Source organism: Carassius gibelio, chromosome A11 (genome assembly GCF_023724105.1).
Source record: "Carassius gibelio isolate Cgi1373 ecotype wild population from Czech Republic chromosome A11, carGib1.2-hapl.c, whole genome shotgun sequence".
Lineage (NCBI taxonomy): Eukaryota > Metazoa > Chordata > Actinopteri > Cypriniformes > Cyprinidae > Carassius > Carassius gibelio.
The window spans coordinates 15792728-15864816 of record NC_068381.1 but is presented as its reverse complement, the minus strand read 5'-3'; the positions used below and the strand labels follow the sequence as shown (position 1 = coordinate 15864816).

The window sequence follows — 72089 nt, the reverse complement described above, 5'->3', positions numbered from 1 at the left end:
TGCGTTCACGTCCTTTTCCATAAATTTGCAGGGCTGCACAACAAGCACGCTATGATAACAGAGTTCACTCACAGGTAAACTCACACACCAACATATTCATATATACAGTACATATGGACTCACATACATTGGAGACACTTGACAATGGTGTATTTTAAAGGGCTGGTGGCCCCTCTCAAGGCCGTGGTTTAGAGAGTCAGAAACTTGGCGTATTGCCCAGACACAAATAGAGCAGTTCAGTGAGCACATGTTTTCTTTCTCTCTCTCTTTCTACAACACTCTAATCTCCCATGACACACTCATGAATGGCAGCAGGGGAAAGGTCAAGCGCACAGTAAAGATACACAACTTTACCTGACACTTAAAACTATTTAGATTTTAATTTGCTGCTTGTTGTTTCCATTAAACAGCCAATGGGAAAATGTGAGCATGCTTAAGCCCAAAGAAATAATCTTGTTCCATATGATTAAGTTTAGAAAAGAGTCAAACTCGTCATATTTTACATCTCTGGGAGGCAGATCACTTTATTAAGTGAGAAAGCAAGGTTGAGATTGAAAGTGAACAGCTGTGAAATGTGAAATTTTGTCCAACCAAAAGCAAGTGAGAAACCTATTTAAAACAGTCCTTATTATTGCACTATATAAAGTCCAACAGTCAGGTTCCGGAAGTAAAAATCCATTTCATTTTCTTCACAGTTTTGAACAATAATTTTGAATGATAAACCAAGAAGAATGAGCTATGAGTGTGTTAATCGATGGCATATGCTATTGTTGGTACTGGTATGTTTTTATTTATTTATTTATTTTATTTTTTATAATCATGTTCAACAACTGAATGTCTGGTTGAAAACTACATTACCCATGATTCTGCAGTGAAAGCTCTACTGATCAGAGAATTGAAACAAGATAACTGCACTAAAAGAACACTTCAGCACCCACCCACTACTACCATAAAGTACAGCGAATGAAATATTAAAGTAAGTTTCCTTGCACTCTTTAATTACATATTTCTATATGTCACGATCATCAGCTAGAGTGCCCATGAACTCTTATAGAGGGCCCTGCACTCAGGACTCTAGCATTTTGTATTTCCATTTCCAACGCCATTCCCCAGAATCCCATGCTTAGGACTAACCACCACCAGGTGTTCCCCATTACCACTCCCCTATTACCACTCCCCTATATAAAGTGTTGTTGGAATTCTGTTGTTGGAGTTCTGCATTTCCGAGCATTTTCCTAGTGTTTGTTCCTTCCGTGTTTGACTTTGGATTGTTTATACCGACTGTGATTCTCTGCTGCCTGCCCCGACCTCTGCTTGTTATTGTTATTGATTCTGGATATCCCTTGACACACCTGACACTGTTACCTGAATTCTGCCTGTCTGACCATTCTCTTTAATAAACTACTGCATATGGATCCGAACGGCTCTGACTCCATGCTACACTATATGACCTATATGCATATTTTGCAATAAACATAAATCAAGTTGGGTTTTAAATATCTGTCTTTTTTATTTTGATTATGTCATTCAGAGTGCTTCATTCTTCCCTTCATTAAAGAGATAGTTCATAAAAAAAAAAAAAATTACCCCATGATTTACTCACCCTTACACATGAGGTGAAGTAACTGTGCATATTTCATATAATCTGTTTCATAAATCATAAAATAGCCTTTCACAGTAAATTCTGGTCCTTAGAGAGCAGAGAAAAGCTTTCTGTCAAGAGCCAAAATAACAAACACTCTGGTTGACACACCCAACCACCATCAAAGGTCACAGAACAGAACATTTCCTACAGTACATCATGTGCATCAGTTAAATCTACAGATACGTGTTTCAGGAATGAAGTCCCAAGAATGTCGATCTAGAGATTTAACTAATGCACTGCCTGATATACTGCCTATTTTGTAGACAGATTTATTTTAGCATTTCAAAGGCAAACTAGCTGGATTTAGCTTGTTCTCAGATCTAGTTAACAGCTAGAGGTGCTTTATCTCTGATGGGCTGATCATTTTTCATGATGGGGGGTAAATAGCTTATATCCGACCGTGGGGATATTCTTGCATTGCCTCTTTAATTATTCAGTCTTAGAAAACGATCCATTTCCCCAGTCAAATCCTGATATGGAGAGCTGTGCGACCACACGTTGTACATTTATGGCACATCTTTGTTGGCTCGTGTTCAGAGGCTTTGCCTGGAAATGCTGCATCTACTTTTCTCTCTCTTTTTTTGATTTCAAGCAATGTGGTTTGGATTTTCCCCCGAAAGCGACTGATCTAAAGCAATTCTGCTGCATTAAACATGCATGAATTTAATGACTGATCCGAGCCTGGCGAGTATGTAACAGTAAAGCCTGTGTAGGCATATTGAGCCAAGAGAACTGGATGCTTTTACAACCACCATGTTAAAGTCCTAAAGGAAATGATTGTACTCAGCTGAAAGCAATTTTACGTACATCACAGGCCTGACTCATTCGCTTCTCATAAAGGGGAATGGGAACTTGAAATATGTCTTGAAAATAAAGTCTGGATTGTTAAAGACACCAATCATAACAGAAATACTTTGTAGGCATTGCGCCATCAACATACGTTTTTGCTCAGCACGGTATGAAGAATGTGAATCATGCGAAGAGCAGCACAAGTTGTCCCTGGAAAAGGTATTTGTTTTATTTTTATTCAGTTCCACATTATTTTTGTTCAATTGTAGAGGTCAGCAAAACGTGAACTGCATCTATTTTAGGAGCAGAAGAACAGGGTATACTTCACAGTAAGCTCTGTGCCCCGTCATCTCAAACCCGTTGCTGAATAATAGATGGGATTTGCTGTTCTCTTGTTCCCGGAGGAGCTTCCTCTTCCCTCAGGCCCACAGCGATCACCTACTGGGAGGTTCCTGAGCACGGTTCACTTACTGGCCAAACAGATCCCAGTCACTGCTGATGTCTCTTTTTACTGCTTCAAAGACCCGGTCAAACCACACAATGTGCTGCGTTGGAAGAAAATGAGCAATCCGGGGTTGTTTGCAGCTTGGGAAAGAGCATAATTAGTTAAAGAAAAAGGAAAAAGACATTCTGCAATGTGCCGTTTTTTCAACTAGGGGCACTTTTTACCTTGTGAAAAAACAGACGCTACTTTTATCTCTATAGTCACACTCTAGTGTATTTAGATTGTCCATATTAAAAATGCATTGCATGTAATGATGTATTGTGTTTAAAGAAAATCCTGTGATGGATATGACAGTGATGGAAATTGGACTAAAATTCTTTTTAACTTCTTTGTCTTGTCAAATTTCATAGCTAGCATTTTAAATATACTAAATACACAGTTAATAAAATACTTTGTTCACAAGTTATATAGATCTCATAGTTCATCTCAAGTTCTTTAATGACATACATTTGTTTGGTATTGATGGATATTGGTGCAACAACAGTCATAATTTGTTTTTAAAAATGAATATAAATCCTTTAGACACAATACATTTTAAAATTGTTCATGGAATTGTGTTATCATGCATTTTAAAGTGTGCTAAATATCGTACAACTTTTTATATATATTTTTAAAAACTTTACAGTCTGTGTAAGTAATAGATTAAATTAATAAAATAATAATGTAATATAATTAATATTAACAAATAATAGCACTTACTAAAATAAAAGTAATTTATAAAGTAGCAAAAATAAGAACAACAATAATACAACCTTGATATAACAAATATGAAATGAAATTGAACTAAAGCATCTTAGTGAATTACCACGGGCTAAAACCAGACAGCAGTTTGATGCCTGTTTCCTCTCAATGTTTTTTTCCCCCTGTGGTTTCCTTCCTGTAATCTGATCTATGAACTTTTACTCTTAGCATTCCAGGAATACCCACCCCCCCCCCCCCCCCCCAACCACCACCACCAAAACACACATCCTCCACCGCGCGGTCGAGACGAGATTCTCCACATATTGGCCAAATGACTCACATTCCAATCACTTCCACATTTGTGAACTATATGCTGTTCGGATTCCAAGCAGCTCCATTAGCAAGTGCATGCTGAATACGTCACTGCGTTTCATCCGCCCGAGAGGCCCAGACTCTAATGCAGCAGTAACATGATCGCAGAACGCAAGCTTGCTCGCATATTGAGCCATTTTAGTGTTGATATGCAATCTTTAGTTGTAGTCTTAAGTCTTATCTCCAGCTGGCCAGAGGGAAAGGCTGTAACGGGATCCTGTCCTGCAGGAGAAGGGTGGGTAGGTGGGTGGTCAAAGAAGCTAGAGGCATTAATGGCAGAGGTGGCTGAGGGGTCTGATATTCCACCGAATAAACCCCCTTTGCTGGATTGGGAATGGGAGTATGTGTTTGGGAAGGGGGTGGGGGGTCATAGCGCATTACTGACATACCAGTGAAGAGGTCTGGTTTTCACAACCATTTCCCACCTTCACTCGTTCACCCTCCCCCCTTTTTCTCATGTTGAATGATATCTACTCTACTCTCCCCCCACCAATGGTTTATGATTGCTTTTAACACATTCCTTGCGTGTGCTAATGTAAGATCACTTTCACATGCTTAAACTCGTAATCTCCAATGGTAACAGAGATGAACCCGTTGGGCGAATGACTAACGCCCGTGATGGAGTCTGTGGTTATGAAAGCGCCGTGGTTCTCACGTTTAATGATACGGATGGTCTCACAGCTGTATCGTATCACTTCTTGAGTGCCTAGAGACATGGAGAGAGAAGAAGTTGGAAGAGGAAGTGCTGTTCTAGCCGAAGGCTCCGCTTTGGTGTTTTCACATGCTGTGTATCCCATGTTTCTCTCTGTTCCCTCTCCCTGTTGTGCTGTTTGAGTATCATGAGACAGATTTCCTCATTTTCCATGTATGTTCGATAACATTTGTGAGCAGTCGTGACTCGTGAGCACAAAATGAGTAGCAGGACAGTTCTGATCATGGATAAAACAAATTAGCTCAATGCTAACTGAACAATTAATTATGCATGCTTCAACTTCAAAAGAAGGAGGAAATGCTTTGCATATTATTATTATACGTTCATGTCAAAGGTTGTGTGTACATTCAACCACTTCTGTATTTTGACACTTCTGTATTGATTTGCTGCTTGATCCTTCATTAGCATAACAGAACTCATGGGTTTGCATGAACATACTGTAATTTGCACTAAAACTGTAAAATACAACAAAGACTACATTAAATGCAGTATGAAATGCATTGATTCAGCAGTAAAAAATTTGGTTGTATTCAGTAAATTGTTTTTATTGCATTTAATGTAGTAAATTGTATTATTTTATTTAATAATAATACAAAATATTTGTAAAATAACAGTTTATTTACTACATAAAATACAGTGAGGAAAATCAAGAATGCACAGAAATTTGCATTAGATATAGATAAAAGCATAATAAATTAATATATGTATGAAGAAAACAAAAAGGCTAAATACAACACAGACTAAACTGAAAACAACAAGAAAAAGCATGGTTTAATGCAGTGAAATAACAACAATAAGATCTATGTATTATTATTATTATTATATATGAATAAAAAAAGCATTTTAATACCATGTTGATTTGTCACAGTTCCCAGCAGAACTTAATCTCGGTCCTGAAGCAAAAGCGGTTGAGAACCACTGCATACTTTCTCTGACTCTGAATGATAAAGAGAGGCTGCCTAGCTTTATTGATAGGTGCTTGTGATAGAGGCCAAGGCTCAGCATATCTGATTCGATTAGCAGAGAAAGATCCTTTTCCACAGGAACTCATCCTACACCTCTCACTGTACCATTTCCTGTTGGGGGCTGCAGCAGAGGAAGCTGCTCAAGTTTCACATCAGAAAGAGTTTCACACAGTAAACTGATATTAATCTAATCTAAAGAAGATTTAAAGGCTGCAAGGCTTTAGGTTGTTACATGTCGTGACTAACAGCAACCAAAACAGCATACTCTGCTCTGAATTGGGTGTTGTATCTGTGTCGCGCCCCATATATCTCCACAGGAGGTTTCAGCGGGTGCTGCCACCCTCTGGAGCACATTTAATTTTTGCCGGGACAAGAGGGCTCCTTTGAACTTTGCCCTGGGGTCATGCCTGACTCTCATGAGCGCTTAAGTCCTGTGGGGATAATTACTAAAACAGATGCCTCAGCAGCCGTGGAAACAGTCAGGAGCTCCGCCATGATTGGTAGACAGGCTTGAGTATATCGCTCATACTCTGAACTCTGACCTGAGGAGAATTGTTTTGTGGAGCAATTAGTGATGTACTTCTAAAGATGTTGTAAATGGTATTTTCAATTAATTTTTAACTGTCTGAAGAATTGTTATTGTAATGCACCAAATAATACACTCATACATAATTATTGTAGGGTTTTATTTGAAAGTGGAAATATGTTTAATTACATTTACAAACTGAGAATTATTTTGATGCACTTCATGAATATTAAAATAATACACTTTTATAATAACAACAGGGTCGTAACAGCGTTGAAGAAATGTCCCGATCTAGAAGTGCTCTTCGTCAACTGTAAGTGCTCGTGATACCAAGTTTTAGGCATTGTTCAAATAAGAGCAAGCTAGAAAGAGAAGGAATAAATAAAGAGAAAGACAAATGTTTTTTATATATATAATTAAGGATGAAGTCAAGTAGCATCGAAAGAGATGAGTTTTCAGCTATCACTTGAAAACTGTCAGAGATTCAGCATTCCGGATAGGGGTGGGAAGATCATTCCAACAGCCAGGAATGGTGAACGTGAATGTTCTGGAAAGTGATTTTGAGCCTCCCTGTGAAGGTACCACGAGGCGTCGCTCTCTAGTGGATCTCAGATTTATGGAGGGGATGTAGACTTGCAGTAGTGAGTGGAAGTAAGCAGGTGCTGAGTCTGTGGCTGTTCTATAGGCAAGCATCAATGTCTTGAACTTGATGTGAGCCGCAACTGGTAACCAATGCAAGGAGATAAGGAAGGTGTAATGGGCCCTTCTGGGTTCGTTGAAGACCAGTCGTGCAGCTGCATTCTGAATCATTTGCAGAGGTTTGATGGTGCTTGATGGAAGTCGAGCCAGAAGAGCATTGCAGTAGTCCAGCCTAGAAAAGAAACCTTAGTGACTAGTTGATGTACTTTGGACACCTCCCCTCCCCAGGCTACCATGAAAGACATACCGGTGAGATACGATTGAAACCAGCGAAGTGGAATCCCTGTGATGCCCAGCGATGAGAGGGCAGACAGGAGGATCTGATGATTGACAGTAGATCCAGCAGAATAAGAACTGATGATTTAGAATCAGCTTTTGCAACCCGCAGGGCTTTCGTGAGTGACTGTGGCTCAGTTGAATGGCCACTCCTGAAACCTGACTGCTTAGCGTCCAGTTTGTTGTTCTTTGAAAGTAACAATGCTACCTGGTTGATAACAACTCGTTCGAGGGTTTTCGTTAATGAAGGGAAGGAGAGAGACAGGTCTGTAGCCGTCTATAAGAGAATTGTTTAATGTAGGGCTTTTGAGTAGTGGGGTTACCCGAGCCTGCTTGAATGAGGTGGGGAAGGTGCCTGAGAGGAGAGATGTATTGATGATGTGTGTGAATTCTGCTAAAAGTGTAGGACAGATTGCTTGGAAAAGGTGTGAGGGGATTGGGTCTAGAGGGCATGTCGTAGGATGGCTGGAGAGAAGAAGTTTTGATACTTCTGCCTCAGTGAGGGGACAGAAGGAGTAGATGGGATACTTAGCAGTGGGTGTGGTTGGTTTGAGGTCCTGTGTGTGGCTGAGAATTGACTACTGATTGTTCTCATTTTGTCTGTGAAGAATAGGTCGCTGTGATTTTGCCAAGTAGGACATATTCCTGGATCAACATTATTACCCAAAAATATAGACTTAACCTAATCTCTACCCCTAAACCTAACCTTTGCAATGTTGTAAAATGCTTTTAGAACATTGCGATCAACCAGAATGTTGATACAGGAACGTGTTGTGCTTGGTTGAATAACACTCGCCGTCAAGAATTTGGTGAAACCATCAGCGAGTAATAACCATCAGAGGAAATAATTTAATGTTTTGAGGAGATTTTGTTGCTCAGTTTAGCAGCGCAGGTAAAGTTGCAGGTCTTTACACACATCGGCCTTCACACGAGGAGGCTGAATGCGTCCGCTGATGTGGAGAGATCAAATAAATACACAGTCTAAGACACTAAAGTGAAAACAGCTGTGACCACCCTTTAATTAGCACAGCCTTTTGATAGTTTTCATGTGATGTCACACACTCATAGGAACGCCCACCTGGGGTCAAAATGACCTCTTCTCCACCGACCGCCAGTTATTTTTACGCAGTAAAATATTGAAAGGTGAAATTCAGTAAACACTTTATTGATGATGTATATTTTGGACAGGCAAGGATATGAACCTAGAATATAAACACAATGTGCAAAAAACCATTGTAAGTAAAACACTGAACCATTAAGTGGATTGCGTTCATATTCTGACCTCATCTGCGTGCCAAAACTTTGCATCATTAATATAGTGATTACTGAATTTTTACTGTTGTAAATATATTAATGCACTTAAAGCGCTTTTACAACATTTGTCACACTGTTTAATGACTGAAATATTCCCGCCGGTTGCTTAATATGGATTGCATATGGACAAAACTTGCACTTTGTTCAGATGCCTTTGTTTTATTCTTTTGATAGGCGATCTAAATATTTGTGGCTGAGAAACCGATGGAAAACTGAACATTTTGTGCTGCAGTTCTATGGATGTTTTGCCCTCCAGGTCTTCGAGCCGGTCACGTGACTGAAAGCTATCAATAGCAGGGCGATTGCTCAAATCGAAACTACAGTTTGCACTTAAGTGCAGGAAGGGAGCAATGCAAAACATGCACCTTCTTAGCCCACTTACCAGTAATTACAATCAAAAATTCAAACTACAGCGAAAATTCAAAGTAGAAATAGGCAGAAACTAAATATTCCTTCCTAGCAGCAAGTAATAATTTAAACAACAGATCTACAAACAAGTATTATGCAAGACACTCACACACAACCATCAGTCTCTTCTGTTTACTAATGCATATGTGCATTAGTAAACAGGATATGTGCAGGATATGTACTTATTTAACTTTCAACAATGACAAACCATGGTTCACAGCAAAGCTCAGAAGGCTCTGTTAGGCTAAAGAAGATGCTTACTGAATGGGGTAACAAGCCAAAAAACACACTGGCAAAGGAGATCACAGTAGCTAAAGTGAGGTACTCCAAAAAGCTGAGAAACAAATTTTTGCCAAAGACTGTGCAAAAGTATGGAAACGACTGTAAGACATCACAAACTACAACATACACAAACTTCAGTGTGTTGAATCAACTACTAGCCAACAATTTGAATGAGTTATATTGCATGTTTGAAAAACCTGGTCTCTCTCCATGGATCCATCAAAACCTCCAGCAACCCCCACTTTCCCCACTCCTGTACTTCTGATCAGTGAAGATGGTGTGTCAGGTCTACTGGAAACAGAAGGCAAGAAAAGCAGCAGGCCTAGACGGTGTTAAACAAGCCTGTCTAAAAGCCTTTTCTGACCAGCTAGCCCACATCTTATCACAAATCTTCAACAGATCATTGGAGCTGTGCAATAACCCTTCCTGCTTCAAACGCTCCACCATCATTCCCACAACAACAACAACACAGGACTAAATGACTACAGACCTGATGTTTTAACATCTGTGATCTTGAAATCATTTGAAAATCTGGTACTGGCCCACCTAAAGACATCATGGGAAATTGGTTGGACACCCTGCAGAGTGCTTACAGGTTTGTGTATGATGCAGTCAACATGAGACGGCATTATATCATACAACATCTGGACAAACCAGGGACTTCTGTGAGAATCTTGTATTTGGACTTCAGCATAACATCCCAGCACTCCTCCTGTCCAAACTAACCCAGCTTGCTGTGCCCACCTCCATCTGTTAGTAGATCACCAGCTTCCTGACAGATAAGTAGCAGCTAGTGAGGCTCGAAAAATTCTCATCACCCGTATAATCAGCACTGGCACCCCTCAGGGATGTGTGCTCTCCCCACTGCTCTTCTCCCTGTACACCAATGACTGCACCTCTACTGACTCCTCTGTCAAGCTCCTGAAGCAAATGCACACTACAGTCATCAGCCTCATCCAGGACAGTGATGAGTCTGCATGAAGAAGTGAGGTTGAGCACCTGGCTGTCTAGTGCAGTCTAAACCTGAAACTGAACACTCAAAATAGTGGAGATGATAGTGGATTTCAGGAGAAACCCTCCTGCACTTCCCTCACTCACTATCATGGACAGCACTGTAACAACAGTAGTGCACCACCATCAACACCAACAGTTCCTGGGCACAACAATCTGTCAAGCCCTGAATTGGATTTTGACATAGACTCCATTGTCAAGAAACAGAGATTGGCCTTCCTTTGCCTGCTGAGGAAGTTCAACCTGATACACTATTCTCCAGTCACTGAATCTGTCCTCTGCACCTCTGTAACTGTCTGGGTAAACTCAGTTACTAATACCGACCTCAGAAGACTACAGTGGATAGTCTGGACAGCTGTGCGAACCACTGGTACAACCCTCCCCACTCTCCTTGAACTGTAGTATACAGAGTGGGAAAAGGGCTGGCAAAACCATTCTGGACTCCTCACATCCAGGCCACTTCCTCTTTGAACTGTTGCCATCAGGCATTAGAACGGTTTCTTCACTCAGGCAGTCCTCTCATGAACAGGTAACTTGGCAATAAACTATTTATACATGCATTTATTTTAAACACCATACTTCTTATACATATTTCCTTGCATTTATACATAACACACCTGTACACACAAATACTATCTATTCTCTGTTTTGTATATTGTGTTTTTCTTCAGATATTTGATGTATTTTGCTATTTGCTATTACTTATTCTATTTGTATTATCTGTAACTATTTGTGCTGTGGAAGCTTCCGTCACCAAATTCCTTGTATCTGTGAACATACCTGGTAATAAAGCTCTTTCTGATTCTGACACTTAAACATTTACATTTTTTAAATGTGTGTGATTTACAGAAGTGTTACAGAGAAATACTAGCTTTTATGTGGACTCCGAGTCTGTAAATAGAGCAATAATTGAGCAAATGGAAACAAATGCACTTAATTACAGCTCAAGTCTTCCATCTAGTGGTTATTAGTTCTCATGACATCACAGGAGAGAGCCCTGTCTGTCCGGAGAGAGCTGTAAGATGATGATAATACATCATATATATATATATATATATATATATATATATATATATATATATATATATATATATATATATATATATATATATATATATATATATATATATATATATATATATATATATATAGTCATATTTTAATTTGTATTATTAAATATACTGAAATACAGACCATCTAGCTCAAAATTCTCATTATGTTGCATGGACTTTTATTTTGAAAACAAAGTCTCAGTCCTGTATATAAATTAACATATGAGGAATTCATATAACATAAAATAATATACGTCATATTTTAATTTGTATACTGAAATACAGACCATCTAGCTCTAAATTCTCATTATAATTTTTTAAGCGTTGCATGGACTTTTATTCTGAAAACCTAATCGCTGTCCTGTATAACGCTGTAGTGGTGCGCTTCACGGTGGAAATTCTGGCTGATTCATTGTAGTCGGGCTGAAACTGATCAGGCACTCCGACATTATATCTCTCTCATCACACAGGTAAAGAAATAATACAGGTTTACGTTCATTAAAGAGTTGTTTACGGGGTATTGTTCACTGCGAGAGTATGTTTCTGTGATTAAACATGCTTAGCTGTTGTTGAGTGATGTATTTAACCTCTGTAGCATTGTTAGCCTCTCTTAACAGTTGTTAAGAGATAACTGAAGTTATGAATGAGTAACATCAATTAATGTTATAGTTATAGTAATGTTTATAGTCTGTTTTGAGTAAAAAAACGTTGTTTATGTGCTCACAAGCTACATAGGAGTTTGTGTAAATATCACTATGCTAAATAGCTTAGCATGTTAGCATTCTGATCTTTGACAGCGAATTAAAATTTGAAGCGTCTGATTTTTGTATTTCACAAAAAAAGCTCTTATTATGTTAATTTTGGGGTGGACAGCGTGGAATATTTTTATTAGTTACAGTTTGAAAATAGTTCATGAGGAAATGTAGGTGTTTTTGAATACATACACACAATATTCATGAATCAGAAACGTCCCCAGGTCTTTTAATATAAAAGAACTGACAGGTTTGTACACTAAAGATCACTGCTTGTTTATATGTGTCCAGATCTTAGGAATGGACCGGCTTTTGAGGCTTGGAGGGGGAATGCCCGGACTCAGCCAGGTAAAGTATATTGAGTTTGTTTAAACATTTAATAAACCTAATGCTTTGTATAGCATCTACTGTGAGAGACAGCAGCCTGCAGTTTAAACAGCTGAAGATTGCATCACACAGCATATCTACACTGATGTTTACTACATCTGCCATCACACACAGTGAGATATATCCATAGATGATCTCCATAATGCAGTTTCTCTGACTGTCATGTTATTGGTGTGTGTGTGTGTGTGTGTGTGTGTGTGTGTGTGTATATATATATATATATATATATATATATATATATATATATATATATATATATATATATATATATATATATATATATATAAATAATTAGTAATATAAAAAAATATAAATTCCAATTAAAAGGTGATTGGTTTTACATAAAGATATATTTTATGTTTTATATTTTATATATTAAAGATATAATATTTAATTCCAAATGTAAGAATAAATCTGGTTAAATTTCATTAAAAAGGCCCTTCAATATGTCCTGCCCAACTTGCTATCAATAGAAAATACTCCGCTTTACTAATGTTCAAATATGTAGTTGACAGTAATTTTTACTTTAAATTGTTATTATTTTTAAATGTAATACTTATATTCCATAATAATGCAGTAATTTGATAGCAAAGACATTTATGATGTTAAAAATATTTTTATTTAAAATAAATGCTGTTCTTCTGAGCTTTAAATGGATCAAACTATCCTGAAAAAAAGGTCACAGTTTACACAAACATATTAAGTAGCATAAGTATTTTAGGGATTGTCTAAAACCTAAAACCTGGCCAGCCAATAAGACTGCAAACACTTCTGTTAGTAAAACCATTATGCTGAAGAATTTCTATTAACTTTATGTGAGCATAAATGTGTCAGATGTTCAGCAGGCACATAAATAGGGTGCTTTTTTGGGTGGAGGGGGGATGGAGGTATTATGAGAACATCCTCGTGTGGTTTTTCTCAAGGCCTGTGCACATGATGGGTAGAGAGATGTCTCTCAGTTCTCTCTGCCAATTAACACTTCCAGTGACAGGCTGCCACCTGCTGATTCACACCCCACTCCAGCAGTCAGCACAGAAGTGAGCGAGAGGAAAACACACCTTACATTCCTTTGTTTTTCAGTCGTGCGCCTTTCATATTCTCTCATTTCCGTCTACAGCTGCACATGCTTCATGTTTAAAACAAAATAATTCATACAGTATTGACTGACATGAACAGATCTCCAGCCACTTTAAACTTTGATTTGATTCATTAATTTTTTCCCCCCAACAATAATTTATTCATTCTTCCACATGATAACTAAAAGTATTTAAGTACTTAAATTATTAGCAGTATATTAAAATGATCAAAGTCATCAAACTGAAAATATGAGTGAAAGAATCCAGATCCTGTGAATAATTAGTTTGGTTTAATTGGTCAAATCAGCTTGCAACGAATGTAAGTATTAAACAGATTTGACTGATCTGGACTGTGTGTTTTCTGCAGGGTCCTCCCACAGATGCCCCCGCTGTGGACACAGCTGAACAGGTGTACATCTCCTCACTCGCCCTGCTGAAGGTCAGGACATACATAATTCTGCTCTCTCACATCTTGCCCTTCACACCTGTTCATGCACCGTGCAAAATATAGTGTAACAGTAATGGTTCATTTCTCCTGGTTTGGTTTGTATCATGGTGTTGTTGTCACTGTTTCAGATTGATTCTGTTAATACATGTTCCATTGCTATTATGGGAGTATGATTAGACTAATTTGAGGCCAAACATGTGATTGGTCAGTACCAGTCTGAAGTCAGTATTTGAGAGCGTAAGCTTTAAGTTAAATGCCTTCATTGTTTAAGTCATTTTTCATCTCTTTGTCTGTGTGTGCAGATGCTGAAACATGGCCGTGCTGGTGTGCCCATGGAAGTCATGGGTCTGATGCTGGGGGAGTTTGTAGACGATTACACTGTACGCGTGATTGATGTGTTTGCCATGCCACAGTCAGGAACGGTGAGTGAAAATATCCCCATTGACTAAGGGTGTGAGATATTGAAAAAAAGATCTTAGTTTAGTTTGGAGCTCTCTTTGTTGGCAAAACAGAAAAAAAGTCTATTGTTTAGGGCTGTGTGATGAATCAAAATTGTCATAAAATCACGATTTGAGCATGCGTGATTTCTAAATGGCTTTATGGCATGATTTTCCATGGCCCACGGATAGCATTCCGACCTCCCACAGTATGCTATCCGAACCAATCAGAATGCAGCTCGCCTAAATGGAGCGCGAGAACAGGACAGACTGTGCATATGCCTACGTTACTCCAGGCTCACACACTGTCTGTGATGCGTATTTTTTCCGAGCCCGTGTTAACGGATCAGAGCATTAACACTGCACACGATAAGAGATGCGAAAGATGTGAACAGAAAAGGTTAGAAATAGGAAGGAGCGAAAATAATTTATATCAAGCACGTGAGCATAGAGAGAGTTGTGAGTGCACACAACGCAGTTTGAGCGAGAGGAGACATGTTTTAAGAGCGCGCACTCTCTCCGGGGCTCTCTCTCTCTCTTCTGCGTGCTTTCGTGTTACAATAATGCTCTCGCTGCTGATTCTGCACTGCATACACATAACGTTACTGTATACGCACTTGCAGGCGGAGTACGTGTGAACCTGTATATTGTATAACAAATATATTTCAACACCTGAGGTACCGCTACAATGAGCTCTATGACCAATTCATCGCAGAAAAGGGGATTTTTATTTATTTTTTGCCATATGTATAAACATTTTATCCCCCCTTTACTTAGTGATTATTTTGAGTAGTCTGTTCTAGAGACATATTACAACATTTTAATAAAGCTTTATTTTGTTTTCTTTTGAAAGTTACATTACAAGAGCATTCTACAACTTGCACTTTAAAAGCACTATGTGATCAGCGTTTTATGTTGTCACAGATCCATAAATACAACAATAAATTGCCTGTTGACTGGCAAAAGCAGAATAAATGTCGGTATTTCTTTTCGCTATTATCATCACAAACACTAGCGTGAGTTATTTAACAATACCGTGAGCTTTTCCACAATATCACAATAAATATCGTACCGTGAGGTCAATATCGAAATTGTATCGTACCGTGAGATTTTGATATCGTTACATCCCTAATTCTAATGGGCTTCATCGTGCAGTGAATGCTTTTGTACTCTACAAGGTTGTGTGTGATTGTTTGCCATTTGAATTCATAATATCAGTTTGCACATCATTAAAACAGCAAGTATGATATTATCAAAGATGATAAATATCTCACTACCCTATCAACGACTTGATTTGATAACTAAAGTGTTTTTTTTTTCCTCACTCAATTATTATTGTATTTCAAAAGATGTCCCGTCAAATTTGAATAACTGTATTTAACAGCAAGCTCCAGTGTGTTTTATACTCTACACTGTGTTCACCTGTGCTCCTGTAGTGATTCTGGGTGTTTGTTCTGTTGACAGGGTGTGAGCGTTGAGGCCGTGGACCCTGTTTTTCAAGCCAAGATGTTGGACATGTTAAAACAGACAGGAAGGTGAGAGAATGGGGAAAACCTAACTACTGTTCTGTGATGAAATTGTATGTTGGATTATGAAGGTTTGTGATCTCTGTGTTGCAGGCCTGAGATGGTGGTGGGCTGGTACCACAGTCACCCCGGTTTCGGCTGCTGGTTGTCAGGTGTGGACATTAACACACAGCAGAGTTTTGAGGCGCTGTCAGAACGCGCCGTTGCTGTGGTGGTCGATCCCATACAAAGTGTCAAGGGAAAGGTAAAAGTCCATAAACATAAGCAACAATTTAAAGCAGTAGGTCATCATTTAGAAGTATTTTCGTTTTATAGATGGTAGAAATTCTCACACACACACACACTATTTAAAAATTCAGAGATCTTTCTTCTGGATATGTGAATGTGTCAGTGTGAGAGTCATGGATGTCTGATTTTTTTTGTTTCTTGTCTGTCTGCCGCTGTGAGCTCTATTAGCACCCTCTGAACCACGTGAGAGAGTGTGAGGACTCCATCTCTCCCATCAGCCCCGGGGAGGGGGATGGAGACAGGAAGAGAGATTATTATAGGAAGAGGATAGGGGTATTTAAAATAAAATAAAAAAAGGAAAGAAAAGAGAGAACGCAAATAACATATTGTACAGTATACTCAGTATTTATTAAATGTCTTAACCATTATGATATTATTTTGATGGTTATGTAAATAATGTTGGAGCCAAAGTATTTACTATTCAAACTTGGGGCTGAATAAGATTTTTTTTAAATAAAGGGAAAAAAAAAATCACGCTTTTATTCAGCATGGATGCATTAAATTAATCTAAAGTGACATTGCAGACATTTATAATTATAGAATCACCATCTTTAAAATAATCACATTTTGTTAATTTTCAACCTTAAAATGAAGGCGGACATAGTTTTTGTTTTATCCAGCTATATTTACTCAGTCACATCCAAGTGAAAGATAAAACTCCAACATGTCAGAAATAAATGAGAAAACAGAATCAGGAAAAATGGTCACCCTCTTCTTTCAGTATTTTGTTGAACCATCTTTTGTGTTAATTACAGCCTTCAGTCTGTTGGGATTTGTCTCTGTCTCTACTAACTTTGCACATCTAGACTTTGCATTATTTGCCCACTCTTCTTTGCAGAACTGCTCAAGTTCAGTTCGGTTTGATAATGAAAGTTTGTGGACTGCAGTCTTCAAGTCATCGCACAGATTTTCAGTGAGGTTTAAGTCTGGGCTCTGACGAGCTCATGCAAGGACATTCACCTTTTTCTCCTTCAACCACTGTGTGGTCAGTTTTGCTGTGTGCTTCGGGTCATTGGAAGAATCCCATTGAAAACTTTCTGATAGAGAGAACAAATGCTCCAGTCCCTGCTGCTGATAAACACTCCCATAACAGGATATTACCACCTCCATTCTTTACTGGAGTAATCTGTTATGTGGATGGTTAGCTGTATTGGTTTTCCATCAGACATTGTTTGGTGTTTAGGCCTTAAAATTTATATTAATAATTATTTCATAATAATTTTAATCTCATCTGCCTCAGAATCTTCAAGGTGAGCTTTGGCAAAGCTCAGTCTGACTGCATGTGGCCTTTCTTGAGGGGTGGCTTTTTTCTTACAACCCTCCCATACAAGGCACATTTGTGGAGAATTTGTGATGTTGTTGTCGCATGCACACAATGACCACTCTTTGTCATAAATTCCTGCAGCTGCTTCAGAGTCGCTGTAGGTCTCTTGGTCGCCTCTCTGACTCTTTCATCCAGTTTGGAGCGATGTCCTGATCCAGGGTCTGTGCTGTACCAAATTCCTTCTACTTCTTAAAAATAGACTTCACTGAGATTCTAGACATTAATAAAGCCTTTGAAGATTTTTGAATCCATTGTTCCTGTCCACAACTTTATCCTGGAGATCTTTTGACAGAACATTGCCACCCATAGTGGATTGCTTGCTTAACAGGAATAAACTGCATTCTAAAGTATATTAAGATAGTAAACAGATGTTTTAAATTGTAATATTTAAAAACGAATCCTATATTTTCTCTGCCAATGAATCTTTTAGCTGAACTTTTACTTTAGTTGAAGCATTTGACCTGGAAGGTATCATTGCATTGCCTTGCACTTGTTTGTTTTCCATTTTAAAATATTCATATCCCACATCTCCAGAATATCATCGCGTCTCTGTGAACATGGTGCGAGTTTTCATGGTTTAAAGAGTGTTGCGAGTTCTTCATGGTGTCAGCACTACACAGTCTCTGTCTTTCTCTTGTGCCTGATGATAATACACAATGTGAGGATCACACACTCACACCGCACTTTCAGACAGCGGGAACGTCCCTCAGCACAGATGCGGGACGCTGCAGGATTTTACACCATTTGGTTCAGTCAGGATCTAACGAGTCCCCAGGGTTCAGGAGGCGTTACTTTGTGTATGCGTGTGTGATCAATTCTTTCTACACAATCCCTCCCCTACTTAACACTCCTTTGTCCAAGGCAAGAACTCCATCAAAAATCTCATCACTGTGATTTGCTCCAAGCCTTTTTATTTTTATACTGCCTTTTGTGTTCCTACATATTATTAAAACTTAATATTTAAAATCAGTAGATGTCTGGTGAAAATAGTCTAATTAAAAATGGTCTCTAAACCGATTACGCTTCATGTGATAAAAGGTATGATGTAATGAATCCGTTTTTGAAGTTATAAATGTGAACCGAGCATAGCGGGGAGCAGATCAGTGAACGAGAGGGTCATGATTTTATCATTGATGCCATATTAGAGCACACAAGACAGGAACAACTATAGGCCTGCTACATAGAAATGTCCCGTTGGTGCATTATTTGAGCGTACTTTGCTTTTCATATTAGCTATTTTTGGCCAAAAACTGAAAATGCCTTTTTCAGCCAATAATTTTGGTGCATTCCTACTTAACCAAATGTTTTTTTTTTTTTTTTTTTTTTAATGGTGTAAGACTTTGCACAGTAGTGTATATGAGATGATTGTCATATACACTTTGTAGCTCACATAATGCATTAAAACAATAAAAACATTTATTAAATTAAATATTTTAAAAAATAAAAATTGAATTTATGCATTTAGCAGATGCTTTTATCCAAAAGGACTTACAGTACATTCAGGCTATAAATTTTTACCTATCATATGTTCCCGGGGAATCGAACCCCCAACCTTGCGCTTGATAGCCAATGCTCTACCAATTGAGCCACAGGAACTTATTTATAAGCCATTAATAAGATGCAGTGATGTGAACAGCACTTTTTTTTTTCTTTTCTCTCCAGGTTGTGATTGATGCTTTCAGGCTAATAAATGCCAATATGATGGTCCTGGGTCACGAGCCACGTCAAACCACTTCTAATCTGGGACACCTCAACAAGCCCTCTATTCAGGTTCATTTTATATATGTGTCCCTACCATAAATATATATATTTTAATTAAGTTAAATATTTATTATATATTCCTATTATTTATCAAGGGTTGTTTCTTTTTTCCAGGCTTTGATTCATGGGCTTAACAGACATTATTACTCCATTACCATTAACTACAGGAAGAATGAGTTGGAACAGAAGGTTTGAACTTGTAGATAATGTTTAAACATGCTTTCTGTTGTTGTAACTAGACAGTCATAGTGTTGGTTTGTGTTCAGATGTTGCTGAACCTCCACAAGAAAAGCTGGATGGAGGGTCTGACTCTGCAGGATTACAGTGAACACTGCAAACTGAACGAGAACATCGTCAAGGAGATGCTCGAACTGGCTAAAAACTACAATAAGGTAAGCAAAAACACAGTGACAAGGGATTCTTGCTCTCAAGTCACAACATTTAATGGTAGAGCTGAAGTGCAGCTTTTCTGTTTGAAAGAGTTTTTTTTTTTTACCCGATGACATGTTTTGGTGAAATTGTTCTTGTTTCTCAGGCTGTAGAAGAAGAGGACAAGATGACTCCTGAGCAACTTGCCATTAAGAATGTCGGAAAACAGGTCACTAGTTTCTTCTTGTTCAATATTTATATTGTTGGTGGTTTGGTACTTTATTTACTGAAAAAAAAAAAAAAAACTACAGGTGATGACCTTTTGCAGTCTCAAAAAGTTTACAGGACTTCATGAACCTGCTATTCTCTTTCTCTTTGTAGGATCCTAAAAGGCATTTGGAAGAGCATGTGGATGTTCTCATGACATCCAATATTGTGCAGTGCCTCGCAGCGATGTTGGACACCGTTGTGTTCCAGTGATTTCCCTCTGTCTGTGCATAAATGTTCATATTCTACAACTGTTTTGTCTTTTTAAGAAATAAACACAAAATTCCAGTAATCCCATTTTCTTTCCATCATGGACATCAAGGGCAGGTTCACGTGTAAAGACAAGCGACTTTTCAACTGTATCAATGTTCCAAAATATATAAAAAGTATGCACTGTAGTTTGTGTAAATCAGTTGTCCTTGCAATTCCCCTTGAAGCTCCGGACTCTGAGAGATTTTCACAGAACAACACTGAAACACCTTATTTAAGATGACAGCACAGGACCACGCTGAAGTGAGCATCAGTGTGAAATATTTATTTGCATGCTCTGTACACAGGGTTGTTCCCACCTAAAAGGTTTCACTTGAATTGAAGAATATTTTCACCTCTTTTCAAAATCTCGGAATCTGAGTTTTCAAATCTGTTCCTATCAAAAATTGCATTTTCTAAGAAAATAAGCAAATATACAAAATATTGCACACTGATTTTTTAATTGTTTTTATTTGAAGATTATTTTATCACTTCCGCAATGCACTAATTAGATTTGGATATGGATTAATTACATTTAAATAAGAACACATTATGTATTTTATTCTGTCATATGGCATTTTGTACCTCTTACCAGCTCATACATTTTATGAACGTTTTATTCTCACCTAATATGATTAAAATCAGTATTAAACAATCTCAATGTAAACCCCAGCCCACTCCGGTGTTATCAAAAGCGGGGTCACGTCATTTTCCTAAATTAAGCTCTGTGTGAACGCGCTTTTGCACAAGCAGCAGTAAGCGTGAACAACCAGCCAAAGCAGCAGCATGTCTGAGGTCTGAACGCAGGTTGAATCCCAGAACTTTCTCGGTGAGTTATGCACCTGCAGCAGCTCCCCTCACCTCCCGCGCTGGCCAACGAACCGGTGAGTGTGGACGATGATTTGACACCCATCACCGCCGCAGGGGACGACCGCGTCTCCTCCTCCCGTGACACCCTGAAGAACGAGTCACCGTTAAAGAAACTCTCCACAGGGATGAGAAACCCCTCAAACACTCGGGATTACGTCTCCGCTGCAGGAGATGAGCCCGAATCAAGTCAAGCGCGGACCGGTTTCGCCTCGTCTTCTGCCATGTTCTCGTACTCGGGGCAGCCGGTAGTGCCCGCGCTCCCGCCACTCTCCAGTCATTACTTGACACCTCATCCGTTCATCAGCAACGGGCCGTGTGAACTGAGCTACGCGTACTCACAGCCGTACGGACAAACTTACCCGAACACCACCGTCTATCCTTTCGCCTCGGTGCCCGGGAAAGCCCAGGTTTACCTCTGTAACCGGGCGCTCTGGTTCAAATTCCACAGACACCAAACAGAAATGATCATTACTAAACAGGGGCGGTAAGTCTACTTTATTTTAATTGGTTATTTAAACAAATGGATAAAAGAGAGAATGAATGCCTAAAATTATAATTTAAACACTGAGATTTAAATTTTATTAGTTAAATATTTTATTAATGTCAGTATAATAATTGTGTAATTAAATTGCCAATTAGGCTATTATAAATTAATTATTTTTGAAAAGTAGGCTACTTTTTCCAGTTTAGATTATTGCAGGCAGTTTTTACAAAATTGCAGTTTTATTTATTTATTTTTACTGATATTTTACTTTTGGAAAAGTAATTTGTTGTCTCGGTTCGTTTTCCTGCAGCCGGATGTTTCCGTTTCTGAGTGTTAGTGTTGCTGGTCTTGACCCGACGTGTCATTATAATATTGTTGTGGATGTGATTCTGGCGGATCCGAACCACTGGAGGTTCCAGGGCGGGAAATGGATTCCCTGCAGCAAAGCGGACACTAATGTCACGGGTAAAATAATAATCAATCGACTCGAGAGGAATTTATCATAAAGCTTTGCTACGTTTTGCAAAGCGCAAATAACCTCATGAACCGACAATACACCTAGAAAAAATAAATAAATTAAATATTACTAATAACTACACAGTTATAATCATGTTAGTCACTTCCGTTTTAATAGTAACACCCATTCATATACATATATAATTTATTTATTATTATTATTATTATTATTATTATTATTATTATTATTATTATTATTATTTTAAGGAAGCAGAGTATACGTGCACCCGGACTCTCCAAACACCGGCGCGCACTGGATGCGTCAGGAGATCTCTTTTGGAAAACTGAAGCTGACGAACAACAAGGGAGCTTACAGCAACTCTACTCAAGTGAATGTCGTTTTCTCTTTATGATAAGTATCAGTAGAAGTATTCTTAATGTATTTTCATTTGCCAGCAATCACCATAAGCAGCATTTGATGCACGTTTTGCATGATTTCAGCTTGCACATGAAAAATGACCTTTTTCAAATTACCTTGGGGTACAATCACCAATCACTTTTATGTACTTTTATGGCATTTTTTAAAATTATTCTTATGATTTATAATTAATGTAATGTGTATATATAATATACTCACATATGTATAGAAATTCCTTATACAGTTATGTCTCTTATGGGAATGGGGAAAATAGCATGTTTCTTTTTTTTATGTTGATTCTTTTTCTTTGTCTTTGAAGATGATCGTCCTACAGTCTCTCCAGAAGTATCAGCCAAGGGTGCATGTGATTGAAATAAGCAAGGATGGAGATGAAGATACAAGTGATCCTGATCGAGTACAGACATTTACCTTTCCTGAAACACAATTTATAGCCGTCACAGCTTACCAGAACACAGCTGTAAGAACTAGTCTATCGCTGCATTCATTTACATTACAAAAAAATGCAATATGTAATAACTTATTTAATGAACATGTTTCTTTATCTCCTCAGATAACGCAGCTAAAAATCGATCACAATCCATTTGCTAAAGGATTTCGGGATAATTATGATAAGTAAGTGCATTTCCATGCAAATTAATGCATTGATAATTATTTCACTTACAGGATTTCAGATCTGAATTTTAATTTCGACTTGACTGCAGAAATTAACATGATGTATTTTAAATGTAATTTAAACAAAATTAACTTAATAATAATAATAATAATAATAATAACAATAATTAGATTTTTTTTTCTAACAAAATCTTAAAGCATTTATTTTTGGTAGCACTTTGTGTTACAATATCCATGTTGCACATATTGCATATTGAAAATGAATAAAATTGCAATGCAGTGGATTTCTTTCACTAATAAATGCATGCATTATTTTATATTTTCATTTTATATTTCATGTGTACACAAATTAATTTGTTCTTAACCTTGTTAGAATGTTTAAACGAGTGACCGCTTGCTTAAGGTTAGTCATTTGCATAAAACATGCCCAAGCCATCTCCATATAAGGGCTTTCCGCACAAACTTTCCTTACAGCCTTTCGTCACTCTCAGCAAACATACAGCGCTCTTTAAAAACATTTACAGCAAGATCCTCGAGTAACGAAGTGTGCCATTCTCAAAACCAGTTCAATCACAAATGAAACATTTTTAAAACAAACCCAAATTTCTGGCAGTTCATATGCTGGGTATATCTCTCAGATCAGACCAAAACACAGCTTTTCTTTCACTGTACAGTATGTATTGAAATATTTTAAAGATGAAATCTAGTCTTCATCTTAACAAGATTATAAGGCCACCCAGAATATGTGGTTTTGTTGTTCCTACATTTTTTTCAAGTTTATAAAACGTTTTGTATGAAAGTTTTTGGTGAAGCCATGATTTGTTCGTGAAAATGTTCATAAGCAGATTTTTCCTATGTCTCCAGAAGTTACAGTGGCTCTGACGCCGACCGACTGACCCCTACACCCAGTGACTCTCCACACTCTCAGCTGCTGCCCGGCTCACAGTACGCAATGACAAGCGCTTTATTTCAGGACCAGTTTGTCAACGGTTACACAAAGCCCTGTTTTCCAACTCTTCCCCCTGACCCTGGCACTACTGACCAAACACTAAAGTTTACTAACAGCCTTGTGACCTCAAACCAAACCCAAGAGAGCAGCACAGTGTCCGAGCAGAGCTGGTTTGTGTCATCTGCTGCTGCTCCATCATACAAAACTGATATTAACAGAGCGGCTGTGGTCTCTTACGCCACAGCGGGGGTCAAAGGACTGCCTTTCACTGGTGACACTAGTCACAGTTTGGATTACTACACCAGTGCCGCTGGATGGGATTCACAGGGATCGCAAGAGAACGGCAGTAAAACCATCTTAAATCTGCCTGGTTGGTTTCTAGATGTGGATCTTGAAAGATCAGCACAATCGAATTACATGCCTGAGGATGGAGATATGTTGGAAATGGACCCATCAGCTCTTGGAGTTTCTGAGGAGCTGGAAGGGAAAGATGCCTCGGATTTGACTTGGACCAGCCAAAACCGATCTTCCATTAAATCTGTCAATTCCAGTGATTTAAGGATTTCGGAAGAGGCTCGACTGAAAAATCATTCCATCGATCCAGTTTCAGATGTTCAGACTGCAAGAGACATGCAGGTCTCACAAAACGGCCAAAAATGAGATTAAAGAATCTGCCTTTTTTCATTTCAATGCTCAGTTCGATGTTATTAATATAGAAAGAGCAGTATTATGATGATTTATGTATACAGCATTTATTTATTTTCATGTTACACTGCACCATCGAAGATGGATGAGAACATCTCCAACTGTCTAAACTTGATGTATTTGATGGCTTAGGTGGCTATATTCTTTTTTTTTTTATTATATTATTATTATTATTTGTGGTGGAAAAACAAATTAAGACCAACATCGGTAATAATATAATCAATGTAAATACATAATCATTATAATCAGTCTAATTATTATTAGCCCGAAATCACGTTTAATTTGAAAATGTATTGATTGTGACCTATTAAAACAGTATCTTAATTAAAAAGAATACGTTTTCTTTTTTTTTCTTTTTTTATTAGATGCTTATTGTGAAATATAAAATGTTAATTTGAATATGACATCATGCTAGTGTCAGAATGTTTGAATGCCCAAATAAAACTGTCAGATGTTGCGTATAGATAAATGCCAACACAAGGTGGCGCCAGAGGAACTTATTTTTGTCTACTTAGTCTACTGATGATTCACTTTAGAAGGATTACTTCCCTAAACGTTTGATTGTCCCCTGCTGCAAAATTAAAATCAAGCGAAAAGTAATTAAGAAAATGCGGATCCCAGACTAAAGTTGAGCACAGTGAACTTTATTTTTTCTTGTCTACTCAGTCCTTGAAGTCCAGCAGTAAAGCACTGTATGCCTCATGGGAGGTGGGCTTATGTAAAAGTGGGTTTGTAGATAAAGCATTTTATTTCTCTTACATGTGAGAGGATGAACATTCCTCCAGTTTAGATCAGGAAGAAATATCACTGAAAGCTGTGCATGTTCACTTTTTTTTCTCTATTTAATACCATGCTGTTATTTATTTACTTTTTCTCCTAAATAGCGTTGTTTGAACTGTTTGTGCTGTAAACGTAATTCCACTGCTGGATATTCTGGTATATAGACATATTTCCACGCTGGATGGATTAATATTGGAAGTCATTTTATAGACACACACAGTGCTATTGGACATTTCAATTGTTACTGGCCAGGAATAATATATGCATTTGTTTGACAACATGCTCAATAGAATTCGTGACTATTCTGATATCGAAATCTTAGTTTAGGGCACTTATAACTAGTGGTTTAAAAAGCAACATAGCCTAGATTGCAATAGAAAACACATACGTTTTACTTCAAACTGTGAAATATAGCCCAGCTAGCCTATTATTTACAAATATAATTATAATATAATTTTTACTAAATTAAATCCACTTTATGTAAGCTAGGCGCAAACCTAAAGAAGTAAATGCTTTTTTTTTCTTCTTTTTTTTTAATAATACTTAATTAATAATCGCTCTATAGCCTACACAATATTCTCACATTTCGTAAACCGTTTGTCCCGGGAGCGTTTCATCGCGTCCCGGTGGTTTCTGTTAACTCGCGTGCTGCCGGTTGCATTTGCGTCACGCGAGCGCAAATGACGCGCTGAAGGAGCGCAAGCGAGGAAAGAGCGAAAAAACCCGACGGTTAATACATCTCTACCGAAACCGCATCAACATACATGCCATTTTCTCTACGTTCCTGACAGTATCTTAGAGAAAATCCTCCAGAGACGCACAAGACAGTAAAAGCCAGAATATCAGGAATGGATGTGAAAGATCAAGGAGCGCAGATGGAGCCGCTGCTTCCTGCGGTAAGAACCAGTTTCCTCTTTCATGTGGGATCCGTCGGTGGAGGGGCAATGACATGATGCTGGTGTGCGTCGCGGAAAAGGGCTTTCGGTGGTTCGAGCCGCATTGGGTTGGACCCCTTTATGGCCATCATTCACCCACCGCCACTGGAAGACTGGAAGTGTGTTTTAAATATTAATTGCAGACTGTAATACAGACTCATTTACTGCCAAAATGGCTTCATGTTACATGGACACGGCGTTTGTAGTGTGACACGATTCACACCTGCTTGCGTGGCTTTTAATTACACACGCATATGTCGTACAGTAGCCTACTATATATGGGGTTTAGATGCATGCATGTGCGCTCAGCATTCTCATGAGTTGCATGTCTCATGTCAAATGTACCCAGCATCGCTGTTGAATTTAATGAGGCCTTCACGTGTGATGATTTCACCTGTTCATCTAATTTACATTTATTCTATTGTTGGGGTGGCCATATATAAAAATGGCTCAGTAGCTCACCTGGTGCAGTATTGCATTTACAATGTGCGATGTGAAGTGCTTGCAAGTCCCGTGAAACACAAATCATTATTTAGCTTAAAGAAGCAACCTTTAAGGTATGGTTACTTCAACAGGTGATTTTTCCACATTTGCATTGGTTTAGGTTTACTGTATATGTTGTATAATTTCAAATGCAGTAGAGCTTTAAACTTTTAGTGCCACTCACCATACATTTTTAATTTGTGGGCCACAACAGCACGTCCTGATTTTGCCAAGTCCGATGTGTTCCTATAGGTCAACATATTTTGTTGACCCTGGAACAACATTTTACTCCAAAAATATATTCTTAACCATATCCCTACACCTAAACCTAACCTTAACCATGAGTAATCCCTAAAATCAGAGGAAATGATAGATGAATGACACTGATGTACAAGCACCAAACACTGATTTTAAGCATAAACTTCACAAAATCTATAAACTGGTTCTTCAAATCTGATTGGTTAATCACAATGTTGTTCCAGGGTCAACAACGATGTTGTCCCAGGAACATGTCTCACTTGGTAAAATCAGGTTAGGCGCCACAACAACCATTGTAATAACATTCCCAGATTTACATCTGTTTCAGTTAAAACTAAACATAGTTTAGCACTATTCACTGGACATTACATTTTGAAATTGTAGTTCAATGTTATGCAAAAAGTGTCACTTTGAGAAGTGTTCACTCAAAAATAAAATGCTGTCATCATCATTTACTGATATTATTCTAAACTTGTATGGCTTTCTTTTTTCTAAAGAATATGAAAAAAATAAGATATCTTTAAAAATGTTTTTATGTACAGTATTTTTGTGCATACAGTGAAAGTCAGTGTATAGTTGTTTTTACCTCATTGTCTTTTGATGAACGGACAAAACATGCTAAAACTGTTTTTCAAAATAGCTTCTTTTGTGCACAGAAGAAGAAAGAATGTCATACGCTTGAGATCGATTCAGGCTCCAGAATTGGTTGACCACCTATTTGCCCAAATACCTGCATTAATCAAAGCATATTTCATGGCTTTCCCAGCCCGTATTTCATTATCTCTTGATTAAGTGACACCAAAACAACCAGCACTCTCTAGCCTCTTACTGTAATTGCTCTTCATCAAGGAAAAAAAATAAAAATGTAATAATTGATTGAATTAACCTAAAAAAGCAGCTGCAATCTTAAAATGGTCTTAAGAGCCAGGGTCTCTGCTCCTTCTGACAGTTTGGTGCTGAAGTTGAGAAGAATCCGCCCACATCCTATTGATTCTGCCATCCATTCATTCCTGAGCAAAGGCACACAAAGTCACTCGGTTCCTAAGAAGATATTCACACACACTGTGTTTGTGGTTACATTCCTGTCTAATCATTGCATACATGGTTCAGAGGTTTCCAGACATTGCTAAGAGGAGTGTGCACTTACAAAATCCTTAAGTACAGTTTGTGCATGCAGCAGCAAGGCTTTATTAGCCACATCCACCATTTGAACGCCCATATGAACTTTATCCATGTACTAAATACATCAGAAACCCAGACTTTCAGTACAGCGTAGACAAAAAGCAGACACTGAATTACACCAAGAGAGTATATATATATATATATATATATATATATATATATATATATATATATATATATTTTTTTTTTTTTTTTTTTCTTCTTTCTTCTTTCTACCCCCCAAGATTATATATGGCATGAAAGTTGAAAACCTACCAAGAAGTTTTAATAATAAAAGAAATATAAAAAATATGTTGCTCAAATATAACATTTAAAGATGTTTGTTATAAGAATATGTTTGTTTTTTTGTGATCATTTGGGTGAGCTGAGAGACAGATTGAACCTATCGTCACTGGCAGAGATCCAGCGGTCGGTTGAATCCACTGGGCTGGTACGTTTCACTGTAACTCTCAATGTGAGCTGAAGCGATGCCAGCGATCTGAGTCCCAGAGGGCCTTTTCTGACTATCATAAGTCACTGCCTACTTTGCTGCAGCTGGTGCCCTGAATGCTGATGTGTGTGTGTGGTAAAACATGTCAAAGAAGAGTGAATAATATTTGTCTATTAGCCTTATTTTTTTTATTCTTCATGTTAGTAAATTTGTTCCTTTGTCTGATCTTCTGAATCATGTGTTCACTTTGTGGTTAATCTAGACCATATAAAATCAAAATGAGAGTTTTGTGGCTTTTAGTGCATGTCTGTTTATGTTGAGACCATTTATATTTTAGTAAAAGATAAAAATGATCCTTCTGCAAATATACATGTGCAGTTATTCTCTTTCCTAAAATATGGATGTGGTGTGAAAAAACAAACAAACAAAAAAACAGGATATGATATCATAGAGTGGACCGTGTTAACTATGTGTCAAGATTAATAAGTCTCCTAAAAGTAATTTGACATCTGACATCAAGGCGATTGATAGTTTAGATTGTAAAATGTTATATGGTGCAGCTAACAAAAAACTTGGTATTTAAATGGTATTTCTGAATTAGTAAATTATGATATTTATTAAAAGTGTATTTTATTTTGGAATTATATTCAAATGCATAAACACATATATTGCATATAAAAATTTTTTTTTAAATGATGGTTACACCACATGACATTTAAATGTCAACATTTCATGACAATGGTACAAAAGGAATCAACATAAATACAAAGGTTACATTTCTAAGAACCTGACACATGTTTTATACTACCTTATTAAAAATGTACCTTTACACAATTTGGATTTCCCGGTCCGAAATTAACAGCCTACAAAAAATTGCTCATATATTTACATGCTATATTATTATCAAATATTGAATTCAATCTTTTTGTCAACTTATTTTTGTTTAATTGACATAGGTTTTGTATTTCTTTTTTAAACTGATTGGTTGTCCAATGCAATAATTCAGAATGGCTGGAACACAATATTAAGGTTCAAAATTTTATTTTTTTAATGTTTCATATGCATATGCTTTAAAAAAAAACATTGCATGTAGGTTATAAAAGTCCAAGCTCTTTCTCACTGTAATTATGTGTGTCGTGTAAATACTGATGGTGCAAGTGATTTTATTGCCTTTCTTCTCCTCTGCAGGTTCAGAGTCCTGCTAGTGATAACGGGGTGAGTCCTAGTTCTTAATTTCCTGTTATGCTTTTCAAAGCATGATCACAATGCTGTGGATTTAATTACTGTTTTGTTTGCAAGAGTAAGAGAGTGTCTGGTTTTCATGCATCCAAATGATGTGATTCATTGTGACTGATTGGCAGTCAATTTTTTATGTCTCCATGTGAGACTGATGGCGCTTGACTGGACATTTGTAGGCATTCAGTGGAGCCTGTCACTAACCGTTAATTCAAATCTTCATCCACAAGCTTTTGGTTACCAGGAGAGTTTAAGAGATACTGAGACATTTTAAGCATCAATATTTGTTTAGTCTAGAGTAGCCATGAGTCTAAAGAGAGAGGGAGATGGGACAGCTTTTAGTATTTGTCATATAGTGAGCTGGAGAGGAGCCATTGTGAATGGCAGACGGCGTGTCCAAGGGAAGCATGCTGCTCTGGAGGACATAGAGCTCTCAGACCTGTGGGGAACCTCAGTCTGCTACATGTCTCCATAAGCAGAGATTTATACTAGGACTGCATGCTCTATTCATCACTTTAATAACCAAACACACCCTGCTTAAAAGCCCACAGTGCTTGTTGGAATGTCATCATCCAAGTGATCAAATGATGCACCTGAGAGGTTTTGGTGAACTTGTAAGCAGAAATGGCATGAATGGGCAAATGTGACGAGTACATATGTTCTGATCATGAATATTATAGTGAACTAAAATGTTAAAAAGCATTGAAATAAACTTGAAATAAAATAAAAGTTAAAAATGAGATTAAATATACAAAAATGTAAATATTTTTTTTCTAAATAAAAAAACCTAATGAAAATTATAAAACTAAATTACTAAAACCTTAACAAAAATTACTGTGAAAAATAAATAAATTGACAATATTAATAAAAGCAATAATGGTATCTCAGTGAAGCATAAATAGTTCAATAGTAAATTTGTCTCCCAGACAGTGAGCAGTCTTTCTGGGGACTGTGATAGACTCTGTCCCTGGCTATTCAGCAACTGGCGGCATCTTTCAAGCCAAGGACATCAAACTTTACGTCCCTTTAGGATTTTCCATAGGATGCTTGGCCCAATGGCAGCCTTCTCCTCTGTGATTCCTCTAGGCCTGCTTCATATGTGGCCTTTTCAATTTTGCCTGGCACCTGGGATGGTTTTACGCCAGGGTGACCCATCGCTGTGTTAAATCTGTGGCCCCTTGGACAACTTTTCACCTGTTCCAACCTGGTGTGCAGTTGAGACTGACCTCCAGGAGGAAGGTAGTTGTAGTGATGACAAATGCCTTCAACACTGGTTGGAGCACTCTGTTAGAGGGCTATCCAGTGTTCAGCTCCTGGTCGATCCACGAGCAGTGCCTCCATATCAAATGCCTCAAGATGATGGTGGTTTTTCTGGCCCTGAAAACCTTCAGCCTTAAGGGGGCGCCATCTGAACTCTTTGTCAGATTGGATAACATGACTGTTGTAGCCTATATCAACCACCAAGGTGGTCTTGGGTCAGGTTCCCTTTACAGGATAGCTCAACACCTCCTTCTTTGGGCACAGAGCAAACTCATATCAATCAGAGTGGTTCATGTGCTGGGCAGTCTGAACCTTGACGAATATATGCTGTATAGAGTCAGTGTATCTCCAGGAGAATGGACAGTGCATCCTCATATTGTTCAGGAAATCTGGTCTGTCTTCGGGAGGGCAGAGGTTGACCTTTTTGATCAGAAGATTACTCTTACTGCACAACATATTTCTCCATGCAGCAAGATGCGCTGGCCTATGATTGGCTAAGGTCTTGCCTGTACACCTTCCCCCCGATTGCCCTGCTCCCTCAGGTCATCAGACAGGTCATGGAAGTCACTTGCTCAGTCCTCAGAGTGGCCCCACTTTGGAAGAACCAAACTTGGTTTCCCTGAGTCAGTGCAGCTGTCAGTAGCTGCCCTGTGGCTGATACTATTATGGAGGGACCTTCTCTCACAGGTGAAGGGCATGATTCGGCACCCCTGGCCAGAGCTGTGGAGCCTTCATGTCTGGACCCTTGACAGGAGTGTATACAATGCCCAGCAAGAGTAAGCAAATCCATTTTAGAGTCTAAAGAACCATCTACGATGATGGCCAGTCAATTTGCCAGAAACGACTTGGTTGTTTAGTTCTTGAAGGGCACACAGAGATTGAATCCTCCTTATCCTCAGACTTTGCCGACCAGGGACTTGTCCATAATCCTGAGGTCCCTACAGGGCCATTCCCTTTGAACCATGTGGATTTGGTCTATTTAATCGACCTATTTCTCCCCAAGGGTGGAAATGGTTATATCTGCAGTCCTCAGTTGTACTTGGGACTCAGTTTGGTTCATGTTCTTTAGGGGTCCTTAACCTAGTCCTTAACCTAAGCCAAGACAAGGTTATGTACCTAAAGTGCTCTCAACTCCATTTAGAGCCCAGGTTATTACCCTTGTAGTACTCCCCGCTGTAGACGATGAGCAGGGTCCCAATCCACTCTGCCTGGTTAGGTCTCTTAGAGTGTACGTTGAGTGCTCTGGTCTTTTCAGTCAAACAACGCAGCTATTTGTCTGCTTCGGAGGCTGTAGTAAAGGGATGCCAGTTATGAAGCAGAGACATTCCCACTGGATGTAAGATGTTATAGTTTGGCTTATGCCTCAGAATGCTTGGAATGCTCTATGGGGGTGAGGGCCCACTCCACCAGAGGAATGGCCTTCTCCTGGGTGTGGTCCAGTGGAATTTCTATAAGTGCCTCTCGCCATCCACATTTGCTAGGTTCTATAATATAGACATCCCTGCCATGCAGACACAGATTTGTCTAGTTAATCTGCCCATTTCTCCCCAAAGGTGTAAATGGTTATATCTGCAGTCCTAAGCTGGGCTTGGGAGTCAGTTTGACTCATGACTCAGGTTGTTGGCATCGTCTTTGATAGATTTTATATTAAGACATCCCTGTCCTGCCAGCATGGCTTTGTCTGTTTTATCTACCTATTTCTCCCTTAGGGTGGCAATAGCTATATCTGCAGTTGTTAGCGGTGCTTGTGAATCAGTTTGGCTCATGTTCTTTTGGAGTCCTCAACTTTAGTGCTTCGAGACTTTAAGGGCTTGCAGAGCAGGTCATTCTGTATCTGCTCATAGAACAGTGTGATTGGATGCATTCCCCATACACAGAGTGACAGAACATTCAAAAGTGAATACTCTGGTTACTGACATTACCTTGGTTCCCTGAGATAAGAGAACAAGCATTGTGTCACTTTCCATGCTATAAGCGACACGCTAAATGATTACTGTTGCTTCAGTCTAATAATTCTGAAGAAATGGCACTCAAAGCCCACTTATATAGAGGTCAGCTCCGCTCATTTAGGTGAGCTAAAGCACCATTGGTTTGTGCAGCTACACAAATGTGAACAAATCAGACTTCAGTACCAGTGTAAACATGAGTTTCCCCATACAAAATACTCGTACCCTTATCTCATCTCCTTTAGCCTTCTCAGTTCATGAACCCTTCACATTTTTTGTCAATATTGCAGTATAGAAAGCATGGATTCAATTATTCTTAACTTGACATGGCATCGTAAAACATCCTGTGCTCATGGTGCAACACACAAAAGAAATGTATGGTATGTTGCAATAGCCAAATATATTTGTCTGACGCATGAGTATATAGACCAGATGGATTGTAAGAATGCTTCTTATAGGAATGGCCCACCAAGTCATATAGTGGAATAATATCATGCATAATATATCTATAGTTGTCATAGACTGTCAAGCATTTTTTCTACAGATTTCTTTTAGATTTTTTTGTAAATTTGCCATGAATTGTGCAGGTGAATCTTGACTTTCACTTATGAAAATAATGTAGATCAGCTAATGATAAACCAGTTCTCTGAAATAGCTCAAAGGTGCATCTCATGAGCCTTCAATTAGGAGTGCTACCTGTGTTTGCCTTTCTAATTTTGTATTTTTGCCTTTGTGCCCATATTTCTTTTCTATATCACAATAATGTTGTAAGTTTTTTTTTGTCAGACCACTAGTAAAATGTAACTGTGAATCCTATCCAGTCTATTTCAGTCATCATCCCACGAACATTAATGTGTACATTTGTACTTTTGAAATGTATATATGGCATAAGAAGTGCAGCCTGTTGCCATAATTTACATTAGGTAATACTAACAGAGTGCACTGTTATATTGACAACTTGACTAAACATTTTGATCTTGTTCGTGAATAATGACACAAGAAACTTTTCATTCTGATGGCACTGATATGTTCATTGACATAATTACTTTTGAAAGATGAACTAAATATTTTGAAGTTACAGGCTTTTGCAGGGAACACATTGTGTGGTGCTGTTTGTATGAATTGGTTTGATAAATGCACATACTAATTGCAAATATTAAGGATGATTCCAGAAATGCATCAAAGCTACTGAGAAAAAAACTGTTAAGTAAAGATCCTCTAATTTTATAAATATCCAGTTTTAATTGGCTCCTAAAAATGAAGCAGCAGTCTGTGTGTCCTAAAACAGCTAACGGTTGAAACTGCATTTCCCATCATGCATGAGATGCATTAGGATGTTGATGTTTTAGTTGAAATACTGAGAAGGAGGGAGCTCAGAGCTGCACACATTATCCAAAACGCTCACACACAGAGCGTGAATCACTGAGCACACGCGCTCATACAGCTCAGATACCAGTCCACGCAGTCAGTGATGTCGGCACTCTAATCTCCAGTCCGATTGGTGGATGGACGCCTGTCAAACACAGCCTGCACGTCTTGTTCTCAACAGTTGGACAACACAGCCCCGGCGATCAGGGCCACAGCTGTGTCAGAAAGAATAGCGCGGCAAGAGGTGCGCAGAGGAAACTTAGCTGCTCTTTAGTGTGTCCTCACCACACATTTCCTCTCCTTGGGATAAGGAACAGTCGTCTGGACTCGCTGCAGACAGCATGCAGCACAGATCCTCGATGAATACGGGCTTTAACTGTCAGGTAGGAGGATGGAGCGTCCCGAGAGCCGGAGTGTCTCTGGCGTGTCCTTGAGGTTGTTTGCATGCCTCTGTAGAGATGTGGTTGTTTCAGCGTTGAGTTCTGGTTATATAACGCTCAAAAATGTCTTTATCTTCTCCTACAGTCTTTCTATCAGCATTTCCTGTTTCTGTGTTGTTGGAGCTATTTTGGTACCTCCTTCCCACGGTTTCTCCGTTTCTCGTCTTTTCCTCTCTCTCCTCATGTCCTTTTCATCTTTCGTCTCTGAGGGTCAGAAGGGATGAATCTGGTTCAAACGGAAGGGAACAGCTTTAGAAGGAATAAAGGAGCAGATGTGTACACAAATGTGTGTCAGTATTTATTCTGGGGACGTAAACAGCATATACTGAGAGGAAAGATAAAGACAGCAAGATCAGAGGAAGAAAATATTGTATCCAAGAGCAGAAAATATTTAGGCTGATGACGAACTAAGCTGTAAATATGCATTTTAATTATGTTAATGAGGCATGGGCTGTTTGTGTGAGCGTCATGCTAGTGTGCGCCGCTTTCAGCTCTGTGGAAGGATGCTGATGCTGATCCTTCCATTGCCATGGATACCACAGCCGTCTGTCGGGATCACTCCCGCCACTCTCAGCCAATCGAACGGCTCAGATCCCATTCATCCCCCTTCAGCCTCTTCATCCACCCCAAATAATCCTGTCTCTCACCGCTACAGTTGTTACTGCACAATCATGCAGTTTTAAAGACTTACGTGCAGGGAGATCTCTTGGACAGACGAACAGTGAGTGAATAATGTGACTGATAGCTGGTGACACACTGTTTTGTTTCGGCTGTTTAAAGGGTATGGCGTCGTGACCTGGCGCTGTGCTGAAGAGTGATCTTCAGTGGAGAAGACTGCATGCAACAAATGCATGCCATCATTTAATAAGGTTTCATAGGCAGAACTGGGTCACAAGGTACCGTGACCCAGAAAACGAGCTTTGTATGCTGAAGAAGATTAACAGGAAGTGATAGCATTTCAGTGTACAAAGTCCTGTTTACTGCAAATCCAGTATGACTAGGAAACACAAAATTATAAAATGACTGATATTTTTCACCAATGCGAAAAAAAAAAAAAAATATATATATATATATATATATATTAAAAAAAAATAATAATAATAATTTGATTTCAGTTGGTAATTGTAGTACTTAAATGTATCAGTAATTGTAAAATAAACCTAAAATTTTATAACACTGTATCTTTAAACGTAATCTTAAAGCAAACCTCAACATGAATAGATTTTTATACTGTATATTATAATGCTACGATGTCTAAATTAATTTGTAGCATTGTAAACTATTAACAATTCTAGTTTTTATAGTGTTTTATATTTAATTTAGACAAAATATTATGGCATTCAAATTGTTATCTGCTATGAATATAACTATGGGAAAGAATTTTTATATCTGTGGCTTCCATAATAAATCAGGTTGATCCCAAGTGAACCAATAATGGATCAGTTCAGTATGATGTTAAATAAATAGTCTAGAGATGCATTGTTTTGTTTTAAAATCATGTATTGTTTGCCATAGATTCAGATTTGTAGAGAATATGACTTAAAAGCCCCTTGAAATTCGAAACTATACGCCCTCAACTTCCGGTTTCAAAAGAAAATACGTCAACAGAACACAGAAAACTGCACTCATCAAGCCATTTCATGGGGTCTTCAGCGAAACATTTGTGTATGTGTCAATGTTAAACTTCCTCTGAATATAATTGCTCTGTTCTTTCAAAAGAAAATTGCCAGGCCCTCAGCTACAGCTGACCGGACGTCCCTCCTCAGATAGTGATTTTAGGAGTGGGAATGATTATTCTAGGAGTATCTGATCTTCTTTCATCTCCTGCAGACCCTTCTAGAGTTGTGTTGTGATGAATCTATGGTGTTATACAAGTTCCAGCAAAATTCTCAGCTTGTTCGGTAGTTTGGTGATTACTCTTCACATTATAAGCTTCCTTGATAACCTTGAGTGTAAAGCAATCCAGATTCAATCTCCTAACGTCTTAAAGTCAATCATTACAGGTCACTCATTACAGCAGAAAAGCAACATCTGTCGCACACTATATATATACATGTGACCCTTTTATCCGCTATAAATCATTTACATAAGTCTGTTATGATCTATTGGATCTGCTGTTGACAAAAACAACATCCTTGTGTCCTCATAATGTCTCATTGCATCAATGCAAAAGTTTTGTGTTATTAGCAAAAAATATCTGACTGAGGTCTCCTTAGATGCAGACAGAAGGCTTTGAGAATGCTATCAGGGCTGAAGAATTAAGATGTTAGTGTAAAAACAGACTATAATTCTAATCGAAAGGCTAAGAAGATCCCTTCAGAGTAGGAACTCTTACTATTCAGTCTACTGTCTGATGAGATCCATTGCTCTTCAGGAATGTAAGTGTGAATATACAGGTGCATGCACTTCTGCAGAGTTAATGGATGCTGTTTAGGGAACACAAACAGTTATGGCTCTGGAATTTCCTGTAAGATGTTCAAACTGCCAGGAGGAAACGACTCTACAAACCACAGGAGTAACATGTATGGAAGCATAATGCATTCACAACAACATTTGTATTTTATTTAGGTTGACTTGTTTGGTTCACTGTTGTTTGAACACAGAGGCGATGAAACATGTGGGTAGTATATATCACGGCACCCACATTCAAAATGTCCTGTCTCCAAAAGTGTCGTCTTCCGTCGTTCTTCTTCGGCTTTTAACAGCAGCCATCTTTGTCATCGTTAAATGGGGCATGAGATGACAGCAAGAGGGTGACACTGGAAAGGATGAAGAGCTGGAGACATTCTCCGGCTGCTGGAGTAAGATAGGCAGCTGTTATCTGCAGGTTCTGGGAAATGTTGGACGGCTAGGTTTTGGACTTGCAATATTTTATTTTATTTTATTTTAGTTAATATAAACATTTCAGGCACAACAACTCAAATATAACATTTCCTCAATATAATTTTATTCCACCAGACTCCAGATTTTGAGTCTTTCTCTGATAATTCACGTCTTTATGTCTTTAGATTTATATAGTCGAAAAAAAAAAACAGTGATGAACAACAGAAAATGTAATTAAGCTTAGAGCTAATTTTATTTCCCTGACCTAACATGGGACTCTGGAAAGAGGGCATTGCATACTGTACAATAATAGAGTCAGGTGGAGAGGGGTTGGAAAGTAATGGAATGTGTATCCTCTTAAATATTTAGATTTTTATATTATTTTATTCAGAATAACATGTAATGATAATTCACAAACAGATTGAATTATATTAAAATGTATTAAAATATGGTAAATCTTGATGCCATTCTGATTTCATGTTGGCTTAAGCAAGATTCATGTCTTTAAGCCTGTGTTTGTTTGTGTTTGTGGAAGACGGTGTAGAATCTGTTTCTTAAGTATAAAATGAGGTCAGGATGTATTTTCTTTTAATATTTAATGGGAAAAAAGCATCCCACTGCTGTTGTGAATCTCTTTTACTTCCCATGAAAGAACATTCACACATGTTCAGTATTTTTAATTATCTTGATGATTTGTGATTTAGCTACAGCTTATATATATATATATATATATATATATATATATATATATATATATATATATATATATATATATATATACACAATAAAAATACACAAATTGTTCATGTAAACCAACTGGTAGTTTTACATAAACCCTAGTTTTTACATAAAAATAAAATAAATAAAGCTCTACATCGCTCTGCTCTGTATGAAACCAGCATGTGAGAGTGACCCCAATTCCTCCCTCACCCCTGTGCTGCATGTGTGCATGTAAATCTGTGTCCACATGTGAGAATCTGCTTCATCATTATTCAACACGAGCAGCCGCGGTCATGTGCTTGTGTGCGCGGCACGCTGCTTGGGCTGAGAGGGACCGTACAACAGAAGGACATCGAATGGAATACACAAAGAGGAAATGGATAAAGCAGAAACACAGCGTGAAAGATTAGGGATGATGAATGAGGGGGGGCTCAGATGTAATGTCACACCTCAGCTGCAGACAGGAAGCTGCTTATTAAGAAAAAGAGGATCAGTCCTGCGGGGCACACTGTTAGCTTTCACTAGTGAGCTCTGAACACACAAGGGGGGCGCAAACATATGTGTTTGTGTGTGTGTGTGTTTCCATATGTTTGCAAAAGTGTTATCCCCATCAAACAGCTTCTATGTTTTTTTCCCCTCCATGTCATTGTGTGTCATACTAATGACGTGTGTGCCAGACGTGCTGATGAGTTATCAGAATATCTGTGTGCACGTGTGTCCTTCATCTCTCCTCCAAGAACAAGATGGAGAGTTAGGGCTCATTTTGATGACATCACAGGCAGACTGAATGGAGCTTCCCATGAGCCTTGTGGGCTGTGTTGCCATGGTAATCTACATAGATCACCCTGGATCCCCGTTTATGGTTTTTTGCAGGTGTGAGTGTGACCACACACACATGCATCACAGCTCAAGAAAATGACTCACCTTGGCAGTGATGCTCTGAGATTGTTTCTTTTATTGGACAAGCATCACTGTTACTAATGCTGCGCTTTAACACTACAGCATTTGGTGCAGGCCTGAGTCTGCATAGAAACTGCATAGCAATTCACTAAAAATCACTTAACACACCTAACCAATTAAAATCTTGTTCTTGAGGCAGTCACATCAGAACAATTTCAGTTATGATTTGCGGGTGAAGTGGTCCTGTCAATATTGATCAATGCTGCAAATTGGCGTTCAAGTGCACACAATTGAATCTGGTGTGAAAATCATCTGGGGAACGAATCCCATTCGCAGTGTTCCATATCGCACAGTTCCTATAGAGATGCCATGGTTGACCCTCCAAATTCGCAGAGCAAATATAACAAAGCGATATAGCAATGTTCTAAATTCCTCACACCACTTTAGCAACTGCATAGTAATGCTCTGACAACCACTAACAACACATTAGCATTTTACCGGCAAGTTGTGCATCCCAAGCGCCGATAGCATTTTTTTACTGAGAATGTAAAAATCTAGTTAGTTAATCTAGCTAATCTAGACTTAATCAGTACCAACCTAGAGAAATGAAGAGTGATGTGTTTCATCCATGTAGAAATCTGTTTAGGAGTTAAAGGAATAGTTCACCTAAAGATGAAAATTTGATGTCAATTTACATAATTCTTAGCTGAAACCATGGTCCTTGGTGATTCATAAAATGCCAGTCAGCTGCTGCGTGTCTTTGAGAATTAGTAAAAAAATGTAAAGGAAAACAAAATTAGTACCAGTGACCCCTGACAATATATGTTATGCTTCTTATGAACAGTGTTGTGGGTAACGCGTTACAAAGTAACGCGTTAGAGTACTCTAATTACTTTTTTCCTGAAATTTGTAACTTAACGCGTTAGTTTCGTGCGTAGGTAATCAGTAACTTCGTTATTTTTTAAAAAAAAGTAATCCGTTATTTTAAGGAAAGGAAAATCCCGACTGCAGCCTGCTTTTTGTCAGACAGTAGTCCTAGGTCTACTGTGCCACCTGCGGATGTATCAGCGGAGCCGAAGCTCTGTGATCGTAAAGTCAATGGCTGTGATGCGTCTGTGCCCTGCGCCTGACCCAGTGTGTGTGTGTGTGTGTGCGTGTGGTTTTTTTTTTTTTTTTTTTTTTTTTTTTCGAACTCCCGGCAAGATAGCAGAGAGGACAGCGTTTGGTTTATGGAAGTACGCACATTATTTTCAATTTGTCAACGAAAAAGAAAAGAACATAACGGTAAAATGCACAATCTGCTTTGGTGAAAAGCTTCTGTCGACCGCCAAAAATTCTACCTCAAATTTAACGCTACGTTGTAATCACTACTTTGAAGAGTAAATGTAAGAGGACTGTGTTAAAGCGAATTTAGGCTTGTGACTGTGAGTGACACTTTAATAATAATTAGTTCGGCTATTAAGCGATTTGTCATTTGCCTGTGTGGCAGTGAAGGATTTAATTCGGTCGGTTTGTTATCATTTTTGTTTGACAGGCAGCTGTTAATTTCTGTTAGATCGTTGGCTGGCTGGTTGTTCATCATTTCTAAATGGATTTAAATCTGCAAGCCTGTTTAAGGTTGTGTTTACAAGTAAGCATACTTGTACTTTGATAACTGCATTATTTAAAGTTAAAGAAAAATCAGGAGTTATCTTGTGGTGCTCATAATATACAGTAGCCTAGGCTACCCGGGCTGGGTAACGTTAGGTGCGAATTTTGATTAATAATATGTTCTGTGATAATAAATAAATAAAACGCCATGTGGAATAGCCGATTGCTGACTGTCTTTCCTGTTATTGTTATCCTGCAGTGTTAATTTAGTCGGATGACTGACGTTATTCATTGTCGGGAGTCACGACTTCTAGGTGCATTTAAAGGGGCCGGGGGCTGTGTCTGTCATGTGTGAGCCGCTGCAAACGGCTTTTAATTTTTGGTAACGCATGAGTACTCTAACGCGTTACTTTTATGAATAGGTAACGCTGTATCATAACTGATTACTTTTAATTGATGGTAACGTTGTAACCTAACTAACTACTTTCCAAAGTAACTATACCCAACACTGCTTATGAAGCAAATCGATTGGTCTGTGCAAGAAACTGAACTTTATTTACAGCATTATTACCTGTAATCCAGAGCCGCAGGCAAACAAGAAAATACTATTTTTTTCCCACAAGCTGGTTCTTTTGAAAAGAGTTTGTTTCTATGAACTGGTCCAAATTACTAGGCCATTTACGTAATCACCCATTGATGTAATAATATACACAATTATATTATCAAAGCACCCAATAATGATGTGAAACGTGCATGTTTCACATGCTATTTTAAAGTGAATAAACTTTTCTTCATCAGCTCACATTTTTATACAAACAATGAGAAACCATAAAAACTTTCATTTCGTATGTGCATAACACCGGGTCTTTGGTCTGAGTCACATCTGTTCACTCAGTTCAATGACTGTTGGAGTAACTGGAGTGCTGAATAGTTACTAGTTTGAGTAACTTGTAGATCTGTGCTGCTCGAGCTGCAAACTGTTTAAGACGGTTCAGTCCAGTTTGGTAAACTGATTCATCTAGTTCACCAAAAAGGACCAGTTCAAAAGAATGATTTGTTCGTGAACCAGTCATCACTCCGGAGCATTTGCCTGAAGCTCTGTATTATAGGTAATAATATTGTAAATAATGTTCAGTTTGATGTGATAAGCTTGACATGCTTTTTTATTCTCAAACACTGGCAGCCTCTGACTTTCAACTTATGAACTGCCAAGGGCCACTGTTACAGCTAAAAAACTTCTTAACTGTTTTACTCAATAAAAAAGCCCACCTATATCTTGGACAGCTTGAGGGTGAGTAAATTAACAGCAATTTTTCATTTTTGGGTGTTCCTTTCACATGGTGTTCCTCGTTTCCTCAAATATGAACTGTTATGATCGAGCAAACCAAACCTGCAGCAAATGCTAGCTTCTCCCATGACCCCCTGGGCTCTTTTGGATGCTCATATGTGCAGTGGATACAGAAAAGATTCACCCCCCTTTAAAATAATTAGTGGCTTTGCAGCCTGAAATGAAGATGGACAGTTTTTGTTTTATCCAGCATTTACTCAGTGAATCTTATAACATCCAAGTGAAAGATAAAACTCTAACATCTCATAAAGAAAAACAGAAACACTAAGTTGGAAGAAGGATCACCCCCTTCTTTCAGTATTTTGTTGAACCATCTTTTGTGTTAATTACAGCCTTTAGTTTGTTGGGATTTGTCTCTGTCTCTACTAACTTTGCATATCTAGACTTTGCATTATTTGCCCACTCTTCTTTGCAGAACTGCTCAAGTTCAGTTCAGTTTGATAATGAATGTTTGTGGACTGCAGTCTTCAAGTCATCCCACAGATTTTCAGTGAGGTTTAAGTCTGGGCTCTGACGAGCTCATGCAAGGACAATCACCTTTTTCTCCTTCAACCACTGTGTGGTCAGTTTTGCTGTGTGTTTTGGGTAATGGTCATATTGGAAGGTAAACCTTCCCATTGACAACTTTCTGGCAAAGGGCAGCAGATTTTCCTAAAAAATTTCGCTGTATTTTGCCCCATACATTTTCCATTCTATCCTAACAAAAGCTCCAGTCCCCGCTGCAGATAAACACCACAATAACAGGATATTACCACCTCCATTCTTTACTGGAGGAATCTGTTTCATGGACGCCAGCTGTATTGGATTTCCGCCAGACATTGTTTGGTGTGGAGGCCGAATAATAAAATTTTAGTCTCATCTGCATCAGAATCTTCGAGGTGCATTTAGGCAAAGCTCAGTCTGACTGCATGTAGTTCTTGAGGGGTGGCTTTTTTCTTGCAACCCTCCCAAACAAAGCAACATTTGTGGAGAATTTGTGATATTGTTGTCACATGCACACAGTGACCACTCTTTGTCATAAATTCCTAGAGTTACTTTTCTATACCCACTGTACATATGAGCATCCATGAGAGCCCAGGGGATCATGGGAGAAGCTAGCATATGTATGCGTAGGATGCTCCAGCACATAATTTGAATATCTTCCCCATGTGATCCACATATAATTTGGCCTAAATTCTCATAGAGACCCGTGTTTTGCGCTGTGCTCTATCTCGTCCTTCTCTTAATAGGTCCCTTAATATCATCTGTCCACTATCTATGCATTTAAAATGAATTGATTAGGTTCTGCTGCAGGCTGTAGCCAGACGTTACTCTAAAGATGTGCAGGTGATTATGTGCAAGTGGTTGTTTGCTAAATCATATGAATGAATACTCCATCCATCCATGACTATGGCTGATCTGGATTCGGAGCCACAGGATAGTGAGACTTTGGCTTTACGAGGGACTAAAACAATGTCATTATGTTCTGAGGACAACTAGTGGCAGGCCACGTTAGTTGCCATGGAAACTGTCTGCTAAGGTTAGGCAGAGGGCTGCTAATTTTGGGATGTCATCCAATGATGGTGTGAGAGGGAATTAAAGGGTCTGTCTGTTATGGTCTCAGTGTGATATATAAAAAAAGCATTTACAATCTGTAATGTAATAAACATTTATAATCTTACCAAAATATGTACATTTTAAATAAAATGAATTTTATTAGCAAGGATGCATTAAATTGATCAAAAGTTGATTTTATTAAGCAGCCCAAGGATCATGTGACACTGAAGACTGGAGGAATGATGCTGAATATACAGCTTTGCCGTCTCAGGAATAAATGACATTTACAGATATGTTAATAATATTATTACAGACCCCAGACTTTTGAACAGTACTGTCTGTGTGTTTATTTGTGTAAAGTTCTTTGCCGTATTTCATAGAATGGGTTGTTGGATGAGTTACTGTATCTGTTAGTTATGTATGTGTTACTGTGTGCTTAATAACAGTGTTGTGTTTTGCAGAGAAGCGATGAGGAAGCCGTGCTGGACAGAGGTGGGACTCGGTCCATGCTCAAAACGAATTTCGAGAAAGAGGAGCTGGAAGGTAATTGAAGCTTTTTAAACGCACACTCTAACCTTGGAGTCAAAATGTATATTTAAAGATAAAATAAAATTATGCTTAAAAACATTCATTTAAATGTATCATATCATCACAATATATCCCATTTTTTTTATTTGTGTGTGTTGCATATAACTGAAGTCTTAAAGCAGTAGATACTCTCTAAACCTTAGCTAAAATTGCAACAAATTCTTAGAATTAATAAGTGAATTTCTCAGAACTTTCAAGACTGCTGAATAATTATTGCATATGACTATTATATAAAGTACGCTGATTGAGGAATTTGACTTAGAAGAAGGTCTGTTCATTAAATTAAGAGTACAATTTCATTTTTTTTTCTTTTTTTTTACAATTTGTGTTATTTTTTGGTAGATTTTGAAAGCTAACGTTATCTAGTCTATAGCAAAGAATTGCTTTCTCTTTTTCTTGTGGTTATAGTTTTAGTCACTATCCCAGTATTAGTTATTAAAGCTGCATAAAGTTGATTCTAAACATTATTAGCTCCAGAAGCTTCAAGTTCAAACGTTTTGTAGAATAGTGCCCTCATTTTCAGACAACAGAGAAGTAGAGAGGAAATGAACCCACTGTTTGACATTAACTGTTCTGAGTCCTGAGGAAAAATTCCATTTAGAGAAAGATTTCATTCCAGCTCCTTCACACACACACTTGGAGCCTCTCTGTTACATCCTCAACTTTACTTGCTTTAACCTTCTGTGTGACCAAAAATGATGTACCATTTTCACAAATGAGACTGGTAACCATGGATTAACATTGTTTCAGTTCGGAATCAGTTTGGATTTGCCTCAGAGAAGATTTTTGTGAGATAAAGTTTCAAATATGAAATAAAGTCAAAATAAAATATATAAACATGAAATTAAGAAATATAAAATCAGTTACCTCATAGGCAAAAATGGGCATACATATGGACTCCCTGAAATCCAAAAGTTTATATTTTAAGTAGAATTTTTTTTTTAAATAACCTTGGAAGAGACTATTAGGTTTTTCAATTTTTGTGGGTTAAAATTAGGGCTGTCAAAAATAGCGCGTTAACGGCGTTAATTAGTTGTTTGTCGTTAATTACGTCAAATTTTTTAACGCATTTTACGCATGCGCAGTGTGACAAATTATTTAGGTCAGGAAAATCTTGTCGATCTCTGAATTCTCAAGATAGTAAAAAACAGCGGCGAGCGCTGCAACGAAAACACAGAAGAAGCTTAAGGTTTTACCCCAGTTACTCTCAAATACATTCAAGCCAAGCTCGATAAACAGAGATGACTTTGGTAGTTCATACGCTGGAGCTTCTTCCTGTTATAGCGTCCTGTGTTTCACACTGCGCATGCGCAGAACGCCTACATGCAATGCAGCGAAAATTACAGCTGTTTTGGAAAAGCATTTGCATTTTTACTTGGTTTTACTGGCACTTGAAGCCTTCAGAACATGAAAATATCGATCCTAAAGTATTGTGGCAGAGCAAATAGACACCTCCCAAAAACAAGAGTGCCCAGAGTGCAGAGGGCGCATGTTTGTGTTTCTGAGTTCATTCTTTGGAGTTTCTCTATGCATAATTTCATAGATATGTGGCTATATTTAACCACTGGTTCACCTAAAACTCTTACACTATCTGTAGTTAAATGGCATGGTTTGATATAGTGCTCAGGTAAATTTGATCTAAGTAAATGTTAAACTTTTGAAATTCAGAAAAAAAAGAACCACATATTGATGAATCAATACATGAAAATTATGTATCTGTGTCCTGTTATTTATCTTTTGGTACGCATTTCAGAAAAAAAATGGTTAGGATTCAGGTGTAATTGCAAATAGTGATTAATCCTGATTAATCCACTGAAAATTCAGATTAATTTGATTTAAAATTTTAATCATTTGACAGCCCTAGTTAAAATTCGTTAAAGGGATAGTTCACAAAAACCTTCACCGTCAAGTCATTCCAATCCTACTGTATAAGATTTTTTTTTTTTTAATTAAATTTAATGAAATAAATATACAATTAAAAAAATAAATTAGTGCAATGACGAAAAATAAAAAGGAATAGTAAAAAGAATAAGAACTAGATGCAAACTGTTTGCAAATAATCTTTTAATTAAAAAACATGCATCCCTCCAAGTCTTATTCAATTGTCTAATAAGGCAAAATAGAAAAATGACATTCGGTTATAAATTACATGAATCATAAAAATGCCAGCCTATATTTTCAATTCAAAACTGCAAAAGGTGAAAGTGTAGCATCACTGGATATTTCTGTTGGTAGTTTAACAATTCTATATGAAAACATTTGTCAAATATTAAATAACGCTTTGAACAGTAAAGCTCTCCTTCTTTGATTTGATTTTGCCATCTAAACCATTTTGACAAGCACTGTTAGTCCACTAAGGCAGGCCTGCCTGAAAATACATCTTTAAAAACTTTTTGTCAAATACTGTCAAATATTGAGAGTACAATTTGGCCATTTCTAATTATTATATCTAAGTCCCTGTAACTGCTCTGAATTTAGCGTTAAGAGGACGATCCACTGATGTAAGAGAAAGTCATTCAGTTTTGCATGAGCTACCACTTTTCCACACAAACCCTTACCTCAAGGCTGCTGGGGGAAGATATCTGTGAAGGTAATGAGATAAAAGCACACGTGTGTGTATTTGTCTCGGCCCTGGAGGTCTTTATCACTTATTTAGATGCTAAATTGCATGACTGAGTGAGCCAGTGAAACTAAAGCTCATTAGAGTGTGTATCTCTAAAGAGAGAGACGGTGGTGGTATTAAAAACTAATGAGGTGATTCAGAAGACACAGTCAGAATGGACCTTATTTCTATATGGAGATTGCATTGTCTGCTTTCATCACCATCTGTCTGCCTCACACATTTAAGTCGTGAGGTAAAGAACTGTTTTATGGCTCCCACTTCTCTGTGTCAGTGCCCAGAGCTGGCATCACACAAGCACACATATGTGTTCTCTCTCCACAGACACACACTGTCAGGCTGTCAGGCATCACAGTTCAGAGAGTCTCAGAGAGCTGGAGGGAGAGAGAGAGAGAACAGAAACACAAAGTACTGTGCATAACTGCCGAATCTGATTATTTGACTGCAGAGATTGGATCTTGCTCAACAGAACATCCACCAGACACTCTTAAGTCTTAAAGTTTAAGATAGAGGAATAAAGGAAATGTTTGTCATTTAAAGGAACAGTTCACCAAAAAAAAAAAAAAGTTTTTGTTTTTGTGGAAATTGGGGACATCCCATAAGCGTAATGGTTTTTATACTGTAGAAACTGTATATTATATCACCCTTCACCAACCCTACACCTAACCCTATCCCTCACAGGAAACTTTGTGCATTTTTACTTTCTCAAAAAAACTCATTCTGTATGGTTTATAAGCGTTTTGAAAAAAGGGGACATGGGTTATGTCCTCATAAGTCACCATCTCCTTGTAATACCTGTGTCATACCCATGTCATTATACAGAGTTGTGTCCTGATATGTCACAAAAACAAGAGCACACACACACACACACATACACATATAAGACAATATCACATTAGACCACAAAAATTCCAAAATGACATTTCCTTTACATTCAGCTTCCAAAAGTGCATTCATCTTTGCCATGTTACATTCATTTAGTTGACTACTATGTGCTTAACAGAAACATAAATGCCATTAGTAAAAGCACTAACACTGACAAGCTACGCAATATCAATGAATGTGATTCATCTAATGAATGCGATATAGCATAGCTTGTCACTGATCTACGGCTATTAATCACAGAACTGGCTTTACTGATGAGATGCGCATGACAGTCACATGCGCTTTATCGTGCAGCCCTTGTCTGTTGATCACAAAGTACAAAGTAGATGAGGAAAACTAGGATGCCGGTTTTATTCAAAGCGCCACAATTACTCCCTGGAGTGCATGGAATGGTGCGCTGTGATTGGTTGTTGGGATATATTGCATTGTGCAAAAAAGGAAACTGGTGTTTGAAAGGAGAAAACATGACCTAATAACTCTGCAAATATTACACTGACCAGACACAATACTGATATTGGTGCAAACTCATTTTTTTTCGTATGTCGCATTTTGGAACCAAACTATTCATATATACACACACACAAACTTACACACAAACACAAACCTACGTATATGTAGAATACTGTAGAAGTTTATTGATTATCTTGATGAACAACATGTGTAAGGATTATAAACTTCTGTTTATCACCGAGCTAATTTTCTGCAGTAGCCAATGGAAAAACCTATTGACTTTTTGTCGAAGGAATCATTATGGAAGAAAAATAATGACAAATGTCTTTGAAAGCATGTTGAAAACAAGAAAGGTAGTGCAATTCAACATGCTTTTTTGTTTCAAAGACATTGGTAATAATTTTTCTTTCATAAACCAGGGTGATGTGAATCTCTAGATTGGCCTACAAAAATATGTCATTACTGAAGATCTCTGTGGCTATTTTTGTTTAGAATGTTTTGTGATAACTAGCCTCTATATTTCCCTGGCAGGACACCGTACTCTCTACATTGGGGTGCATGTACCTCTGGGTCGGAGGTCACACAGACGGCATCGTCACCATGGACACCGCCACAGTAAGAAGTCACGGGAGAGAGACTCTGGAACTGAGGATGGCAGAGAATCTCCTTCATTCAGTAAGTCTGTCACGCTACCTGGATAAATGAAAACTTGGAGTGAAAAAGTACAGAGATAAAAAATAAAATGTCTCTGTAGCAGACACACCGTCTCAGCGTGTACAGTTCCTGCTGGGAATGGAGGATGACGAGGAACACATTCCTCATGCACTCTTCACCGAGCTGGACGAAATCTGCCTGAAAGAAGGAGAGGATGCAGAATGGAAAGAGACGGCCAGGTACAAATACACACACAGAGGATAATATATATATATATATATATATATATATATATATATATATATATATATATATATATATATATATATATATATATATATATATATATATATATATATATATATATATATACATATATATATATAATGTTACAGATTATTAAATGTATTTATTTTATTTTTATTTAATTTTTTATTATACAATTTTCTAAATTATATTGTTATCAAAATGATAGTACAGTATTATAGTGTAACATGAAGTTATATTAAATTGAACAAAAACTCAACCCAAAAAGACTTTCCTCATTTCAGAAGTCCAACAAAAGCCTCTACAAAGAGGGTTTGATGACCTGTCAGACACAAAGAGTAGAGTGAGATTGCTGCAAAATAAAAATGGTTTCAAATCAATATATTGAGAGCACGCCTACGTAAGGGCAACATCTGTGGTTTGGAATAGCAGATATGTGTATATCCATTACAACTAATGCAGTACAAGATTGTGGCACTGGCTTATCTTCTCTCTCCTGTCCCTTATTGTTCTGTAGATGGCTGAAGTTTGAGGAGGATGTAGAAGACGGAGGGGAAAGGTGGAGTAAGCCATATGTGGCAACTCTTTCCCTTCACAGTCTGTTTGAGCTGCGGAGCTGTATCCTCAACGGCATTGTCATGCTGGACATGAGGGCCAACTCACTGGAGGAGATCGCAGGTACAGAGTCTGAAGACATTGTCAGGTCTAAATCTGCCTTTCTTAAGGATCCAAAGCAATCAGCATTTCAGTTACTACGATTAGCTATTTTCTCCTTTCAGTTAGCAATATACAGCAGGCCCATTCAGCATCTGTCTCAGTTTTCCTTCTGTCATCCTAAATAAGCATGTAAGATTAGATCCCAAATGATAGTACATATATGTGCTGTTAATATACTTTTTAAGTTGATTTCCACAGTCTGTGAATGTTTTTTTTAAACTAATATGCTAATGCATTCCAAACAACTCTTAACATAACAGAAGAGGAGTTTGTGATGACTCTTTCAACCCCTTTTTTTTAAGTTAAAGTAGCAATCAATGACACACCAGTAAGATTTTTGATGTTTTCAAAATGATTGTCTTATGCTTATCAAGGCTGCATTTATTTGATCAAAAATACAGTAAACTAGTAATACAGTAAAATATTATTACAATCCTTCAGAAAACATTTCTAAAATGCTGATTTATTATCATTGTTGGAAACTGCTGTGCTGCTTAATATTTCTTTGGAATCTATGATACTTTTTCAGGACTCTTTGATAAATAAAAAGAACAGCATTTATTCAAAATACAAATCGTTTGTTACAATATACTGTTCAAAAGTTTGGGGTCAGTACTTAAAAAAAAAGTAATTAATACTTTTATTCAGCAAGGATATGTTAAATTAATAAAACATGTTAGTGAAGACTTGTATTGCTACAAAAGATTTCTATTTTGAATAAATTGATGATTTGGTGATCAAGAAACATTGATCACCAAATAATTTATTCATATTTTTTTGAAAATCTTGATACATTTTTTCAGCATTATATGTTGAATAGAACGCCCGTAAGAACAGCATTTGTTTGAGCTAGAAATCTTCTGTAACATTGTGCAAATGTATTTATTGTCACGTTTGATCAATATAATATGTTCTTGCTGAAAAGTTTTTGGTAGTGTATATCACATATAATTTGCTTTGTTTAATGCTTTTTTTATTTTTTATTTTAAAGATATGGTTCTGGACCAGCACGAGATGTCAGGTTCTTTAGGAGAGGAGGTGAGGAAGAAGGTTCGAAATGCTCTCCTTAAACAGCATCACCATCAGAACCAGAAGAAACTGGCTAACCGGATCCCAATCGTACGCTCTTTCGCAGATATCGGCAGGAAGCAGTCTGAACCGAACTCAATGGATAAGAATGGTACTGCTCCACGTACTCCAGCAAATGTATTCTTTTACATTTGCCATGCATCTGTCTTTTTTTTTTATTATTTTTTTTTGATTGTGTGTTTGTGTCTGTCTGTCTGTGCATCCTAGTTGTCATCAAGACCCATTTGCTCCCCAGTCCCCTCTTCTCTCTCTGGCCTAGGTTCAGTAGCAATGTGAGAAACAGACAGGTGCTCCTATGTCCAGCCTGCTCCCTCTGCTGTCCCAAGTGTCTGTCAGCTCCTCATAAACCGCACCCATGCCCTTCTGCCCCTCCTGCCCCAGATACCACCCTCGTCCGACCCAAAACTAACCACATCCCCTTCAGCAAGCAACTAAGCTTGCATTACGGCTACCATCAGGCAAAATGATCATAGATTCGCCTGTACTTATGTGGGGCAGTAACATTATTGCTATTTTAAGAGCAAAAAAGGTTTTCATCTCCATGACTGTAACATCACTGTCTTTCTTCAAAAAGATCGAATCTGTTATATGATGGTCTGTTATTTATTCCTCTGTTTGGTATGATTGCTGCACTGCTTCCAGGTCAGACGGTGTCTCCTCAGGCTCAGCCCACCACAACAGAAGGACGTGGGGATGGCAGTCGTGAGAACAGTGCTGTTGACTTCAGCAAAGTAAGAATGACATACTACTACCAGACAGTAGTAAATCTTACTCTGGAACTTAAATATACAATCATACACTACTCTTCAAATGTTTGGGGGCAGTAAGCTTCTTGAGCATCAAGTCATTATATTATGACTTGACCCCCCCACCTACATCTCTTGCCAGCACTGAGACTCAAACCTGCGACCTTCAGGTTACAAGTCGAACTCTCCAACCATTAGGCCATTCTGCCATTCTTTTGTGCCTGCAGATAGACCTCCACTTCATGAAGAAGATCCCACCAGGAGCTGAGGCATCCAACATCTTGGTGGGTGAGCTGGAGTTTCTAGAGAAACCTGTGGTGGCCTTCATCCGTTTGTCCCCCGCTGTGCTGCTCAATGGACTAGCAGAGGTCCCCATTACCACCAGGTAAGAGCAGATATATATGTGCACCAAACTCATTAAACATATTAATGTCTCAGTCGTTCAAATTCATTCTGTGGAGCGGTGTGCCTCAGAGTTCACTACTAAGTCCTTTGTCATTGTGCAGGTTTCTCTTCATTCTGCTTGGGCCCTTGGGGAAAGGGCCTCAGTACCACGAGATTGGCCGCTCTATTGCCACGCTAATGACAGACGAAGTCAGTACTATGGACAACACTGTGTTTATTTCTATACTTTATGATATACTATACGTAGGAGGCTCTTTTGTGTGCTAATTTCACCTGAATGTCTCTTCTCCAGGTGTTCCATGATGTGGCTTATAAAGCAAAGGATCGTTCTGACCTTGTGGCAGGAATTGATGAGTTTTTGGACCAGGTGACTGTGCTGCCTCCAGGCGAGTGGGATCCCACCATCAGAATAGAGCCGCCCAAAAGTGTGCCCTCACAGGTGAGCCAGTTCTCAAACTCCATGCATTCATTTATCACGGATTTGGACTTCAGTGATGCACAGAAATTTCAGACTGAAAATATTCATCCAAAAATGATTTTTCAGTTTTGGACAAAACATTTTTTGAGGGTTGAATTTATTGACTAAATGATCATCTTTTCCTCTTTACTGCTAAATTATATAGCACAATATAAACATGAATGAACATTAGAAGATATGTTGAAAGAAATAGTACAACTTACTAAAATATATTATGTCGCGTAATCACTCAAGCAGTTCTTTCAGAAAACAGAAAGAAGCCAATAAAACAGCTTGTAAACAATGTTACATTTACCTCAAGAAAACCATTCAATGTCAGCTTGAGAGTCAGCTAGAAAAATGAACATTAGAGAGGAACATTTTGCTAAATATATGAACTACATTACATATTTATATATACATTCATTCATTCGTTTTTACTTAACATGTTGTCTTCATTATTCTGTTTAAATAAATCAGTAATTCAATTTTGTTAATGCCACACTAAATTAGAAACATTACTGTATATACATATAATTATGTATAAAATAATCTAAAAACTGAGATCAGTATTAATGTTGGTTTTGTGTTACCATCTTGCAGGAGAAAAGGAAGGTTCCTCCTCTGGCCAATGGAGGGGCTGATCTGGGGGAGGCTGAAGAGCACGGAGGCCACGGAGGACCAGAACTACAGCGCACAGGGAAGTGAGTAATCTGCAAATATGTACTGTCCATATATTTTAGCATTTGTGAATTCGGTAAATCCCCATGGCAGAGATGGACTTGGATCTCAGAAGTGTTTTTTGTTTGGATCTTCAGGTTTTTTGGTGGTTTATTTCTGGACATCAAGCGTAAGGCTCCTCACTACCTGTCAGATTACACAGATGCCATCAGTCTGCAGTGTCTCGCCTCCTTCCTTTTCCTGTACTGCGCCTGCATGTCTCCCGTAATCACCTTCGGAGGTCTACTAGGAGAAGCCACGGAAGGACGCATAGTAAGAACATATTTATATATGCAAAACGTATATTAAGCAGAGGGGTTGATTATGATGTGACTGATGTTATGTTTTTCCCATTTCAGAGTGCAATAGAGTCTCTGTTTGGAGCCTCTATGACGGGTATAGCGTATTCTTTGTTTGCTGGGCAGCCCCTCACTATCCTGGGCAGCACAGGACCTGTCCTGGTCTTTGAGAAAATCCTCTTCAAATTCTGCAAGTGAGGCACCTTGATTTGCACTAAGCATTTTGAAGTATTTCAATCAACTCAAGGGAATTCTGCACTGATAGCGTTGTTTATTTTCACATGCAATCTGCATTTTTGTAGCACTGTATTTCATAAAAAGGAAATATGCAAATCAGGTAATGATGCAAACCCACTCAATTTTTTTTATAAATCCATAAAAACACTTCAGTTACATGAATTAAATATCAATAGAAAAATGTAAACTTATTTCATTTCATTTAGCTGCCAAAGCAACATTTCTTATTTGCATTTACTTAAACTTGATGTACTAAAATAACTAAAACTAAATAAAAATTAATAAAAACTATATATACATATTTAAGGAAAAAAAAAACTACAAGGAATGAAAATGACAAAAAATAAAATTCTAAATATCAATATTTAATTAAAATATAAATTAAAACTATTACAATGTCTCAAATTTAGAAATAAAAACAATATTAGTGACTGGAATTTAAAAAAAAAAAGCTCACATGAGTTTATTCAAAGTATTCGGCCACAGATTAAAATTTAGATTAACATATCAAGTTCCAAATTCATTAATTAATTATAAACAGAAATACATATTCACAGATTGCAGGTGATTAGTGGATACATTTTAAAAAAAAAAATTAATTCTTATATTAGCTTATATTAGCAAGAAAGGCAACACAATTTAGTTAACTCACCCCCAAAGTGTCTTTTATCATATTACCATAAAACAGACAGAGACTCATCTCTTTTATCTGTGTTTTCTCCTCAGAGAATATGGTTTGTCCTACCTCTCCTTGCGTGTGTGCATCGGTCTGTGGACAGCCTTTTTCTGTCTTCTGCTGGTTGCCACAGACGCCAGCTCGCTGGTGTGTTACATCACACGATTCACGGAGGAAGCCTTCGCTTCCCTCATCTGCATCATCTTTATCTACGAGGCTCTGGAGAAACTCATTCATCTGGGAGAGACGTACCCTTTCAACATGCACAACGACCTCAACCAGCTCACTCAGTACTCGTGAGTACATCTTCCTTAAAGGTGCTGTAGGGAACTTTTGTAAAAAAATATTTTGTACATATTTATTAAACCTGTCATTATGTCCTGACAGTAGAATATGAGACAGATAATCTGTGAAAAAAATCAAGCTCCTCTGGCTCCTCCCAGTGGTCCTATTGCCATTTGCAGAAACTCCATCGCTCCCGGTAAAAAACAACCAATCAGAGCTGCGGTCCGTAACTTTGTTTGTGTTCAAAGTATAGAAAAATGTATATAATATAAGCGAGTACACCATGAATCCATTATCCAAACCGTGTTTTTAGCTTGTCCTCAATCACTAGTGTGCACCTATAATAAGTGTTTATATTCGGACTATTTTAGATTGCTTTGGGGGTACCGCGGCGGAGTAACCCAGTACCTTTGTGATTCTTCATAGACATAAACAGAGAGAAGTAGTTCCGGCTACGATGTTCTTCCGCAAAACGCATGCAGTTCTGTTTATTAATCGCTAGAGCGTCAAAAGTTCCCTACCGCAGCTTTAAAGTCACAGCTCTAATTCAGTACGTGTTGATAAAGTTATCAATGTGAAATCATGTGATGTATTTATTTGTGTTTTGCAGGTGTGTGTGCACAATGCCCGAAGAACCTAGCAATGCCACACTGAGTTACTGGCAGGACAAAAACATCACTGCTTCTGAGATTGACTGGTTAGGCCTAGATGTAAAGGTAAGTGTGACTATTGGTGCATTCATATTTACGAGTTGATAATGTTTATAATAAAAAGAAAACAAGTAGTTTATATGGAACAAAGAGTACAAGTGCTAGAAGGTAAAAACAAACAAGTAGCTAGAATAAAAACTGAACAGAGTGTGCAAGTGTTAAAGGGACAAGTGTAGATGGAACAGATATGTCTACTGGATATATATATCTATATCTAACTATCAATATATATATAGATGGTTATATATGGGTATATAACTGCATTCCCATAGGCTCCATCATAGTCAGTCATCATCCTGCATAATTTTTGTTAGCAATTGCATGCAATGACGTACTATACAGGTCTGGGTGCGTTAAATGCATTAATCATTGAGTGCATTGCATTGTGCCATTATGTGTTCATAAAACCTCAGCTCATTTGAATACTGCACATTTTTACAAATAATAGGTCACCCGTACATACAGAAGATTATAAACCCTCATAGTACTTTATTTTAAAAACAGTATGCCACCACCCTTACGAAAGGAAAATATATTTACCAATATATTTCCTAAAATATATTGTGATATATTGTAATATATTATTTTCCCTTTTTATTTCTAATATTTTATATATTTGAATACATTTAATAATATATTGATGACACATATAGTATATAATATATTGCAAAATATACAAATGATTGCCGCTTTCAATATATTGCAATATATTGGAAAAAATAAATATATATAAGAATATATGTCTAATATATTACATGATATTTTCCAATATACTGCAATATATTTTTGTTTCATAAGGGCATATGGGGTAATACATTTCAGTGACTCGTACTTTATAAAAGCAAATCCTCAATTGGTTGACCTCAGTTCCCCTTTATATTTAAACTCCTGCACACACACAACTATACAACACAATCTAATCCACCATAAACAAATCCTTGTGATATTTCCAGTTACACATGACTATATGATTTTATCTTCCTTTTTTCTAGAGTTTGTGTTTATATGTGTTCTTTGGAGCAGATGTGATTATGGTGTGTGCTGTTTCATCTCAGGGCTGTGTGGAGAACAGGGGAGAGTTTGTGGGCCGAGCCTGTGGCCACCACGGTCCGTACATCCCTGACGTCCTCTTCTGGTCTGTCATTCTCTTCTTCTCCACGGTTGTCATGTCCTCCTTCCTCAAGGAGTTCAAAACTAGCCGTTACTTCCCCACCAAGGCAAGAAGCTTGTGTGTGTTTCAGTATAGAATAATACAATATAATATAAGAATTATAATTTATCTAGACCCATTATACCTAACAGAGTAAAGAGGCACTGCTAAGCCTTTAGCATTTTGAAGACTCACAGATTTATGTTCATGCTTATTCTAATTCAGTGCTTTTCTAAACAGGTGAGGGCAGTTATCAGTGATTTTGCCGTTTTCATCACCATCATGACCATGGTTCTGATCGACTATGCTCTGGGGGTCCCTTCCCCCAAACTACAGGTTCCCAATGAGTTCAAAGTGAGTCGTTAAGAGAAGTTTTACAGTACATTTCTGCACAAATCTATCCTGTGCGTATGAATATGTCATTAATCAGATGATCTCTTACAGCCAACCAGAGATGACCGTGGCTGGTTCATCAGCCCATTAGGTCCAAACCCATGGTGGACCATTATTGTGAGCTTCATCCCAGCTCTGCTATGCACCATCCTCATCTTCATGGATCAACAAATCACTGCTGTTATTATTAACAGGAAGGAACACAAGCTTAAGGTCCGCTGCTAAGTCCTTCACAATATGCTCCTTTTGGTCAACAGATATTCAACCTGATGTCTTTTGTTATGAATGTGTGCCTCCACAGAAAGGCTGTGGGTATCATCTGGACCTGTTTGTGGTGGGTGTGATGCTGGGCGTGTGCTCTTTGATGGGCCTGCCATGGTTCGTAGCCGCGACGGTGCTGTCAATCAGCCACGTGAACAGCCTGAAGCTGGAGTCCGAATGCTCTGCGCCTGGAGAACAGCCCAAGTTCTTGGGCATCAGAGAGCAGCGCTTCACCGGCCTCATGATATTCGTCCTGATGGGCAGCTCAGTGTTTATGACCTCCATACTGAAGGTCAGTGACCTTTGGCTCAGATTGAGTCAGCCTGCTAACATGATGCTGGCATTAAACTTTTGAGACATTTCATCTTCTTTTAATGGTTATTATTTTACGTTTTTGTCCTCAGAATATCCCGATGCCTGTGTTATACGGAGTTTTCCTCTATATGGGAGCATCGTCTCTCAGGGGCATACAGGTACTGCAATTACTGAATCCATATATTGTGCATTTGTTTATTCAGCCATTTGTTTGAGTGGCTTATGTTACTTAATATTGTTTATATATTATTATAGTATATATTAATGGTTTGTATTTTTATTTTTTTATTTTAGTTTATGGGTTAGCAATTTTTTGATATGCTTGTAATTTGCATTAGTTTTATAATGTAATTTCGTTGTTGAATAATTTAAATTATTAATAATTATTTATCATTTAAGCATTTACTTAGTTCATTTTTGTTTTGGTTATTTTTTATTACTTCAATTGATTCAAGTCAGCATTTCTAATTTTTTATTTTTTTTAAGAATATTAGTATATATATATATATATATATATATATATATATATATATATATATATATATATATATATATATATATATATATATACACACACACATTGCTGCTTAAAAATTTGTGAACCCTTTAAAATTGTCTATATATCTGCATAAATATAACCCCCCAAAATCATCAGATTTTCATGCAAGTCCTGAAAGTTGAAAAAGAGAACCCAGTCAAACAAATGAGATCGAAATATATACTTTGTCATTTATTTACTAAGGAAGATGATCCAATATTACATATCTGTGAGCGGCAAAATATGTGAATCTCTAGGATTAGCTGATAATTTGAAGGTGAAATTAGAGTCCATCTGATTTATATATCTGACAATGTTAGCTGTGTTTGCATTTGCTGTTCAGTTCTTTGATCGCCTGAGGCTGTTTTGGATGCCAGCAAAACACCAGCCTGATTTTATCTACCTGAGACACGTCCCGCTGAGAAAAGTTCACCTGTTCACCATCGTCCAGCTCACCTGCTTGGTGCTTCTCTGGGTCATCAAAACCTCCAGAGCTGCCATAGTCTTTCCGATGATGGTAAGATATGTGTGTTTATATGTGTGTGTGTGTGTGTGTGTGTGTATATACATTTATATGTAAGATATCATATGATATCTGTGTGTTTTCTTGCAGGTTTTAGCCCTTGTGTTCATCCGTAAGCTGTTGGATTTTGTCTTTTGTAAGCGGGATCTCAGCTGGCTTGACGACCTCATGCCTGAGAGCAAGAAGAAAAAAATGGAAGATGCACAGCAAGAGGTACCCCCCCCCCCTCCCCAACCATTAACCACTGCTATTGGTTCTGGCCTGCGACGATGCTATTGGCCGGTGAAGACCAAGCACTGCTGGCAGTGTTTTAAAAGGACACATCACCATTGTGTTCTTTCTCTCACTTTCAGGAAAACCAGTGTGTCTTGATGGAGGATGAAGGAATTGTACAAGTGCCCTTAGAGGGGCATTGCAAGTAAGTAGCAAAACAATCAGTGTTAAAAATGGGTAGCTTGCTGTTGTTAAAGGGATGGTTCACTTTCACATTAAATTTTGATATGTTTTAGCTTACCTCAAGGGCATCCAAGATGTAGGTGTCTTGGTTTCCACAGTAGTTTCAATTTTGATATTTTTAGGTCAAAACATTCTGGTCTGTGACTGGATATAATGCATGTACAGAGGAGTCCAAATTAAACGATTCCCCATCGTAAGTACACATTGATGACCTAAGACACGAAACGAGCGGTTTGTGTATTTATATCGTTTTTTCCTCTTGTACACAACCACGTCCAACTGATCTGAGGGCGCGAGTGCTTCCTGATGTGACGTGTGCGCGCGCTCTGGCTTAGTCTGTGCAAGAGAGGAAAGCGCCGGAAGTGATCTCTCGCGCGTGTACATCACTCATTGTTTACTGTCTATGGTTTACACAGAGATTTCGGAAGTTTTACCTTTCACTGTGAAGATCTAAACATATTTAGACATACAGGTAATTGCAATGGAAGACGATTTCAATATATCAACAGACAACGTTAAATTTTTTTCACAACCATATTTATTTGAACCAGAATACACAGATCAAGTATTCAGGAGCGATCCGCTGCAGCAGCACGTCTTCAAGCCTCGGAGATACAGAGATCTCTTCAAAATTGGTGGTATTTTAGTAGCAAGTGTTGTGAGATGCCAACAGAAGTGGAGAGCATATGTTGTCACGAATGAAACACTACAAGACGACGACGTGGACATTGACAGTATCGCATCACACACACCTGCCTGACTGAAGATCCTGAGTTCTCTCCGCTGTTGAGACGCAACGTTTTGCACGTTGTGTTTAGTTTGCCACATATAAACTGGAGGTGACGTCCAATGCCAGAGGGACCCAATGGCACGCTGTCAATAGAGTGAGTAATGTGTTGTGTTTATTATAATCGCAACGATTATAGGGTGCATTATAAACAAATTAATTAATTACAATTACTGCATTATATTTCAGACAGTGCAGATTGGTGGCGTATCGTGTGGTAAACAGTAAACAATGAGTGATGTACACGCACGAGAGATCACTTCCTGCGCTTTCCGCGCTTGCGCAGACTAAGCCAGAGTGCGCGCGCACGTCACACATCAGGAAGCGCGCGCGCCATCAGATCAATTCGATGTGGTTGTGTACAAGAGATTTGAGGTGGTGACCATAGACCTCCATCATATGAGTCACAGACAAGAACGGTTTGACCTAAAAATATCAAAATGGGAACTACTTGAGGAAACAAAGACACCTACATCTTAGATGTCCTTGAAGTAAGCTAAAACATATCAAAATTTAATCTGAGAGTGAACTATCCCTTTAACACTTTTATCTAATCTAACCCTTAAATCTGATTTTGTAAGAGTATTTATATTAAGTCTGTGATTTAAAAAATATTTGATTGAATAATTACTTTTTTAGAATGAAAAATTGAATAAAAACGTTTGAATACATTTTTTTTATTAATTTATTTGTTTGTTATTTTGAACACTGCCATTCAAAAGTTTGAGTCAGTAAGAAACGAATGCTTTTATTCGGGAAATTGCAATAAAAGCAGTTATAATGTAACAAAAGATCAAATAAATGCTGATAAAACTGAGGCAAATAAACTTATTTGTTATTTTTAACTTATTATTAAAAAGAAAAAAAAATCACAGTTTCCACAGAGATACTAAAAATCAATAACATTTTTGACACTGATAATAATAAAGGTTTGATGATGATATAATGATTTCTGAAAATGTAACAATATATATATATAAATATATAAAGATTTTGTAATACAGTTTTCTAATGTATTTTTTCGTACCAACCCAAATATTTTACATTTAATTTCACTTGTTTCATTTCGAGCCGAATGGCTTGCACTTATTAATTTCTGTTAAAATGTTTAGATGGCCTCATCTCTTCTTGAAAAAAAGATTAATTTCAAAATAGATGAAAAAACAACAACAGTCTGAGATTAAAAATGGCATAAAATGTGTTTGTGTTCATCAAGGGACGATCCTTCCACTGTCAACATTTCAGATGAGATGACAAAGACGACTTTTGGAAACACCTGGAAAGACCTCAGCACTGACAGCACCAACAAAGATCAAAGCTCAAAAAGGTTTGGATTTAATATTCCCTCAGTACATTCTCTCGCACACATGACAATCTTCAAACATGTCACTTTAATCTCACCACACACCTGCAAACATTACATTAGGATAATCAAAATACATAGTATTTTATGCTAATGGGACATGTCCATTTCTCAATTCAGTAGTGAAGACCTTCACCTCACAGCTTGCTTTACTCCTTAAATGGGACCAAAACTCAGTCCACAACATTTTCATTCTTAGATTCGAGTTTAGTCATATCTGAGCCCTTTGATGAAATCCAGGCCTTTACTTTAAAAATGCTAAATGAATATAGGATTGCTAAAATATCTCTATCCTAATTTAGAATCAATTCCCAGTGAAATTAAATAAGACTCTTACTGGATAAATGAAATTCCTAGATAACTGAATAAAGTCAATTTATCTGTAATCCAATAAGGATCGTTCAGGATCTGCACTTCATTGTGATGAAATTAAATTAGCAGTCTGTTTAGTAAAGTCCTCAAACATGCTGTTCTCTTTGAAATGACTGAATTTTTCATCCCTGTCACTCGTAAGCTCCCTCTCCTAATGTCCCAGATGCTGATTTCCGAAAGGTAAGTTGCAACCCTTCCCGTCTGTGCACGATCACTGTATATACACTAGTGCTCTTGGTGTCTGGCCTCCATTTTTTTTTTTGGTGCTATGGTTATTGTTTATTGTTTCCCAAATGTTCAAACCTTTTCTCCTTTTCTAAAAAAAAATTGCATCTTCCTCTTTAGAGTTTAACAACAATGAAGCATTTCCAGGCTTCACAAAGGGCATTTTACTAAAAAAGTGGCATCACAATAAGAGATTCAAGCTTTTTGTTCCAAAGCATCTTAGGGTTTGTGTGCATGTTTGTGTGTATTTGTTTAATGCATGCAAAAGCATGATTTTCTGATATGTCAAAGGTCAAGCTTTAGCGCATGCAAATTAAACGAATAGTTCACCCAAACATGAAAATTTGCTGTAAATGTACTCATTCTCAGGCCAACCAAAATGTAGAAGAGTTTGATTCTTAATCAGAACAGGTTTGGAGAAATGTTGGATCACATCATTTTTTCACCAGTGGATCATCTGTAGTAAATGGGTGCCGTCAGAATGAGAGTCCAAAAAGATGATAAAAAACATAATAATCCTCAAGTAATCCACACCACTCCAGTCCATGAAGTGAAAGCTGCATGTTTGTAAGAAACAAATCCATTGTCAAGACTTATTTAACTTCAAACTGTTGCTTCTAGAACAGGGGTGTCAGACTCAATTCATGGAGGGCCAGAGCCCGGCAGAGTTTTGTTTACAATCCTGCTCCAACACACATACCATGTAGTTTTCAAATAAGCCTGAAGGACTTGATTAGTCGGATGGATCAGGTGTGTTTAATTATTGTTGAATCTAAACTCTGCAGGGCTCCGGCCCTCCAGGAACTGAGTTTGACTCTACTGTTCTAGAATATCATCTCATCTGAATCAGTTCAAAACAGTTCTGAATGAATATGTTGGTGCATTTTGATGCAAGAGAACAAGTGGGGATTTTTCATCGGAGGTGGTATAGGTATAGATTATGGACTTGTCTATTTTGGCCAGATTTTACCGTTAAAAATTAAAACACCTTAATGATGGGTTTTCAAAGCTTTTCACTTCACACAATGTTAATTGATGGACTGGAGGCATGTACTGTAGGTAACTTGTTGATTATTGTGATGTTTTTATCAGCTGTTTGGAGTCTGATTCTGATGGCAAATAATGTTGCTGGTGAGCAAATAATGTAATGCAAAATTTCTCCAAATCTGTTCTGATGTAGAAACAAACTCATCTTCATCTTGGATGGCTTCAGAGCAAATGTTAATTTTTGGGTGAAATATTCCTTTAACTCACTGAGGTCAGACATTCATGTAAAATAGGGCTGTCAAAGTTAACGCATGCAACAAGTTAAATGTACTTCATGCTATTTTTTTGTTTTAACATTGTTATTGAAAATAAAACTGATAACAAAGAGTCCTTAATGGAAAATCTGTATGTAGAATATACCGTAATTCATTTATAAATCAAACCCATATGGTTTGTTTAACATTATTTAACAAATTATTTTGATTTTTTTATTGTGAAATTTATATCTAGAGTAATTATAGAAATGTATACATGTTATACTTCACGAGTTCACCCTTACATCTAATCTGAAGGCAAATAGTAGGCATATTTTGGCGTGCTGTCCTGGGGGAGGGGTCCGGGCCCGGAGCATAGCCCGAACCCAAATGACTCCCCCTATCCCTAATTTGGGATAAATAGATTAGAAGTGAGGAGTTGGGGTGGAGGAGGGTTGCCGAAAAAACTGTCGTGGGACAGGAGGTAGGAAGACTGGATATATATACACGCTTGCGTGCTATTTAAGATGATTAGCTAGACGAGATGCACCTGTGCCAAATTGGATGATTATCTGATCGTGCTTCTCCCGAACTTTGTTAATAAAACCACATTATGAGAGTCATCAATAAAGTCATTACATATGTATTTAAAAAAAAAAGACAGAAAAAAATAAACAAATGCATTAACAGGCTAATTGTGAAAGTGTTATATATGAATATATAATTCATATATATATAATATAATTATAATTTATAAATTTATTTGAATTTATATTTGAATTCATATTAAAATTGTTTAAATATGATACATATTTAAATTTTTAAATATTAAATTAATAATTAAATAGTTTTCATGAATTATTTATTTTATTATTCATTACTATGAATCATCAGTTGACAGCACTAATAAATCAATAATCTTGCTTTCATGAAGAATGCGTTCACACAAAACAACACACACGCTCACAGTTTCTCTTCAGCTTTCCAAGTGTGTTTTTCTTCAGGGTGATGCGTGTTTTTCTGTATTCCGCAGCTCAAAGGTTGAAGTTGCCATTGGACATAAAAGAGGTGATGAAGAGAAGGAGGCAGATCTGGATAGAGAGACGAGTTTGTGAGTTCACGTATTTCGAAACACTCTGTACCGTGCCACACTACGAGCACCACTAAATGCTTCTGTTCTGTAGGTCTGTGTGTGCCAGTCTGTGCTAAGGCACCTTGCTATATTTACATGTTTTTTATGTGCGTGTGTGGGGACATGTTTATTTCAAGCATCTGAATATATATCAGAATTTGCCGCCCACAAGGAGGATTGTTGGGTCGTGTGTTTATCTAGTCCAACTCTAGTCAAACTGTAGTTTCACATAGAAATTTAAAAAGAAAAATTAAGGTTACTTTTGTTTTCGACCAGGTAGAGTGTATTTTGTATGTTTTATATTTTTTTGAAAGTAGATCCTATTGAAATTCCTTGTCTTATATCCTGAATACATTTACTATATAATAATGCATTCTTTTTTTTATTATGCATAAATGATAAATCTTAATTTGCAGGTATAGTTAAAATATCATAATAGTAAAAAGACATTTCTGAGAGAAGATGCAAATGTAGTTGTATCAGCTTTTTTTTAGTGTCTGTGCGTCAAAATGTTCTGTGCATTACTTCATAAGATGCTTGATGTTAACATTTACTACTCATGAGCAGTGACCAAGATTTTTAAAAGAACTTTTATGAACCGTTTTCTCATTTTATGAATGTTATGGTACGATTTCTCTAAAAACACAAACATATGCTCATTCTAGCCTACAACATTTTCTCCCCAGCTTCTTTATATGAAACACATCCATATTCATAAATTCACTTGTTGATCTGTCCTGTTTTTTTTTATTTTTATGGTTATTACAAAGCTTTATCTCATTTCGTGTAGCACTTAACCATGCAAATAATAGTAAACATATATTTTGTTAAAACATTGCACATAATATAACTGTATAGTGTGGTTTTCACAATGTTTCTGAGTGGCAGGGCTTCTGTCTCCTCTACAAGAGTCATTTGCAAGCTGAGAAGAGACCTCATCGCTCAAACGAATGAATTATACTATTACTGTCAGTAATACAAAAATCCTTCAAGAAATGCAATAATATTCCTTTCCGTAAGAGGAGCATTACACCATACACTAACCAGAGACAAATCGAGCATTTATCATCAACACATGTACATGTGATTCTGTATTTTGTCAATGTGTATTATCTTTAAATAAAGTTATTTAATATGTGCATAGATTTAAATATGTATAGACCGTGAGGGTGGGGTCGGGGGGCATGAATGTTTTATTGTTACTGTCAGTGTTTTTACAGTGTTTTTGCCTTATTCAAGGTTGGTTAACAAAACTACGACACGCACTTCTATGTCATGCACATGTCGGCAGCATTAAGTTCTGTTGATTTCACTGTAAAATATGAATTACTTTCTGAAAAAAGTCTCTGTTGTTTGTAAAGTTATTCATTGGAATGAATATGTATCATTGCAAATATGAGCAAATTTCATCTAAATAAATGTGACTGCAAATAAACTAATGCTTAAGTGTGTTTGCGCAACAGTTGCAATATTAGTACATTTACTAGCTTATATACAAGGGATATTTTATCAGTCTGTAAAATGGCAAGGTAGTTTGTAGTCCTTGTTAGCAATGTAATTAATTTATTTAAGCATTTTGTTCATTTCACGATTGACGTAGGCCTAACTGTTTAAATTCAACACCACGTGAAAGAACGTGGGGGGAAAACAATCAAACAAACACTGTATTTACTTAGAAAACCAAAACTAAGATTTCTAAAAACCTACAGGCCTTGGAAATGTCCAAATGCTGCCTAATTCTTATCCAGGTTTTAGGACTACAGACTGGACGGCTCTATGGTGCATATAGTACTCATTCAAAGACAAAACACATAAAAAAATACTAAGACAAGTGAAACCAAAGTGACATCCGGCACAGAAAAGGTGTTTGTAGTTTGGCCTACCCTTACGAAAGGAAAATATATTTACCAATATATTTCTTAAAATTATAATATATTATTTTCCCTTTTTATTTTCTAATATTTTATATATTTGAATACATTGAATAATATATTGATGATACATAATATATTGCAAAATATAAAAATGATTGCTGCTTTCAATATATTGCAATATATTGGAAAAAATAAATATATATATATAAGAATATATGCCTAATATATTACATGATATTTTCCAATATACTGCAATATATTTTTGTTTCATAAGGGTACAAATCGACGTCATGGCTATCTGCTGAAAGATAAAACACAATGCAGTTTTTTTCACTCTCTCTCTCTTTTAAAATTAATTTATTAATTTAAGATGTTATAAATTATCCTTGTGACAACAGTCCACCTTGTTCATTTATAATGGTGCCAGTTGGATAAGGTAACGTTAGTCAATTATAATACATCTGTTATTTTGTTAAATGCCGACAAAACTGCCAGTGTGAACGTAGCCTTAGATTTACTTTGACTTTCGAAAGTAAATATAAAATCATATGCAGTACTTTGAGTCGATAGGCCCAGGCGTGTGCCCCGTATGTCGAGTAGATGACGTGTTTGCTGCATGAATGTGTGTGATGCTAATGTTTCCAGCAGAAGGCGCTGCAGCACAGGCGTCATCGCTCTTGACAGGAAGTTGACAACATCGCCATCTGGCGGTGAAAATTTAATAGGTCAACATTTAATTGGCCTAAATCAGTGGTTTTCAATCGTGGTCCTGGTCTGGGGACCCACCTATCTGCACAATTTGTATGTCTCTCTCATCTGACACACTCCGTTCAGTTCATGGTGCTGTCTCTCCTAATGATGATCTGAATCTGGTGTGTTAAATAAGGGATACCACAAAATATGCAGAGTGGCTGGTACAATTGAAAACCACTGCCCTACATGACATTTATGACATTTTCTCCAACACTTACTTCAGCTTCTTTTGCATTGCCAACAGTCTTATGTATAATTTATATAATTATTCGTTATATGATTATTCTGATTGACGCTGTTCAGTGCAGAACACGTTTCGCAGGAATGATGAAAGGACAAAGTGTCTGTTTGGGAAAATAAATTAATAAATAAATAACAAGAATAAGTTGCATATGTCATTATAAAAACAAGTTCAACACTCAGTACTATCCTTAATTATCTTAAAAACATTTTTAATGAGTAAAGCATGTGAAGTGAGTTTACACGTTATGGCAGGAGTACAGATGGTGTCTCATCACCCAGCGTTTCCAAGGTGAGGATCTGGCTTCCAAGGGCAGTGTCGTCAAGTTAAGATGATAACGGCCAATCAGCTCACATCAAAACACGGAAAAGAGTCCAGCTCAGTCATGATGCAGCTCCGCAAAAAAAGGAAAAAAAAAGAAAAAAGGTACGTTAAGAAAATAAAAGCTAAACGTGCATGTAACATAACTGAATCAAATTATATGTATAATGTTTAGATATTGTTTGATATCTGTAAAATATTTACAACATTCAATCTTTTAAAATATGCATTAAAATATATTAATTATATTATACTATTATTTGTATTATTATTACAAGTAGTATGTGATTAAATGACTATTTTCATTATTGTAATTAGTAGTAGAATTAGTATTTTAATTCTTGTTTTCTGTTTTTGCAGACATACACATCATATATATATATATATATATATCACATATCACATAATATCACATAATATAAAGTATTAAGGATTCAAATAAGTTGTAGAGTTTATTACTGCATTACTTGACCAATGCACCGGAATTAATGTAAAAAAAACAAAAAAAAAAACACACGGATTAATCATATAAATTAATAATATATATTAATTATTAATATATTTTTTATTATTTTTGTGCATTAACTAATAATGCATTAAATTAATACATCAATAAATTAAATAATATAAAATGCATAATATTGAACAATGTAAAAAGTAAAATTGAGTATATTTAATAATATAATATATTAAAAAACATTTTATTTACATATTTTTTTTACATGAGGTGTTGGTTTACAGTACATGATGTATGCATTAATGATAATAATACATATTATTTTAGGCATTTATTAACAATATACTCTATGAATATAACCAATAATATAATATAATATAAGAATAGTTTTTTTATTATTTAAGCATTTCGTTACAACAGGACTATTGCAGTACAGGCTGTATGCACAAGGCTCCATTCCACTGAATCCATTGTTCCAGGTTTTTTGTGTGTGTGTGTGTCTCTGAAGGCAGGTACTGTTTCCTCCCTCTGATTCCCTTCCTGGTGCCTGATACAGTCTTTAGAATAGAAGCCATAGGGCTGGTTTGAGAGGAGGTAAAGTCCAGACAGCATCACTCAGGTGCTGAGATTCAGAATGAATGATTAACATCGCAAAAGCCTCTCTGCATCTCCACACTGTAGAACAGAAGAGCCGGATTCATCTGCCGGTGTCACCAGCTCTCTCTCCCTTGTCTTCCGCCGGAGATCTCCATCAAGGGCTGGGAGTGGCTGCTGTCATTGTGAGAGCGGAGTGGGGAAGCCCTCCGGTGAGAGGAGAGGAGAGGAGAGGAGAGGAGAGGAGAGGAGAGGAGAGGAGAGGAGAGGAGAGGAGAGGAGCCACCGTTCACACCCTGAGATGCTCTGCAGGCTGGAGGAGGAAGAGGAGATGTCTCTACTGGAGCTACAGCAGAGGGTGGACTGTATCATCACTCATGTTGGTGAGTGGATTATTCTCCGCTGAGGCTGATGGGGGTGTGTTACAGCTGTGATTGGTCTTTCCATCGCTGATTCAGGTGCAGTCCGTGAGTTCTGGGATTTAGGGGAAACCATGAGGTTTCCTGATGGACAGTGATGCAACTCTATGTTTTATTTTAGCATTGGATGTCATTTTTCACACATAGAATGTGATCATAGACTACAGCAATTGCAGACTTTTATTAGTTTATTTTATTTTACTATTATTCATTTTTATTTCTTAATTTATGGAGGTTTTTTGGAGGTTATTAGATATTTGCATTGGAATTACCAATTGATTTTGTTTCAGATTTTGTACCTGTTTGTTTCAGAATCACATACTTCATTTAATTAAATTAATGCAATTAAAAATACCTTTTCAGCAAATTCTGAAAATAGTCAGCTTAGTCGAATAACAGCTCCTCAACCAAATAAATACATAAAAATGTGGACTTTTATTATTATTATTATTATTATTATTATTATTATTATATTTGGGTATACTTATATTGTGTGTATAGATTTAGACAACATTTCCACATTTACAGTTTACCAGTGTTTTACCTGTCCAAAGTAAAACAATGATATTTAAAAAATGTCTGTTAACATTGTTAACACATCATTTATAGTATTTATTAATACTATATTCTATCAATATATTATAAAAAGGTGTATGTAATTAATAAGAAAACATAACATAAGTTCATAAAGTTTATTATTATTTAATTAATTATTATTATTTTTTTTAAATAAGGCTCTCATTCCATTGAATCCATAGCGGAAAGCACTGATTTTAGTGCATCAAATTGCCTTTTTATTTTTTGTTTATTATTTTTTTTAGCATTTAAATATATGACTTTTTTGAGGTTATGGTAATGTCTCTTCATGGAAACTACCAGCTAATTAGGGATGTCTAATGAAATGATGGCACCTGTTTGTGTCAGAATCAAATACATACATTAATTTGAAATATTTTCAGCAAATTAAAAAAATAAATTCTTTATGTGAAAAAAAAACTGCATAGATAAATCTGGTTGAATAAGAAATGTCTGTTTATTTGTCATCTTCCTGTACCATGAAAAGCAGAGAAATATCCAGGTGCTTCCCCATGCCAGAGAGTGAAGTAGGTTATTGTGCCATGCTGCTTTTAGTGCTGTCCTGCATGAGGGTGAGAGGCACTTCTGCCGCCCCCAATGCAGCCCTCGGGGTACGTAAAGTCCGTAGCCATGGAAACTGAGATGGACCAGTTCAGCCATATTGATTCACAGAGACACCCCATGTTTTAAACACACACTCACTGCTTCCTAAGTTCATTATCCGCATTATAACAGCTTTCCGAGCAAACTGAAAACCAGCAGGCTTTTTAAACACTGGTTAAACCATTTGTTTTCAATTCACTGCAACTGAACTGGACTTTCAGACTAGAAGTTTGAAATATCCAAATGTTGTACAAAAATGTTTACTTATTGGACAGCCTCTCAAACCTGCCTTTGGTTTTGAACAAACAACAGAAAAATCAGAGAGTTATTTCTGGTTCTGTTTTGCTGAGAGGAAACCAGCATTAGCTGCCTCTCGGAGTGAGTCACAGATGTGACCAACCGGCTCTGTCACAGCAAGATGACTAAACACTGAGAGATCTGCTCTCTGATTGGTCACATATGACATCACTCTCGTCTTCATTTCAAAGCTGAGTGACAAATTGCACATTTCTGGATGTAAGGCTCATGAATATTTAACATGAGCAGTTAAGCATTCTATAAGACAACAGCATCTGAGCCTCACACAGTGTACATCTGCATAGCTACCTTTCAAAAGTTTAGGGTTTGTAAGATTTTTATTTTTTATTTTTATCCTGAAGACAGGAATAAATTACACTTTAAAATATATTAAAATAATATTTCACAGTATTATCGTTTTTACTTTAGTTTTTATTTAATAAATGCAGCCTTGTTGAGCATAAGAGACTTCTTTCAGAAACATTTGAACAATTTTACCGGCCACTTTTAAACGGAAGATTAATAAGAATAAATATTGGAGACATTGCGGTACTGTATATTTCATCTTTACCCTTTTTTCTTCACTTTTAAAGGTGAATATGGCAAAAATATGTCTTTTTGGTGATGCTAAACATATTGATCATTGATCAAAATGATTAAACAACATCATACAACATTACTGTTAGAAAATACTTCTTACTTTTAATGGGTTTTAATGTTATGAAGAACTTTTTATGACATTTTTATGTTTTTGTTTTGTTCTTTTCTTTTTCTTTTATTTTCTTTTTTTAAGCTGACTTCCCTCTGAGAGTCTGCACTTTAATCAGACAGTCATTCTGACTCCACTGCTGCTTAAAAGTTGTTTAAAATAATTAAAAAACAATGTTATTCAGTCATCCTAAACTAATCAGGATAAAGGGATTAACAGAAACAAGCCAAATACTGGGCACTCGTACAGAGATAAAACACACACACACACACACACACACACACACAATCATCTGAATTTCTGAACAACACAAAGCAGTTGAAAGTTCATTCATATCATTGGATATCATAACTACTTTTTAACTGAACCTGTTTTTCTATACACTTTCTTTCAAAAGTAGAATGTCCGTAAGACTTTTTAATGTTTTTTTTTAAAGAAGTTCATTATGCTCACCAAGCCTTTTAAAAATACAGTGAAAACAGTCATATTGTAAAATATTCTAACAGTTTAAAATGACTGTTTTAATAGATCTAAAAATGTTATTTATTTCTGTGATCAAAGCTGAATTTTCAGCATCATTCGTCCAGTCTTCTGTGCCACATGACCCTTCAGAAATCATTCTTATATGCTGCTTAGGATTTATTTATTTATTTATCTATTTATTTTTTTACTGTCAAATGTTGGAAACAGTTTAGCTGCTTAATATTTTGGTGGACATTCTTATAAAAAATATTTTATAACATTAGAAATGTAATTACTGTCACTTTTGATCCTTGCTAAATAACTGTTTTAATATATATATATATATATATA

At 37.2% G+C, this 72089-nt stretch overlaps 3 protein-coding genes and 1 pseudogene across 11 annotated transcripts in view; all 4 read left to right on the top strand.

Moving 5' to 3' along the window:
- The first annotated feature begins 11595 nt into the window (after positions 1 to 11595).
- Positions 11596 to 20164, top strand: LOC128022453 (26S proteasome non-ATPase regulatory subunit 14). The gene is made up of 11 exons (XM_052610061.1): positions 11596 to 11707; positions 12281 to 12337; positions 13820 to 13891; positions 14203 to 14322; positions 15802 to 15872; positions 15957 to 16107; positions 19138 to 19245; positions 19351 to 19425; positions 19503 to 19628; positions 19772 to 19834; positions 19987 to 20164. The coding sequence occupies exons 2-11, from the start codon at positions 12290 to 12292 to the stop codon at positions 20083 to 20085; spliced, it is 933 nt and encodes a 310-aa protein (XP_052466021.1). The 5' UTR covers positions 11596 to 11707; positions 12281 to 12289; the 3' UTR covers positions 20086 to 20164.
- Positions 20165 to 20890: 726 nt separating this feature from the next.
- On the top strand, positions 20891 to 24664 carry LOC128022831 (T-box brain protein 1-like; annotated as a pseudogene).
- A 1415-nt stretch (positions 24665 to 26079) lies between these two features.
- On the top strand, positions 26080 to 65867 carry LOC128022452 (sodium-driven chloride bicarbonate exchanger). Of its 4 annotated transcripts, XM_052610059.1 has the most exons (27): positions 28576 to 28704; positions 29893 to 29919; positions 44333 to 44414; positions 48946 to 49089; positions 49169 to 49307; positions 49853 to 50013; positions 51044 to 51232; positions 51784 to 51872; positions 52115 to 52272; positions 52394 to 52481; positions 52585 to 52731; positions 53353 to 53453; positions 53568 to 53742; positions 53829 to 53962; positions 54732 to 54977; positions 55577 to 55682; positions 56732 to 56893; positions 57067 to 57180; positions 57271 to 57432; positions 57521 to 57772; positions 57885 to 57953; positions 58677 to 58850; positions 58947 to 59069; positions 59210 to 59274; positions 61316 to 61426; positions 61977 to 62014; positions 64334 to 65867. In XM_052610059.1, the coding sequence occupies exons 1-26, from the start codon at positions 28591 to 28593 to the stop codon at positions 61987 to 61989; spliced, it is 3345 nt and encodes a 1114-aa protein (XP_052466019.1). In that variant the 5' UTR covers positions 28576 to 28590; the 3' UTR covers positions 61990 to 62014; positions 64334 to 65867. The 4 variants fall into 4 exon arrangements, with proteins under 4 accessions (XP_052466018.1, XP_052466019.1, XP_052466017.1 ...); XM_052610058.1 differs by lacking the exons at positions 28576 to 28704; positions 61977 to 62014 and adding an exon at positions 26080 to 26312; XM_052610057.1 differs by lacking the exon at positions 61977 to 62014.
- A 2715-nt stretch (positions 65868 to 68582) lies between these two features.
- The window catches only part of LOC128022448 (guanine nucleotide exchange factor DBS-like), a 64429-nt gene continuing 60922 nt past the window's right edge, over positions 68583 to 72089 (top strand). For 3 of the 6 annotated variants that reach the window (XM_052610048.1, XM_052610050.1, XM_052610047.1), the window contains exon 1: positions 68583 to 69055. In XM_052610048.1, coding sequence (XP_052466008.1) covers positions 68974 to 69055 — 82 coding nt within the window. In that variant the 5' untranslated portion in view covers positions 68583 to 68973. The remainder of the gene's footprint in view (positions 69056 to 72089) is intronic. The other 3 variants (XM_052610051.1, XM_052610052.1, XM_052610054.1) reach the window with 2 other exon arrangements.

What these genes read in the sequence shown, in the direction of transcription:
- LOC128022452 (XM_052610057.1), top strand. Translation starts at nt 28,591, where the DNA reads ATGTTTGTTATAAGAATATGTTTGTTTTTTTGTGATCATTTGGGTGAG. An exon ending in CGGTTGAATCCACTGGGCTG is followed by an intron (nt 28,705 to 29,892) that starts GTACGTTTCACT and finishes TCTCCTCTGCAG; the next exon opens with GTTCAGAGTCCTGCTAGTGA. An exon ending in GGTTAGGCCTAGATGTAAAG is followed by an intron (nt 55,683 to 56,731) that starts GTAAGTGTGACT and finishes GTTTCATCTCAG; the next exon opens with GGCTGTGTGGAGAACAGGGG.
- LOC128022453 (XM_052610061.1), top strand. Translation starts at nt 12,290, where the DNA reads ATGGACCGGCTTTTGAGGCTTGGAGGGGGAATGCCCGGACTCAGCCAG. An exon ending in TACAAAGTGTCAAGGGAAAG is followed by an intron (nt 16,108 to 19,137) that starts GTAAAAGTCCAT and finishes TTTTCTCTCCAG; the next exon opens with GTTGTGATTGATGCTTTCAG. An exon ending in TGGCTAAAAACTACAATAAG is followed by an intron (nt 19,629 to 19,771) that starts GTAAGCAAAAAC and finishes CTTGTTTCTCAG; the next exon opens with GCTGTAGAAGAAGAGGACAA.